Source organism: Myotis nattereri (genome assembly GCF_964212035.1).
Source record: "Myotis nattereri genome assembly, chromosome: 1".
In the NCBI taxonomy this organism is placed as follows: domain Eukaryota; kingdom Metazoa; phylum Chordata; class Mammalia; order Chiroptera; family Vespertilionidae; genus Myotis; species Myotis nattereri.
The window spans coordinates 126,330,893-126,402,981 of record NC_138075.1 but is presented as its reverse complement, the minus strand read 5'-3'; the positions used below and the strand labels follow the sequence as shown (position 1 = coordinate 126,402,981).

Below are 72,089 nucleotides of genomic sequence, written 5' to 3'. Positions count from 1 at the left end.
CATTTCTGATTTTGTTTATTTGGGTCCTCTCTCTTTGCTTCTTGGTGAGCCTGGCTAAAGGTTCATCAATCTTGTTTATCCTTTCAAAGAACCAGCTCTTGGTTTCATTGATCTGTTGTATTGTGTTTTTGGTCTCTATGTCATTTATTTCTGCTCTAATCTTTATTATCTCCTTCCTTCTTCTCACTCTGGCCTTTTCTTGTTGCTCTCTTTCTAATTCTTTGAATTGTAGAGTTAGATGATTTACTACCATTTTTTCTTGTTTTTTGAGTTAAGCCGGTAGAGCTGTAAACGTCCCTCTCAGGACTGCTTTCATTGTGTCCCATAGGTTTTAGATTGTTGTGTTCTAATTGTCATTAGTTTCCAGGATGTTTTTAATTTCTTCTTTGATCTCATTGGTAACCTAATCAATATTTAATAACATGCTATTCAGCTTCCAAGTGTTTGAGTGTTTTGGATTGTTTTTATTGTAGTTTATTTCTAATAATGTGAAAAGAAATAGAAAATAAAGCAACAAACAAAAACAGGAAAACAAAGAAAAAAAGAAAAAAATAGATAACAAAATAATAAAAATTAAAAAAATTAAAATGAAAAAGTGAAGTGTTCCTTTGGCTGGCTTAAGATCCCAGTCTTCTGTACTGTAGTGTTTCTCAGGTTCCAATTGCTGCCAGCCCCTTTGGACTCACAGGGATTATTTAGGTTTGGTTTTTTTTTTAATCCTTTGTTTTTTTGTATCCATTCAGGTACCCTATGCCTTTTCACTGGAGCATTTAACCCACTTACATTTAGGGTTATTATTGATAGGTACTTATTTATTGCCATTTTAATTCTGTATGCCTAGGTTTCTCTCTGTGTTTCTCCTTCTCTTTACAGCAGTTCCGTTAGCATTTATTTTAATGCTGGCTTGGTGGTGATGTACTTGGTTAGCCTTTTTTTGGTCTGAGAAGTTCTTTATTTGACCATCTATATTGAATGATAGCCTTGCTGGATATAGTAATCTTGTTTCAGATCCTTGTTTTCGATTACCTTGAGTATTTCATGTCATTTCCATCTGGCTTAAAGGGTTTCTGATGAGAAATCAGGTGTCAGCATTATGGGATCTCTTTGGTAACAGATTGCTTTTCTCTTGCTGCCTTTAGGATTCTCTCTTTGTCTCTAAATTTTGGCATTTTAATTATGATGTGTCTAGGGATGGGCCTGTTTGGTTTCTTCTTACTTGGGGTTCTCTATACCTCCTGAACTTATGTGCCTTTTTCCTTTACCAGGTTAGGGTAGTTTTCTGCCATTATTTCTTCAAACATGTTCTCTATTCTTTTCTCCCTTTCTGCCTCTTCTGGTACACCTGCTATTCTAAAATTGTTACATTCCATGTTGTCCCACAACTCCTTTAAACTGTCCTGTTTTTTAATGTTTTTGTTGTTGTTGTTCTCTGATTGAGTGAATTTTTTCAGCCCTGTCTTCTAATTCACTGATTTGAACTTCAGTTTCCCCTAATCTGCTTTGTATTTCTTCCAATGTGTTCTTTATTTGTGTTATATCATTCTTTATTTCCGACTGTTCTTTTTTCGTAGTTACTATATCTTTTTTCATGCTGTTGAGCATCTTTACCATCATCACTCTGAACTCTGTTTCAGATAAATTTCTTATCTCTGTTTTATTTATCTCTTCTCCTAGGTAATTCTCTAGTTCTTTCGTGTGGGGTTGTTTCCTTGTTTCCTCGTTCTGGCTGTCTGTCTGAGTTTGTGACTATGCCTCTCAGCCTCTGGTGCAGAACACTGTTAAAGGCTGTTTCTGACTAAGTAGACCAGGTAGACTCCAAGCCTCCAGAGACTGCCTCTGCCTAGAATAGCGGTTCTCAACCTGTGGGTCGCGACCCCTTTGGGGGTCAAATGACCCCTTCAGAGGGGTCGCCTAAGACCATGGGAAAACACATATATAATTACAGATTGTTTACAGTAGCAAAATTACAGTTATGAAGAGCAACGAAAATAATTTTATGGCCGAAACCGGTTTGGCTCAGTGGATAGAGCATTGGCCTGCGGACTGAGGGGTCCCCGGTTCGATTCCGGTCAAGGGCATGTGCCTGGGTTGTGGGCACATCCCCAGTGGGGGGTGTGCAGGAGGCAGCTGATCGATGTTTCTCTCTCATCGATGTTTCTAACTCTCTATCTCTCTCCCTTCCTCTCTGTAAAAAAATCAATAAAATATATTAATAAATAAATAAATAAAATAAAATAATTTTATGGTTGGGGGTCGCCACAATATGAGGAACTGTATTAAAGGGTCGCTGCATTAGGAAGGTTGAGAATCACTGACCTGGAGACTGGTAGACTTGGCTTGCCTCCAGGCAATCATCCTCAGGTGTGGTGAGAGATTTTTTCAACAGGGTGGGGCAGTTGCTTCTGCCTGGAGGCTAATTGTTTTTGTTTTTTTGTCTCTTAAGTGGCCTCAGGGCATGATGTTTTCCAATAGGAAAACAGCCTGAATTGTCAGCTGTCACTCCCTGGCAGACAGCAACCTGGCTGCTTTTCACAGCCAGATGGTATGTGGGTACCCTCCTCAGTTGTGTTGCTCTCTGCTGAGGGGCCCGGCTTGGGGATTAGATTCCAGAGTTCTTAGTGGCACCCCCAGCATCCCTTCCCTCCCCCTCCACTCCCCCAGCCACAGCAGAGATATCTCTGCAACTTCAGTTGCTGTCTGTAGGCATCAACCAGCCCTTTCCCACCTCTGCCCCTCCTACCCGTCTCTATGCAGTCTCCACTTTCGGTCCTTAGGTATCAGGGTTCTCTCCTGCAAGTCTTCTGTTGATTATTCAGGAAGTTGTTTTGTATTTTAGTTGCAATTCCAGTTTGTTCCTGGGAGCATGTCCATGCACCATCCTCTTACTCTGCCACCATTTTTAATCCCTGGGAGTTGATTTTCTTTTTAAAGGGTTGTCCTTGTTTTGTTTAATAAGTTTCCTCCAGCAAATTTGTGAAGTTTGTCCCTTTTGGAGCGTGCAGACATTCGTGTCTGTCCATTTATAAAATGTTTAAATCTTGCTTCCTAAGATTTGCTGCTTGGTCTGCATTGCTTAGCATTTAGCCAAAGATTGGACCAAAGTTCTCTTTACACCTCTTCAGTTAGGACTTCCACCTGCTGATGGATCTGTGTGTTGGCTCACAAGGACATTCAAAGTTCAGGTCATTTTCAAGTCTGCCCTGGTTTTGCACATCCCAGAGAACAAATGAATCGGTTGTGGAAGAGTGTTCCACATGTTTCTTGGTTACTCTTACAGGGAAAACACATTAATGATAGCCTTTGAACTGGAATTGGAAAATGTTTGCTAAGGGATTTGGTGAGGCATCCATCTCTCAGCCATTTTTCATTACAAAATAAATACTAGTCTACACATTATGAATTCCATTAGCATAACTTAAATGAGTGTGCAGGAAAGCAGAACCAGGGCATTATTTGAGTCTTAGATAGGCATGAGGATTCCAAGCAATACCTTATTACAGGGCATCTGCTCTGGGTACAAAATTAGTTTTACAAAAATCTAGGAATGGGAAATTTTAAATTCCAATTGCTTGTTTGTCCAAGGAAATGCAGACACTCAGAGTTGGCCTAACGTTTACTCTATCTCTGGTCCATAGAGAAACTCTAGGGTCCACTGACCTGGAGTCCTGGTGACTGGTTCCTACCTCTCTGCAGCCGGGTCATGTCTTTGATCCTCAATGCAGGCTGAATCAGGAATGTCAGAGCCTTCTCGTCACATGTCACTACAGAGAGCCTCTCCTGTAAATCTGAGGAGCAAATAGGGTACAATAGGTCATTTTCTAATTGGGCTGCTGAAGGAGGCAAATGCTTGGTCATCATCGTTGAAACCATTCCCATGCCCAAAAACCAGTTGGTCGAGCTAAGCTGAGTCATCTTGAGAATTTTTTGTTGTTGATTTGGTTAATTGTTCTTTTACCAATGAAGGCACTCGTCCCTCAGCAGGGACCCCTTCACCAGCAGCAATTTTTGTGGAAGGTCCTGGCATTCAGCTTCTGGGTTCCCATTTCCAAGCAATTTTGCGAACTATTGAACCAAAGAACAAAATGGCAATAAATGGCCTCAGAAGAATAACTCCCTAAATTAAAATCTATGTGTTTGTCTTGCTGTAAGATGTGTGTACCAAACTTTCACATTTTCCTGGTGCGTTTTATGCAGTGTTGGTTCCTGTTACTCTTCATTTTGGCTAGCTCCTGACATCATTAGCAAATGTAGTAGGGACGTGGTGAGCTCTGAGTTAGCTGGTTTGCGCTAGCTGTGGTCCTGGGCCTGCACCTGCTCCTGTGCGGTTCACCCCCCATAGCAGGCGTGGTCCCGTTGGAGTTGCTGGACCAAGAACAGCACTAAAAGGAGTCTCTGCTGGTGCTCACACGTTCATACCAGTTACTGCGGAATATGGAGCCAACCGATTTCACCTTCCTAAGACATGGAATGAAGACGGAAAGACAAGAGTTGCTGACAGAGAAAGATGAAAGCAAGGGGAAATGAGTATTTAGATGTTAAGTTTGTAAATCTTAAAGAATATGGAACATGTATGGAGCACAAGAGGCTTCATACTGGTGAAGATGATAAGCTCAGTAAGCAAATTACTGAAAAATTTGGCTAAAGGGATTTAAGGAAAAAATAGGTATTTTATGTCATTTTAAAAAAAATGTTACCCTTCAATAAAAACAACCTCTCTTGCTTGCATTTTACTTTTCTTGTTTTTTCATCTGCATCAAAAAAATTCCTCAATATGACATCTTTCTGGTGAAATCTTTACCATCCAGTTTGCCTTCCCTGCTAACCTGCCATAAACTGTCAACTCCTGGGTCCCGGTGGAGCTCCCCCCCCACCCCACCCCCCACCCCCGCCCTGGTCCTCGGAACTCTGGTGCCTTTGCTGGTGGAGAGGTGTTCCGGTGAGTGGGGAGGATGCTCCCTCCCTCCGTGAAAAAGGCTTCTCATCGATCCCAGAGGGTGCCATGGGGTGCCGATCCCGGAGGGTGCCTTGGGGTACGGATCCCGGAGGGTGCCTTGGGTACAGATCCCGGAGGGTGCCTTGGGGTGCCGGGACCCCAGCCGCCGCCCCCTGGAAGCGCGTTGGGGAGCCCCCTGTTTGGGCACTGGGTCTCTCGCGCACCAGCTCTGAGGGGCACAGGGAAGACGCAGTGGTGTCCTGAGGGCCTGGGCCCGCGCCTCCCCTTCCCAGTCTTCCCAGTCGGGGAGGGTCCTGCTGGGCCTGGCGGGGCCGCTGCGTGTTTGCGGCGGGCGCGGCGGGGCCGCCCTGTGTGTCTGTCGGGTGCGAACCCCGCTTGTTTACCCGGGGCCCGTCCAGGTCCATTCCTGACCCCCACGTCCACCCTCCGATGTCGCCCCCAGCCCTTCCTTTGTGGGTCCACTCGCTTGCGTGCGCGACCCTCCCGGGGTCACCGCCAACGCGCCCCCTTGGCGTCTGCTCACCGCGCCCCGAGAACCGGCCTTGTGCCGCGGGGTGTCGCCCCTCCCCAGACCCCACCTCTGGAAGGGGCGCGGTGTTGGGGGGAGGGTGCCTGGTTGTGGGCGCCTGTGTCCCGGAGAAAGAGGGGATCCAGGTCCTCGGGGCGGGGCCGGGCCTCGCGAGGGGGTGGAAGGAGGTTTTCCTCGGAGGCCAGTCGGCGCTTCCTGGGCTCCGCGGGCCGTCCCTGGGCTGGAGGCCTCTGCGGTGACACCCCGCGGGTGCCCCATGCGACGCCCACTCGCGTCCCGGTCTGATTTCTTCCTTCCGTGCTGTCTCCCCAGCGAATGTCCTCACTCACCTGGCGGGGTCCCAGCGCCCGGGCCCCCCGCGCCGCCCTCATCTCTCCCCCCTCGACGCCCGCTGCCTGGGGGTGGTCGCCCCATCTCCCCCCTGTCCCTCAGGCCTCCGGCGGGGAGCGGGCGGCAGGGTGGGCTTGGTGTCCTCAGCCTTCTTTTAAGGGTTTTCATCTGAGTGAATCAGCCTCACCAGAATAAGCCTCCTTTTGAGTAATTCAAAATTAACCGAATTCATTACATTTGCAAAATCCCTTTACAGTTGCGTATTCTGATGGCTAGGGGCAAGTCACAGTTCCTGCCCACACTCAAGGGAAAAGAACTGTAAAGGGTGAGACACCAAAAGGCAGATAAGATGAGGTCATCCTCTTCTGAGTCTGTCTGCTACAATTATGTGAAGTTCCCTGAGTCTTGCCATGAATGAATGGTGAATTTTACTGGATGCTTATTTTGCATCGATTAATTGTTTTCTAACTTTGTTAATGTGGGCCCTGGCCAGGTAGCTCAGTTGGTCAGAAAGTTGTGGGTTTGATCCTTGGTCAGGGCACATGCAAGACTCAACCAATAGATGTATAAATAAGTGGAACAACTAATCAATGTGGGTTTTTTTGCTTTCTCTCTCTCTTCCATCCTCTCTTTCTAAAATTAATCTTTAAAAATGTGTCCATGTGAATTACATTATTTGCTCTTGTTAAACCAACCTTGTGTTTCTCAGATAAACTGAACTTGGTTATGATATTTTTGTTGTTGGTTTGTGTTATACATTGCTACTTTTTCCTCTCTGTTCATGGATAATGATAATACAAGGAAGTGTAAATACTTTAACTCCATTTATACTTATGTGCATTGCATTATAGTTGAATTCTGTCTTTTCTTTTTTTTTTTAAAATATATTTTATTGATTTTTTACAGAGAGGAAGGGAGAAGGATAGAGAGTTAGAAACATCGATGAGAGAGAAACATCGATCAGCTGCCTCCTGCACACCTCCCACTGGGGATGTGCCCGCAACCCAGGCACACGCCCTTGACCGGAATCGAACCTGGGATCCTTCAGTCCGCAAGCCGACACTCTATCCACTGAGCCAAACCGGTTTCGGCCTGTCTTTTCTTTTTAATACATTTTTATTGATTTCAGGGAGGAAGAAGAGGGAGAGAGAGTTAGAAACATCATGATGAGAGAGAATCATTGATGGGCTGCCTCCTGCACGCCCCCTACTGGGGATTGAGCCCTCATCCCTGGGCATGTGCCCTTGACTGGACTTGAGCCCAGGACCCTTCAGTCCTTAGGCTGATGCTCTATCCACTGAGAAAAACCAACTACGGCTTATTTTTTTATTGTATTTATTTAGATCCACTTTAGTCCTCATCCCAGGATACACTTATTGATTTTAGAGAGGGGAGAAGAGAGAGAGGTAGATGATAGATGATAGGTAGGTAGGTAGGTAGGTAGGTAGACAGATATAGACAGTTAGGTAGATAGATACCTTTTGGTATATAGGACAATGCTCCAACCAACCCAGCCACACCAGCCAGGGCTAATTTTGTCTTGTATTTTTAAAAAAACTAGACATGGCCAGCGAGGGGGGGCTCCGCAGGCGCCGCCACCGCTTCTGAGGAGCCCAGGTGCAGGCCGAGAACTGCGAAGCCCCTGGAGAGCAGTGGGCGTCCCTGGAGCAGCCCCTGCCCTCCACAGGAACTGGAAAAGGGAGGGCCCAGCGCGCCATGGGGGTTCCGGGTGGGGCTTTTTGTGGCCAATACTACAAGGGCTGGTGCTGCTGGGCCCTTGCTGCTCCTGGCGGTGCTGCACCTCTGGCTGCAGCTGCCCATCGCCCCTCTCCCCGCAGATCCATGGGCCCCATTTCCTCAGGGGAATCTAGTCACTGTGATGTGGTCCTTGAGTGCTGTCAGCCCGCAATAGCCATGAACTTGGGAATGCGATGGGAAGCGCCTGGCGGAGACTTTCAGTACTGCAGCCGCACTAAGGCCTCAGGACCTGAAGTTCAAAGTCAGCTCCTGGCTGCCAGGTGCCCTTGGAGGACCAGGGACCTACCTGTTCTGTCCAGTTTTCAAGATCCCCAATACACCACCAGGGAGCCAGCCGAGTCCGATGCAAAAGCAGAGAGTCTTTATTCAAACTAGTTTGCCCCCCCCCCTACTCCCGCCCCCCCCATCAGCCACACTTGCCGAAGCAGCGGCAAGCAGCCCAGAGAGCGCGAGAGCCCCATGGGGGCTTAATAGGGAGGACTGGAGTAAGGGGAGGAGAGAGGACTGTGGGCCCTGCCGATTGGCCGGGCGCAAGTCAGTGTGATCCGGAGTAAGATGGGGGGCGTAGCCCTCGCCCTTTCATTCCCCCCTTGTCTTGAGACTTACAGGCCCAATCATGGGTCAGTTTGCATTTCTCTGCTAGAGGCCTGAACTGGGTGTGTAGAACCATCATCTGCACAATTCCTACCCGCTTCTTGACAAACTGAACTAGCCTGCTGATGATGCAGGGGCCGAAAGTCAACAGCATTAGGAGGATGCGAGGTCCGCTGTCTTCTTGAGGGTGATCTGCAGCGGGTGTCACCTTCCACTCAGGCTCCCTGTTGTCCTGGGCACAGAAGGAGCTGGGCTTGTGACCTGGCAGAGACAAACTATAACAAATGGTCCAGTGAAAGGGAAAGAACCCATTTTAGTTTTAACAATCTCTATTGAAATAGGATTTTTCTTCTTAAAATTCCTCTATGGCTATCAAAAAGCCAAATCAAGACTAATTTATCTACTGCATTCAATTTGGCCTGATGTTTGCATAAACACAACAAGAATGGTAACTGACTACCTTTGCTGGAATTTCATGATTGAATTTTAATGTGCTCCATAGGGCCAGGAAGCCAAGCCATCCAGCTGCCATCAGGCCTGCCAGCAGTATCTGCTGAGTTAGGTGAATCCCTCACCTGTAGCAACTCCACCTGACCCCACGCTCTAGGCTTTAAGGCCCATCTCAGTAGCCCTCCTACTCGTTGTGGCCCAGAGTGAGCAGGGGTTCTGCAGGGACGCAGAGGCATCCTTATTGCTCCCCTTCTACTCTGACCAACCGCCAGTGATGGTAGGGCATGGGCCTGACGCTTCAGCGCCAGCCATCTTCAGGGCTCCCAAGCAGGATACGAGGCTTTCTTCGTGGCATTATTACTGGCTTCAAGTCTTCAGAGTCCAGACAGGTCTCTTTAAAACATGATACTCCAGTCAAAGTTTTCCGTTAATAAAACCACTATTAGGAACTAGTCTTATTGAATCTATGCAAAGAAATGTATTGCCATGACTTATTTAGCATTGCCAATATTACAGAGGAATTATATAAGGAGAAAACATACTGATCTGCTCTAACACTTTCTGATTTTCCTTGCCAGTTCCTTTTCATGGATATTTCAGAGTTATAACATTTACCCTCTGTTTAGGGAGGCAGAATGTACTCTTTTTGGCTTACTGGCCTGTACTTTTAAATTAGCCTTTAGACCTTCTTTCTATGCATAACCATGCCTTAGATCTTCTATTTTAAACAGGCCTTTCCCAGTTTTCTACAGTTGAGGTTTGTACTACCCCTGACATGGGCATGGTCATGCAGGCCGGCAAGACAGTATACAGGCTGCCAACTGTTAACTGTCTCTCAATAGAGACCAACATCTGATGGGTATTCTTCTTTGTCTAGTTGGTCACCTGCCCTCTTGGCAGCTAGACACCCTTTATTTTGGGGGTTCATCCCATATAGTCCCCTTCCAGGACAGCTAACACATAGCTATAACAATGTCCCTCAGTGTGGGAGACTGGACACTTGTCAGTTATTCCCAAAGATTACTAAGGACTGTAGACCATCACCGGTCCACAGCTACAGCTACATTTAAACCTGTAAGAGAATTGAAGGTTAATACAACATATTAATACAATGAAACATGATATTGGCACCATGGCTGCTACAGGCAGCTAAATCTTCTGCTACTAAACATGAGATACTAAAGTCTACTTTTGACCTTCCGATATAAGGCAAAATTGTCCTTGTCTCTTTGGAGCCATGTCCATGAAGAGGCATCATCTGAGTTTTTTATACAGTTTTCTGCAGATTACTGTCAGTGCTGTGCACTGCGGCCAGTTCTTCTTTCTAGCGATAAACACAGTCTGTCACAGGAGAAGGTTGTTTTGCTGTACACTGGTAGCTTGATCCCTATACCACTGGGCCTGGGCCTCTGCCCAGCAAACTGCAGTCTACAAGTTCAATATGCAGCCTTCGGTTCTCCCAACCCAACGATGCCTTGGCCAGTCTCCGAGCCAGACTCCCCTTCCCTTGGAGAATCCCAAAGTCCCAATGGCTCCCAGGTCCAGGGAGAGTGCCCTTTTGTGAACCCTGTTTTGTTAGTTACAGGGCCCTGCTTTCTTGCCTTTCTACCAGTTCTCTTTGTGGCAGAGCAGCAATCAGGCCTCTTCCAAGGGAGTGCACTGGAAGGGGATATCAGCCCCTCCTGTGAGCCAGCTGCTTTGCCTCAGGGTCTCCCAGGTGCCCGGCCAGAGCATCCCCCAGCAAATCCTGGAAGCTGCTGCCCTCTCGCAGTGGCATGGACTCAAGCAGGTGGTTCAGGAGCTGGGCGGTGACGGTGGCGTTGATGGCCTGGCACGTGGATACGAACATGTGCACCTCATGTATGCACTGGATGTAGCCTGCAGCGAAGCGCTCACCTGCAGCTGCTCATGCCCGCGAGCCCTTAGCTGCACCACCGGCAACAGGCTCTGTTCTCCCCACTCTCTCACTGCTGCCTCCTCCCTCAGGGCTGCAGTGGGCAGCTCAGGCATTCAGCCCCACCTTGACCTGGCTCTCAGAGGCAGAGTCTGCCCAGCAAACAGTTCCAAATCACCAGGGCGGCTGCGGCAGAACTGCTAACACCTCCGCCACCCCTTGTCTCAGCCCAGGCCGGTTGAAAGCCTGGAGGCCACAATCAGGATGAGGGAGGAAGAGAAAGACCAGGTTATGTAAATCCCTGCAGAGCTGTAAGCCCTTTGTGTCCCAAACTTGCCAGTTCTACACAGAAAATGACAAGTAAACTTCCAAAGTACCAGGCAAGAAGCAACAGATTTCTCTTCGCTGTTCTGCAGTATCCTAGCATCCCCACAATGATAAGGAAACAGCAAACGGCAATCATGACCGGATGAACCACGGGAAAGTAAGTCAAGATGACGGCCTCTTCTACCCTTCTTTCTGCAGTTAAAGTCAGAACATTTTCCAGGTAGTCCCTCATCCAAGCAGAAACTGCCAACACACTGATGGACATTAACCAAAAGAGCAGGTTGAGGGCATAGAGCAGACAGCGCAGGCACCTGACAGGCACCTGACAGAGTCTTCTCTGGCCATGCTGACCCCCGGGAGGGAGAAGCCCCATTCTCTCACCACATCCTCTCCCCAAGGGCAAGACAGCAGCGACCGTCCTTGCCAGGCCGCGCTCCACACTCCCGCCGCTCAACTGTCAGGGACACACCGAGGGGGCTCATCGGGGCAGGGGCGCTCCCCCCCGCGGAGCCGAAGGGCTGCATTGGCTCGAGCTGGAGACGCTTCCCTCTCTTGTTTTTCTTAACAAATAATCTTGGAACCTAGCCAGCCTCTATTTTAGCCTTTAAATCTACCCTAGAACTTCAAGATTTCAATTTAATAAAATAAAGTAGCATTCTAGTCCCACACAAACAAAGACAGACAAGGGAGGGAGTACCTTCAGATGACAATGAACAAAACTCATTCACAGACCTCCTAGATTTTAAGCAGCCTTATTTCCCACACATCATCGATGCACCTTTCCCCAAGGCGGCAGACACCTGGTTCATAGATGGCAGTGCCAATACACACAACAGGCAATGAGTGGCCAGTTATGCAAATGTCTCCAATACCCAGACTACATAATCAGGGGCCCTGTCCCCAGCCCTGCCTCCCAGAAGGCAGAACTTATAGACCTTCCTCGAGCATTAACTCTAGCAACTGGACAGATTATCAACATCTATACCGACTCCCGCTATGCCTTTCACATCCTCCATTCACATGCTACAGTCTGGGAGGAGCGGGGCTTCCTGACAACCAGAGGGTTCCAATCACCAATGCCAATCTTATTCTCCAGCTCCTTCAGGCTGCAAGACGCCCTAAAGTGGAAGCAGTAATCCATTGTAAGGGGCATCAATGATACGGACTCAATGATACTGCCCTAGAGAACAACAACGCAGACAGGGAGGCAAAAAGGTCAGACACACACCAGCGTCGGAATCCCAGCTATTAGCTATCCCCTCCTACTCCACTGAAGAGATCTCCGGACTCACACAGGCAGGAGCAGTTTGGGAAGGGTCCTGGCTCATCACCACAGGAATACTATCTTCCTACCACATACACCCCAAATCCTAACCCATATTCACAACTCCCTCCAGGTAGGATATAGGCTCCTCCTTAAATTCTTTCAATCCATAATCACTTGCCACCAGATGGCCACACACCTTAAGAACATAACCAGTCAATTTCACTTGCTCTCAGACCTCTCCCCAGGGTAACCTCAAAATGCCCCCATCTTTTCCCACTCACCTGGCCAGCCAGAGGACAGGTTCCCAGTCAAAACTGGCAGGTTGACTTCACACACATGCCCCCTGTGAGGCATTTCAAATAGCTACTAACCTTTGTAGACACTTTCTCTGGGTGAATAAAGGCCTTCCCCATCACCTCAGAAAAGACTACCAAGGTAGTTAAGGCCCTCGCTGAACATCTCATTTCCCACTTTGGCCTGTCCACCTCCCTACAGTCAGATAATCATCCAGCCTTCATCTCTAAAGTCACCCAAGGCGTGGCCACTGCACTACAGGTCTGCTGGAGCTTAATATCCTTACCATCCTCAATCTTCTGGCAAGGTCGAGAAAATGAACTCAATCCTGAAACAATAGTTCACTAAACTAAGTCTTGACGTCCAAGAAACCTGAATCACCCCATTTCCCTTAGCCCTCGCATTTGATCAACCCCTTGAGCCCCAACATTCCTCAGCCCTTTTTAGCTTATGTATGGCAGACCCTTCCTACTTGGAAACGTCCCAATTGCCTCTAGCCCTTTGGGAGATAATCCCCCCACCCTCAATCTCACTGGCCACCTCCTTTGGCAGCATGCTGACCCGTTCTTCCCAGGCCTACCACTGACTCTTCCCTGATCCTCCACTAGAGCCGGGAGATTGGGTACTCCTCCAGGCATCCTACCACATGGGGACACTGAAGCCCAAGTGGACAGGCCCACACCAGGTACTGCTGACCACACCGACGGTAGCCAACTATGAGGACATCTATCCTGGGTCCACTCCACCAAGTTGAAGCGAGCCCCTGCACCCCAGGCTCCACTGCCAGTCAGCTTGTATATGCAAGTCAGTCTTGGACTGACTCATCTCAAACTTACAAAAATTCCTGAGGAACCATAAGCCCCAGACCCCTATGAACCAGCTTCCCCCATCACCCTCATGTCCTGTTTGTTCTGGTCCCTGTCTCTCAGTACCCACCCTGACCAGACACCTCCATACCCAATGACCTACTGCAGAACAATTCTATGATCTTATCCTATCCTTACTCAAAGAAGTCCCTTCTTTCAATCCCAGTACTGAAACACAGTTACTGACTTTCTTGTGAGATTGTTATCTTCAGGGAAGATTTCATAGACTTTTCCTGGGACCAAATAACCTCCTGTCTAGAAATAAACTCTGGGGATGAAGTTAACTAGAATTTAGCCTGGGAGGCCCTTACTCAACCTTTATTCTGGCTGGTAGTACTCCTCAGGATCTCCCTTGTCATTTTTGCTTTTCAAATGAGCCATTGCCTTATATCATCTGGTTGGAATTATGCACATCGCTGTTAAGAGTCTACAATGACCCACTAAGCCTTCTCCTCCTCTTATTCTGTATGCATGTCTACCCAAACCTCTTAAACATCTCCTAAGTCTTCACTATCTCTCTTGAACCGTCAACCTAACACATCACCTCCTCAACACCACCAGCCCCATTCTCATGCCACACTGCTGGCTCTGTCTTCCTCTCTCATCAACTTGCTACATGGCAACCCCAACCTCCTTACATGCATGAGCTGACTCCAGTCTATCCTTCCACTATAAGAAACATAGAGAGCCCCTGTTCTAACTCATGTGCCTCGATAAACTTTATAACTTCCAAATCATAGAAATGGCAAGAGGAAAACTCACAGGAAGAACCATTCAGTTACACCAGTCATATTTAGAAATTTTTTGTTGTTGTTGTTAATCCTCACCCAAAGATAGTTTTTTCCATTGATTTTTAGAGACAATGGAGAGGGAGAGACACACAAAAAGAAACATTGATGTGAGGGAGACACATTGATTGACTGCCTCCCCCACACACCCAGCCAGGGCCGGGATCGAGCCTGTAATTGAGGTATGTGCCCTTGACTGGGGATCGAACCCAGGATCCTTCATTCTGAAGACCAATGCTCTATCCACTGAGCCAAGTTGACCAGGGCTCCAGTCATATTTAAACAATATAACTGAACACTCATCCAACAAATTCCCCATTTTAGGACCAGTAACGATCAACACTGTCCTAGCATATCAGGCACCTCTTTACATCAACAGAACATTCTCTACAGGAAAGGTTTTAGGATATCTTGATCAAAGCTTATGAAACTTTACTCTCAACCTTCAGCCTTCCTCTGACTGGGCTGTTTTGTCACCCAAATAGCCCCTTTTCTGAAATCCGTTTGATTCTCAGCGTGGCTATCTCAGTGACCTTCCCAACGACCGATACATCTCAGTTCTATTTAGATAGATCCCTTCCCTCCAATGGCTATTTCCCATGGCAGAGTTACAATTCACAATTCCAATCTGTCACCGACTCCCCTCGCATGGCCTCACCCATTCTGAATTTTGGGTGGAGACTGAGAGGAAATATGTATTTTTTGAGAATACCACCACTGGGACTACGCAATTCAACCCCCAAAGGCCCTTTTCAGCCCCTTATGGGGGCAACCTTAGCTGGAACGTTCTTTGTTTGGGAAATGAGAACAACAAGGTTACTCACCTCTTCATCACTGAGAACAATTTCTGCTTAGAAAAGCAGGGAATCTCCTTTCTGTGCAGTACCAATACCTATCTCTGCCTCCCAGCTAACTGGACTAGGACCTGTACCCTAATCTATCTCACCCCTGAGATAGACATTGCCCCTAGTAACCAGTCCTTTAAGGTTCCTCTCACTGTTTACCCTCAAACCAAGAGGGGAATTGCCCCCCTTCCCCTCCTTGCTGGCCTAGGAATAGCTACAGGCCTAGGCACTGAGAGAGAGGGACTGGCAACCTCCCTTTTCTACTATCAGAGCCTGTCCAAAGAACTTGCAGATAGCTTAGAGGAAATTGCCCAAAGTATTGTTGTAGTACAGGACCAGATAGATTCACTGGCAGCAATTACCCTCCAAAATCAGAGAGGACTTAACCTCCTCACAGCTGAGAAAGGAGGGCTATGCCTATTCCTAGAAGAAGAATGCTGTTTTTAAGGCAATCAGTCTGGCACAGTAAGGGAGGGGACCAAGAAGCTAGTTGATAGGAACTCAAAAGTCCGACAACTTTCAGAATCCTGGGCACCTGGCTACAGAATCTTAACTGGACCTCCTGGCTTATACCTCTAGTTGGACCTCTCTTACTGCACTTCCTGGTACTCATCTTTGGCCCATGCATCCTAAGAACCCTTTCCTCCTTCCACAAAAACTGCATTCAGCAACTAAAGCGTGTCCCAAAATTCATGCAAGAAGTAATTTTGATAGAAAACACAGATTTATAATTGTAAATTTTTTATTGATTCATAAAGTATACAGTATAAGGTTATGTATGGAATAGCATATCAGGTAAATGGATTATCATGTCGCGATAGCGAGCACCATTAACTGTTATTGCCTGAGCAGCCGCATTTTCAAAGAATGGTCCGATGATGCCTCCAGCCCCAAATCCACACCAAACAGTGACACGTTGTGAATGCATTTGTTTCTCAACAATCACTTCTGAATTTTCTGAACCCCAAATGCGACAATTTTGTCGATTAACCAAGCCATCCACAACGTGTCACTGTTTGGTGCGGATTTGGGGCTGGAGGCATCATCGGACCATTCTTCTTTGAAAATGTGGCTTCTCAGGCAATAACAGTTAATGGTGCTCGCTATCGCGACATGATAATCCATTCACCCGATACATAACCTTATACTGTATACTTTATGAATCAATAAAAAATTTACAATTTTAAATTATAAACCTGTGTTTCCTATCAAAATTACTTCTTGCGTGAATTTTGGGACACCCTTTACCAATAGATCCATAGGGGAAATGATGCTATTTCAGACCTACACTAGAGAGCATCCCCTCCCTCAATAGCCAATTAATTAGGGACATCTCTACATCCCACCTAAGCTTGAAGAAATTACAGAGGAACAACCCCAGCTGGCAGGAACCCCAGCTTATAGGAACCCCAACTTACAGGAAAAAAAGAGAGAGAGGCTGGAATGTTAGGCACATCCTTACATTATGCCCCAGTTGGGGCTCTTGCTTCTCCCAGCGGTTTCCTGTTATTTTTGTTTTAGGTTAACAGCCTTCAGTTTCCAGTAGACCACCTCACTCAGTTTCCAGTGAACCGCCTACACCTGGTCCCCACCTGCACCTAGTTCAACCAGCTCTCTGGCCTTTACAGGAGACACACATATCCCACTCCCCCTACTCTGCCCCACTGATGCCATTTGGGTCTCAGCTCTTCTGCTCGAAGGTGTAACAATCCTATATGATAAAAGCCCAGTGACCAGAACAACCAGAGACCAGAACCACCTCAGCTCCTCCCTGGGCTGGCCCCGCCCCCCAGCAAATGGTTAGGGGTGATCAGGTAGGCAGGCGAATGGTTAGGGGTGATCAGTTAGGCAGGCAAGCAGTTAGGGGCAATCAGGTAGGCAGGTAAACAGTTAGGGGCGATCAGGTAGGCAGATGAGTGTTAGGGGCAATCAGGTAGGCAGGCGAGTGGTTAGGTGAGATCAGGTAGGCAGGTGAGTGGTTAGGAGCGATGAGGCAAGCAGGCAGAGCCCCGCAATCAATCGCCTCAAAGAGGGAGACCCAGGCCACAGCCTGTGGGAGGGACACTGGGCAGCTGCGGTGGGAGGTGCTGGCAGTGGTGGATGCTGCAAGCCAGGGCTGGCGCCACAGCGTCTCCTGAGTGGGCATGGTGCTTGCAGCCTGGCCCATGCCCCAGGGTTGCAGCCTCCTGCTGTGGCTTCTGCAGGGCTGGACTGCCACTCCTCCTGCTATGATGCCTGGGCAGATCCCAGACCCTTCCATGACTGTGGGCTCTCAGCCAGGGCTTGGCCCCCTAACCGGACTCCCCAGCTCAGCCCTGACTGCAGAGGAGCTGAAATACGCTGACATCCACAACACTGGGGCCGTGATCGCCCCTTTGCACTTCCTGGAGGTGAAACTTGGCAAGAGGTCTCAACCTGTGAAAATGAGCTAGACGAGGAAGAGGAGCAGAGGAAATGGCACAGGGAAAAGAACAAAGTGGCGGCAGCCCCGTGCCGGAACAAGATGAAGTAGCGAAGGGAGTTTCTGCAGCGGGAATCTGAGTGACTGGAGCTCATGAATGCGGAGCTGAAAACCCAGATGGAGGAGTTGAAGCAGGAGTGGTAGCAGCTCATCCTGATGCTCAACTGGCATCGTCAGGACCAGCAGCGTTAAGACCCCCGATTCCATAAGGCAACCCACTGCTGGAGCAGCTGGAGAAGTGACCATGGGCTGGGAGTAGGAAGTGGAGGAGGAAGAGAAGGAGGAGATGCGGAGAGGGATGAGGAAGAGGAGGGTCCCAGAGGGCTCTTCCTTGCTGTATGAAAAACTCTACTATGAGGCTCAGCGCAGCCACCATTGGCCAGGCTTTCTTTGTGAAACTCAGATCAGTCACACCAGGGGAAGAAACCCAGGCTGATGGAACCCAGGACCAAGTGCTGAGACCAAAGTAGTCCTGGGGGGGGGTGGGGGGGCTGTTCTGCCTGGGGCCAGGCTTGCAGGAGGCAGGACAGAGGCTCTGGGCCAGAGAGACACCCAACCAGGCATCTGTGGGCACTTCTCTCAGCCTCTCCACCAGGGCACCCACCCAAAGGACCTCTGAACAGCCAGGAAAAGCCATGAGTTGCAAACAAAAGTAGGCTGAATATGGAACTGACCCTGACCCTGACCCTGACCCTGACCCTGATCCTGATGCAAGGCTGGAGAAGGGCACAGTGCCAGGCCCTGCTGTACCCACAGTGGTCCATCTCAGTCCTGCCCAGAGTGGCAGCCAGGGCACACACTCACCGGCCCTGCTGGAGTTTCTGTGGGCACGAGGTCCAGGTGCCCTTCCAAAGCACATACTCACTAAATATTTACAGACTGGCTGTCCTGGCAGGGCTTTCAACTGCACATGTTTTTCATACTTTCTTTAAAAAAAGAATACATTTTACAAAAAAAAAGGTTTTATACAAGCAATATGTAAATTGATTGCTATAATCACTCGATGTGATACAGTATAAATATGCTGTGGTTTGTTGTTATGAACAGATATTCAGCAGTTATAGCCATTGCATGTAACTTCTAAGTACTGTAGCCTCTGGGTATTGGGGGTGGCAGGGGCAGGGTGCGATGCATTTCCATCCTGGTAAACCCTTCATAGTACTCAGCTCTGTACCGCTCAGTATACATTACTGTTACTAAAAAAAAAAAAAAGGGGGGGGAAAGAAAGAAAGAGGGAGGCCCAGGCCTCCAGCTGGCAATGCTGTGGCAGGTGTGCAGCTGGCCAGCAATAGCCCACAGAGGGAGGCCCAGGCCAGCCAAGCCATAATACCCCATGTCTGTCACCTACAGATGGAGGCGACTGGTTGCGGGGGAGTTGGCGGGCAGTGGTGCACAGATGGCAAGCAGTGGCAGTGGTGGGATGGGGCCAGCTGCCTGGAGCCAGGGGAAGGAAAGCCCCGGTAGGCCCTAATCTCAAGCCAGGCCTAGGGACCCTACCCGAGGGGTCCCGGATTGTGAGAGAGTGAAGGCTGGGCTGAGTTCAAAACCACACTTTTAAGGTTTTTCAATAATATTTAGAAACTGCTGATAAACTTAATGAGATCTACAAGAAATCTAATGAGACCCTCGATGTTGTGATAAAGAACCAACTAGAAATTAAGCATACACTGACTGAAATAAAGAATATTATACAGAGATCCAACAGCAGACCAGAGGAGCGCAAGAATCAAGTCAAAGATTTGAAATGCGAAGAAGCAAAAAACACCCAACTGGGAAAGCAAAATGGAAAAAGAATCCGAAAATACGAAGATAGTGTAAGGAGCCTCTGGGACAGCTTCAAGCGTACCAACATCAGAATTATAGGGGTGTCAGAAGAAGAGAGAGAGCAAGATATTGAAAACCTATTTGAAGAAATAATGACAGAAAACTTCCCCTACCTGGTGAAAGAAATAGACTTACAGGTCCAGGAAGCGCAGAGAACCCCAAACAAAAGGAATCCAAAGAGGACCACACCAAGACACATCATAATTAAAATGCCAAGAGCAAAAGACAAAGAGAGAATCTTAAAAGAAGCAAGAGAAAGAAACTCAGTTACCTACAAGGGAGTACCCATACGACTGTCAGCTGATTTCTCAACAGAAACTTTGCAGGCCAGAAGGGAGTGGCAAGAAATATTCAAAGTGATGAATGCCAAGAACCTACAACCAAGATAACTTTATCCAGCAAAGCTATCATTCAGAATTGAAGGTCAGATAAAGAGCTTCACAGATAAGGAAAACCTAAAGGAGTTCATCACCGCCAAACCAGTATTATACGAAATGCTGAAAGGTATCCTTTAAGAAGAGGAAGAAGAAGAAAAAGGTAAAGATACAAATTATGAACAACAAATATGCATCTATCAACAAGTGAATCTAAGAATCAAGTGAATAAATAATCTGATGAACAGAATGAACTGTTGATTATAATAGAATCAGGGACATAGAAAGGGAATGGACTGACTATTCTTGCGGGGGAAAGGGATGTGGGAGGTGCGGGAAGAGACTGGACAAAAATCATACACCTATGGATGAGGACAGGGTATGGGGAGTGAGGGTGGAGGGTGGGGTGGGAACTGGGAGGAAGGGAGTTATGGGGGGGGGGGGAAGAGGAACAAATGTAATAATCTGAATAAAGATTTAATTTAAAAAATAAAATAAATAAAAAAAAATAAAATGAATAAAAAATCTGATGAACAGAATAAACTGATGAATGTAATAGAATCAGGGGCATGGAAATGGAGTGGACTGACAATTCTCTGGGGAAAGGGGAGGTGGGGGGGTGCAGTAAGAGATGGGACAAAGATCTTATATGCATGTATACAGTACCTATGGACATGGACAGTGGGGGGACAAGGGCCTGGGGTGGGGTAGGAACCAGGTGGAGGGGAGCTATGGGGGGAAAAAGAGGGACATCTGTAATAATCTGAACAATAAATTTTTTTTTTAAAAGTAAAAACTCTCTAAGAAGATATACTGATCCTAAAATTGTAGATACCTAATAACACATCCCCCAAATAAAGTTATTAAATTACAGTAATTTAATTAGAAGGAAAAATTGTAGAGATAATTTTAAAAAAGATCAATGGTGGACCAGCTACTAACCTGGAAACAAGGGATCTCAAGCAGCGTGACTGCTTGAACTCAGACAAGCACTGCTTCTTCTCACGGAAAGGTTGGACATCCCCTAAAGGTGCGGTTTGCAGTTCGGGTTGGAGGGAGGACCGAGCTCGCGCGCGGGGCGGAATCTGCGCCCCACAGAGTCCGCAGCCGCTGGGACCAGCGTGACCCGCGAGTGGGGAAGGGGCCCCACAGGGCTGCTGGCAGAAGGGAACGCGAAAAGTGAGCCCATAGCTGGACTGGATGTAAAGGAGCAGCCTTGGACTTTGCCAATCTGCTGGCTGCTTGGTGCCAGGGGCGAGTGGGCGCGCGGAGACTGCGCGCGGAGACTGTGCGCAGACCTGGAAGGTGGAGGCTTGCGAATTCTCACAACTATCAGGCTCTTGTTACAGTTCCCCTTAGATCCGTGCATTTGATTATTAAACCCAGCGCATGGGATTCCCCAGTTGGGGTCATTTGCAGAGCCTGTAGGGGAAAGTTCTTTTTGGGGAGCCTGGGAAACAGCGGACAGTGGCAAGGAACCAGCTCTGGGCAGTGGTCTTTCCCAAATCAGTTCCAAATACCATAGAGGACAAAACCCTACTGATAGAGAGGACTTAGAGCCTTGGAGGTAAATCCAGACACACTGCCACCCAGAGGCAGAGCCACGAACTGTCTCTTTTGCGATCACAAATAAAAGCAGTCTGGTAAAAAAATACAACCTGCCTTAAAATCAGGTCTGTGGTTTACTGCACGGAGGGACAGTGTATCGCAGGGAAGTTCAACACTCCCCTGAATGCCTGGCAGGACTGAGGCGTGCCAAAAAGAAGAGTGGAAGATCTGAAGCACCTTCACTTCCGAATATTTTTATATATATATTTTTTTAATTCTTTTTTCACCATTTCATTAAGAACCTATTTTATTTATTTTTTTATTTTTTATTTTTTTCATCACCTGATTTTACCTTTTTAATTACTACATTTTTTAACCAGTATTATTGCTATCCTTTTACCATTTTTTCAAGGGTCATTTTATTTTTTTATTATTTTTTTTTATTTTTCTTTATTTTATTTTGGGATTAGTGTTCTACACTCTATTTTCATCGTTCCTTTAGCATCATTTCTCTCTATCTCACATTTACCCTTAAGCCAAAACTCTCTTCCTCACTTTTCTCCTTTTGTTGTCCTGTTTCTCTTACCCTATTCCTGCTTTGGATTTTACCTATTCCTTCTTTCTACCCACTGTCTAAATTTCACCCTACTTATATATCTAATTTCCAATCCCTCGCTCTCCCCATACAAATAGCCTCTTCCCCACCTCTATTTCATTCTCTTAATTTTTTTTTGTTTTTGTTGTTGTTGTTGGTTTTTTTTTTTTTTTTTTTTTTTTTTGGTCTTTTTGTGTTTTTTTTTTTCTCTCCCTTTTCCCAATCTCATTTCGGCACTCCTTTTTGTTTTTTATTTTTCTCTCTTAATATTTTTCTCTTTTTTCTTCTTTATCCCCTAATTCTCTTCGCTCGGGGGGGTCACCTTTATTTGGGACTATTAATATCGTGAATGCATTTAGTTCGGTGCCTTGTACGTTGTGCCTTGTTGTGTTGTATTTTGTGCCTTTGAATCAGCGCAACAGAGAGAGATCTACATAACCAAACACCTTGAGAAGAGAAATCATGGTGAAACAAAGAACCAACACAAATATGAAAGAAAAACAGGCATCATCAGAAAAGGAAGTAAACGAAATAGAGGCAATGGAGGCAAGCAACCTGTCAGAGAAAGAATTCAGAGTAATGGTCATAAGGTGGATGAAAAGAATGGAAGACCAATTCAACAATATGTGTAGGAACCAAGAGGAAATGAAGAAGAACCAAGAGGAAATGAAGAGAAACCAAGAAGAAATGAAAAACGACATCACTGCCATAAAGAACTCAATAGAAAGAATCAACAGTAGACTAGAAGAAGCAGAGGACCGTATCAGCGAGCTAGAAGACAAGGTAGAAAAAAATACCCAAACAGAACAGCTTCTAGAAAAAAAAATTAAAAAGCAGGAAGAGAGCCTAAGAGAACTCTGGGACAATGCTAAACGAAACAACATCCGAATAATAGGGGTGCCAGAAGGAGAGGAAACTGAGCAAGGAATAGAAAACCTGTTTGAAAAAATAGTAACAGAAAATTTCCCTGATATAGGGAGGAAAAAACTCACACAAATCCAAGAAGCTCACAGAGTCCCAAACAAAATAAACCCGAAAAGACCGACACCAAGGCACATAATAATTAAATTGGCAAACACCAACGACAAAGCAAGAATCTTAAAAGCAGCCAGAGAGAGACAGAAAGTTACCTACAAAGGATCCCCCATCAGACTAGCGACCGATTACTCAACAGAAACACATCAGGCAAGAAGGGAATGGAATGAAATATACAAAGTCATGCAAAGGAAGGGTCTGAATCCAAGAATACTATACTCAGCGAGGCTATCAATCAAAATTGAGGGTCAAATCAGGAGCTTCACAGACAAAAATGGTCTACGGGAGTTTATTACAACCAAACCAGCAATGCAAGAAATGCTAAAGGGTCTGCTGTAAATAGAAAAAACAGGAAACAAAGAAGGAATGCAGCGGTAAAGAACAAAAATGGCGACTAACAAGTTTCTATCAATAATAACTTTAAATGTAAATGGATTAAATTCCCCAGTCAAAAGGCATAGGGTAAATGAGTGGATAAGAAAACATGACCCATATATCTGCTGTCTACAGGAAACCCACCTCAGAAAAAAAGACGCACACAGACTGATGGTGAAGGGATGGAAAAAGGTTTTTCAGGCCAATGGAAGTGAAAAAAAGGCCGGGGTAGCAATACTTATATCTGACAAATTAGATCTCAAAGTGAAGGACATAAAAAGAGATCAAGAAGGCCACTTCATAATACTAAAGGGAGCAGTCCAACAAGAAGAAATAACTCTGGTAAATATATATGCACCCAATATAGGAGCACCCAAATACGTAAGAAATCTTCTGGAGAAGATCAAGGGAGAGATTGACAGCAATACAATCATAGTAGGGGACCTTAACACCCCATTATCGCCACTGGACAAATCCTCTAAACAGAAACTCAGCAAAGAAACATCAATCCTAAATGACTCACTAGATCAGATGGAATTAATTGACATCTTCAGAACATTTCACCCCAAAGCCACAGAATATACATTCTCCTCAGGTGCACATTTGTCATCTTCAAAGATAGACCATATATTGGGTCACAGACAAAGTCTCTTCAAATTCAAGAAAATTGAAATCATATCAAGCATCTTCTCAGACCACAAAGGCATAAAACTGGAAATCAACTACAACAAAAACAATCCAAAAAAATCAAACACATGGAGACTAAACAGCATGCTATTAAACAACGACTGGGTCACCAGTGAGATCAAAGAAGAAATAAAAAACATCATGGCAAAGAATGACAATAAAAACACAACAATCCAAAACCTATGGGACACAGCAAAAGCAGTCTTGAGAGGGAAGTTCATAGCTCTACAAGCCTACTGCAAGAAACAAGAAACAATGAGAATAAATGACCTAACTCTACAACTCAAAGAATTAGAAAGAGAGCAACAAAAAAAGCCCACTGTAAGCAGAAGGAAGGAAATAACAAAGATCAGAGCGGAGATAAACGACATAGAGACCAAAAAAACAATACAAAAGATCAACAAAACCAAGAGCTGGTTCTTTGAAAGGATAAACAAGATTGATACACCTCTAGCCAGGCTCACCAAGAAACAAAGAGAGAGGACCCAAATAAACAAAATCAGAAATGAAAGAGGAGAAATAACAACAGACCCCATAGAAATACAAAGGATTGTTAGAAAATACTATGGACAGCTCTACTCCAACACACTAGACAACCTGGAGGAAATGGACATATTCCTAGATAAATACAACCTTCCAAAACTTAACCAGGAAGAATCTAAAAATCTCAATAGGCCAATAACTATGGAGGAAATCGAAGCAGTAATCAAAAAGCTTCCAGCAAACAAAAGCCCGGGGCCAGATGGCTTCACAGGGGAGTTTTACCAAACATTCAAGGAAGACCTAAAACCTATCCTCCTCAGACTATGTCGAAAGATCCAAGAGGAAGGAACACTTCCCAGCTCATTCTATGAAGCCAACATCACCCTAATCCCAAAACCAGATAAAGACAATACAATGAAAGAGAATTATAGGCCAATATCCCTCATGAACATAGATGCCAAAATCCTCAACAAAATCCTAGCAAATCGGATCCAGCAGTACATCAAAAAGATCATACACCATGACCAAGTAGGATTTATCCCAGGGATGCAAGGATGGTACAATATCCGCAAATCAATAAACGTGATACATCACATAAACAAATTGAGAGAAAAAAACCACATAGTCATATCAATTGATGCGGAAAAAGCATTTGACAAAATCCAACACCCTTTCTTGATAAAAACTCTCAGCAAGATAGGAATTGAGGGGTCATACCTCAACATAATAAAAGCCATATATGACAAACCCACAGCCAACATCATAATCAATGGGCAAAAACTAAAACCATTCCCCCTAAAAACAGGAACAAGACAGGGATGCCCCCTCTCACCACTCCTGTTCAACATAGTACTGGAAGTACTAGCCATTGCGATCAGACACGAAGAAGAAATAAAAGGCATCCAGATTGGAAAAGAAGAAGTAAAACTGTCCTTATTTGCAGATGACATGATACTGTACATACAGAACCCTAAAGACTCCATCAAAAAATTATTAGACTTAATAAATGAATTCGGCAATGTAGCAGGATACAAAATTAATGCTAAGAAATCCATGGCATTTCTTTACACCAATAGTGAACTTACAGAAAGTGAAACTACAGAAGCAATCCCATTTACCATTGCACCAAAAAAATTAAAATACCTAGGAATAAACTTAACTAAGGAGGTAAAAGACTTATATGCTGAAAACTACAGGACACTGAAAAAAAGAGATAGAGGAAGACATAAACAGATGGAAGAATATACCGTGTTCATGGATTGGTAGAATCAACATCATCAAAATGTCCATACTACCCAAAGCAATTTATAGATTCAATGCAATCCCCATTAAATTACCAACGGCATATTTCACAAATCTAGAACGAACGTTCCAAAAATTCATCTGGAATAAAAAAAGACCCCGAATAGCTGCAGCAATCCTGAGAAAACACAAAGTAGGTGGGATCTCAATACCAGATATCAAACTGTATTACAAAGCCACTGTTCTTAAAACAGCTTGGTACTGGCACAAGAACAGACATATAGATCAATGGAATAGAATAGAGACCCCAGAAATCGACCCAAATCACTATGCCCAATTAATATTCGACAAAGGAGGCAAGAGCATTCAATGGAGTCAAGACAGTCTTTTAAATAAATGGTGTTGGGAAAATTGGACAGATACATGCAAAAGGATGAAACTAGATCACCAACTCACACCATACACAAAAATAAACTCAAAATGGATAAAAGACTTAAACGTAAGACGGGAAACCATAAAAATACTAGAGGAATCCACAGGCAGCGAAATCGCAAACATATGCCGAAGAAATTTCTACTCTGATAATGCTCCTAGGGCAATGGAAACTAAAGAGAAAATAAACAAATGGGACTACATCAAAATAAAAAGCTTTTGCACAGCAAAGGAAACCATCAAAAAAACAACAAGAAGACCCACTACATGGGAGAACATATTTACCAATGATACCACCGATAAGGGTTTAATTTCCAACATTTACAGGGATCTCATGAAACTTAACAAAAGGAAGATAAACAATCCAATAAAAAAATGGGCAACGGACCTAGATAGACACTTTTCGAAAGAGGACATACAGAAGGCAGAAAGACATATGAAAACCTGCTCAAAGTCACTAATTATACGAGAGATGCAAATCAAAACGACAATGCGTTATCATCTCACACCTGTCAGAATGGCTATCATCAACAAATCAACAAACAACAAGTGTTGGAGAGGATGTGGAGAAAAAGGAACCCTTCTGCACTGCTGGTGGGAATGCAGACTGGTGCAGCCACTGTGGAGAACAGTATGGAGCTACCTCAGAAGACTAAAAATGGAACTCCCATTTGACCCTGTGATCCCACTCCTAGGAATATATCCCAAGAAACCAGAAACACCAATCAGAAAGGATATATGCACCCCTATGTTCATAGCAGCACAATTCACCATAGCTAAGATTTGGAAACAGCCTAAGTGCCCATCAGCAGATGAGTGGATTAGAAAACTGTGGTACATATACACAATGGAATACTATGCTGCGGTTAAAAAAAAGGAACTCTTGCCTTTTGCAACAGCATGGATGGAACTGGAGAGCATTATGCTAAGTGAAATAAGCCAGTCAGAGAAAGATAAATACCACATGATCTCACTCATTTGTGGATTATAGAGAACAACATAGACTGATGAAAAAGGACAGACCCAAAGTCTGAGAAACAGCGATCAGGCTATCAATCCCCAGAAGGAAAATAGGGGAGGGCGGGGGTAAGGGGAAGAGATCAACAGAAGGACTTGTATACATGTATATAAGCCAAACCAATGGACATGGACAACGGGGGGATGGGAGCATGAGTTTGTGTGTGGGGAGGAGGTTGGGGGGTTAAAGGGGGGAATGAGGACACATTTGCAATACCTTAACTAATAATAATAAAAAAAAAAAAGAATTACAAGCAATTATGGATGATGTGACTGAAACCAGTACCATTTTATGTTAAATATTACTTGCTCTTAAAATAAATTCTTAGATCAAGGCTAAAAAAAAAAAAAAAAAAAAAAAAAAATTTAGAATTTGTGGCTAAAATTTGAAGTGAAGGTTAATATAATGGTCAAAAAAGAGTCAAATTAATATACCATGTAAAGTTATATCTGATTAATGTCGGAGATTTCTCTGAGCAAACTCGGCTGCAATGGGCCTCGGCTTTGAGGACGTTAATTATTTAAATTTACATAATTTTACATATTAATCTAAACAGCTTTACAATTGTGCAATATTTGAAATATTATTGCAATTTTTTTGTTATGGTTGTTTGTGTTTATTTGTATGGTTAAGCATACAAGACACCACAGTGATTTAAAATATATTTTATAATAGTAAAAAAAAAAAAAAAAAAAGATCAATGGTTGCAATTCAATTTCAATACAAAATGGAAGGAGAGAGGAATGTGTATGGCATAGAAGGGATCCACTGGGGGATCTTTAGGTAACCTCTTGTTTAATTTTGATGGCTTGATTTAAGTAGACAAGTGCAGTTTGTGCATGGTATCCAACGTGCAGTGGAGAAACAATGATGGCTTGGGCTCAGGCACCTCAGGGATGAGGATCTGGGTCTGTCCACCAGATAAGTGATAGCTGAGGGTGAGAGGAATGTAGACCAGACAGCACATGGATAGCAGAGGAGGGAGACGATCAGTTGAGGGTGCAAGACCAGCTGCTGAGCTAGCTAAGGCACTGTAGTTCATTCCACTAACATTCTCTCATAAATTTCCCCAGCAAAAGAAACCAACCAGAACCCTAGAGGAGCTTTTCTTAGATGCAGTGAAATCATACGAAACAATAGACAAAAATGACACAAGGGATGGACAGCAGTGTATTCTGTGGTGTATATAAAATTGAGGCACTCATTCCCCTGCCATCTTCAAGTGTTCTCTGTTGAGAGCTCATAACCAAGTCCCTCAGATAAAAGGAACTGTGTCGCCCAAATTACACTTCCTCCCAAGGACAGTACACATCCAATGGCTACTTATGGGAGTTTATATTAATTGTTGCCAACAGACTTTTAAGTAATATGTTGTGAGTGAAAGAAAAATTGAGTTAGATGAGATGTTGGGGAACTGTTGGTGAGCAGACAGGAAATAACGATCATGTGGTCAGTGGGGGTCACTGAAATTCAGAGGGTTATTCAAGCAAAAAGCAACTGAGATAGGTGCCTATTCTGTATTAGGAAGCAATTCAACCTGATGGATTACTTTAAACGTTCCAAGGGTATTTACAGATTTATTTTGTTCTTGAAATATGTAAATACTAAGAACACATTCTAATTTACATTTTTTATTAAATTAACTTTGTAATAAAAATCATAGAAAAGCTCTGTAATCAAATCACATGTTTATTCAGTCCTTGCTTCTGTGTAGTCTTCACATATTTGTATCTTTTAATTTTTGTCTCAAGTAAGAAAATTCATTAGAAGAAGCAGGCAGGTGATGACAAATGAACTTTTAATGAAGTGCTCATTATGATAATTCTTGTTTTGTTTAGTTTGGACTACAGCGTGCAAGTAATCTGGGCCCCAGTATGTTAATAAGCAGAGCTCCATTTGGAGCTGTGATCAAGATGGCTAAAAATGCTATTGTCATCACATCCTTCGCATATGGTTCCAAGTGGGGTGAGCTGATTCTTGCAGTTTCTAGAGCCAGAGGACCTAATACAGCCTGCATTTGGGTGGTGGGTGGGTGGGGGAAGATGAGGCATAATGAAAAATGTTAAGCAAGTTAACATATAATAAAAGCAAATGACTCTGTTAAAATAAACAAAACCTGGTACTAGGCTAGTGATTTTCAACCATTATGCTGCAATAATTTTTAAAACATGCAATATTTGATTATTTTAGTCAGGAGCACTGACCTCTTTTCCCTTAGATTGTCAAATTAAAAAACATGACAACAGCCAACACAACAAAAGCTGTCCAATGTGAATGAATCAAAATTACACCTATTCTTTTTTTGTAAAATTAATAAAAAATGTAATACACTTTTTAGTGTGCTACAGAATTTTAGTAATTAGTTTATGTGTGCTATGAGATGAAAGAGGATGAAAATAGCTGTACTAGACTACTAGAAAAGAAGCAAGACAAAGCACTGAGGAATTTTCATGAGTTACTCATTAATGCTATGTTCTTCTTAGCAAATATCTCTAGAGTAAGAGTGAAATAGTGACAAGTCATCATGCAGACATTTTAGGGCTGATTTTGTATTTTTGTCATTTCAGCTTTCCCCTATTTAAATTATATATATTTGAGTGCTCATATGACTCTCCGAACCTTGAGTTTTAACTGAACCAGGTTTTGCTTATTTGCTCTTACCAAGTACCACTTGGTTCTTGGCTGCAACAAGACAATCCAAATACAAAGGTTTCTTAGGGTTCACTAGGATTTTGTTGATCATATTCTCCTTGTTCTTCCTACTTGGGAGGCAGTGTGATATAGTAAAACTGAAAAGGAGTTTGGAATCCACAAACTGGGCACAGAGAGATTATGAACTAACTTGACTAAGGTTATAGGCAAGTAACATGGTATTCAAAACAGGGAGTCTGGCCCCATAGTCTGCTCTCTAACTATGACATAGAGAATTTTGTTGCATGGAGGCTCACAAGCTTTTGTTTTGGAATAACAATGGAGAAAAGAATCTCAGGGAATCAAGACATTATGCTACCAGGTGAAAAAGTCTAACAATAAGTAGTAATACCTTTTAGTAGGAGGGAATATCATTGAATTAGAGGACGAACTACATCATTCATTCATTCATTCTTGTAGGCATGTAATGGTTATTTATTGTGTACTTCTTGCTTCCCTGGCACTTTGCTAAGTGCAAGGGAAAAACAATGGTGGAAACCCTAGACATGGTTCTTATCCTTTCTGTGTTATCTAGTGGGAAGATTCAGTCAGTAATCAAATAGTCATACAAAATAAATGTGTAATTAATAATAATATATGTACATTCATCTGTGGTGGACTGGGTGGAAGGAGAAGAAAATATATATTTTAAAGAGAACCAATGTCTCTCTATTTTAATATCATAACATTTAGCTCCACAATATTTAGCAATATTCAGTCTGCATTGTATCTCTATGACCGTTCAGTCCATAGGCTGATGCTCTAACCACTGAGAAAACTGGCGAGGGCAATTTTTTTCTTCAGATATACTCTAATTTTATGTTTTGGAAAAATAGAAAATATTTTTCATAAGTTAAGGAAGTATTTAATTAAAATTACACTTTTCAATTTCAGAAGAATTGATTTTAAAACTGAGATTTTTAAAGATTACATTAATTTTAATGAGTAGCTATGATCAATCAAGCATTTTAAAAGAAGACTAATGGCCCACATATTATGATTGGACAAACAGTTGTCATTTAGAATTTTTAAAAATCAATACTAAAATTATTAGAATAACTAAATATGTCTTACCTGGACTGTAGCTTTGGGTATCCATGACAGAGCAATAAATATTTTCTCCTTAAAATTAAAACCAGCAAAAGTCACCAAGAAAAATGTAGCAGAAATTCGAACCAATAAGGCCAAACTCATACAAGCAATAGAAATACCTACAACAGATAAAAAACAAATATAAATAACAAAATACTTGGGAAGAAGTGGTTCTTTATACCTAGAGATATGAACTGTAAAAGTATTGAAAACTTTTAAGAGTATTGCCTCTTTGGGTTTTTATTTTTAAGTAAACATAATAATAATAAAAAATACAAATATAATTGAGGCCTTTATGTAAAGCAGAAGAGGTTATCTGATGGTGGGGGTATCATGAAAAATAAGATAAATTGCATTTATTTAATTCTGAGCTAATAGACTTTGAACTTTTACTACAAGTGAAAGTATTAAACAGGTGCTGATAGTATCTAATATTTCCCCTCGGAAAAAAATTCTAATCTCCATTTCCAATCTCTAATCTTCCTCCATTAGGGAAGATATTGGACTATCTTTGGTAACAAAGAGCACACAGAGTAAAGAACAAATGTATGTTACTGTCTCAATGAGTTTCTGAAAAAGGCATTCAAAGACATACTGTAAATAAAAATAAAAATTATTCATAATTTTCTTAAATATTTTCAACTCATATTTTTTGTGCTATAATCATTCTTACCAATAGCATCTGATTTAAGAGCTTCAACAGATACTTCCAATCCAACCAAAGCAAAAAGGAGGGGTTTAAAAATATCCCATGCAAATGTAATAATTTTTTGAACTTCATTCTGTAGAAAAGAGAGTATATTTTTAGTTACTGTGGCATATAAAAATAACTGCATTTCAGAAATTTAAAGTCTATTTTATTACATAAAATTAAGATATTTATTTGTAGAAGAAATGTTAAACAATAAAAATTGAGTTGGGTCATTCTTTTACTCAAACACTTGTGTAGAATTTGACTAACAGAAATTCCAAATCTATAAAATAAAAATATTTGGTAATTGTGTCATGAAACAAGTAAGGTCTTTGGAGCCCCAGACACATTTCTAATGATTCAGCAAGAGTTCTAGCTTTTGTTTGCAAGGTAACAGAATGGAGACAAAACTACATCATGCCCAATGAGAACATACTCAAGATCAGGCAAACATTTTAGCTCTCAACATGAAAGTGAATCCTGATAGTCTTAAACTATGAGGAAAAAAATTTTGGTAATCTGTTAGGCTGTTTTGGAAGGACCCATTTTGAAAACTTGTTATTTTTTTTTCCTTAAAGCCAAACCCAAAACATATTAAATTAATTAATTTATTGATTGATTTTTAGAGAAAGAAAGGAAGGGAGGGAAAAAGAAATAACGACTTGTTGTTCTACTGCACTTACTGTTTCTCATATGTGTCCTGAACAGGGATCAACCCACAACCTTGGCATATCAGGAAGATGCTCTAACTTACTGAGCTACTTGGCCAGGGCAAAACGTTTAGATTTTTACTTGGTTGCTTGCAACACCTCCCTTTCTGGGAATAAATCTCTCCCAGTTCTATCTGCAAGTGAGGTGGTTACAGCAAAGACCCTGTAGACATAACAGTGCTGGCTCTTCTCCAGGAACTTGGATGAAGAGTTTCAGCCTAATCTGAACAGAAGATACATCAAACTTTGATCTCCTTTGTTTGGGGCAGAAACTATATTTTTAACTATTCCTTTTTTGTCTGTATTTTCTGATGGCCATTTATAGTAAGAGTGAAGTTTAAAAGAGGGAAAAACAAAAAACCCCACCCACAATATTACTGTTCCTTGCTTATAGTACATTATTCTATTTGTTACTTTTGATTTTTACAGTCTATTTTCTTATTGTCGGATTTCCTTTATCACATAAAAATAGAATTCTAGTAGTTTTCATTTTATTTATCTAATTATAATTTATTATTAACTATTTTTTATAATTATGGAATACTAAACAAAATGCCAGTATAACTTTTGGGTATGGAACTTCTCAAGCTGATTATAAAATGTTTCTAAAATTCAGGAATGGCCAAGTAATACCTTAAAAATAAATTCCATGAGAGGAAATCTATATTAGATTTTGAGACATAAAAACTATGACCTATGATATAAAATAGACTTAGAGTATTATAGGAAACATAAGTAGGATTAGGTTCCAGAAATGAACTTAGATAAATTTGAGGGTTTAAGTCACATTAAAGAGGCATTTAAAGGTTACTGAATAATTAATGCTCAGTCAATAAATAATTTGGCAAAAATTGACTATCTAATTTATACCCATTTCTATCCATATACAACTGTTATATTTATATATATGTATATCTATGAATACATATATAAACACACATCTGCATCCTTATCTCACAGCATTCACAAAAATAAATTCCAGATGAATTAAAGAACCAATGCAAAAACAAAAAACAATAAAAACTACCAAAGTATGAGATGATAATATAGAAGATATTATAATGTTTATAATCTTATAATCTTGAGTAAAGAAATCCTTCTTAAATAACATACTGAATACAAAATAAAGAAGGAAAAACTGACAGGATTGACTATAAGAAATATTGCAATACTATTGACTATATTCCTTGTGCTGCATTACATCACTGTGACTTATTTACTTTACTAGTGGCCCAGTGCACAAAATTTGTGCACGGGAGGGAAGGTTGGGGTTCCCTCAGCCCAGCCTGCACCCTTTCCGATCAGGGGCCCTTAGGGGATGTCCGACTGCCGGTTTAGGCCCTGTGGGATCAGGCTTAAACCAGCAGTTGGACATCCCTCTCGCAATCTGGGACCACTGGCTCCTAACTGCTCACTTGCCTGCCTGCCTGATTGTCCCTAACCTCTCTGCCTGCCTGCCTGCTTGCCCCTAACTGCCCTCCACTGCCAGCCTGATCTCGCCCCCAACTGCCTCTGCCTGCCTGATCACCCCTAACTGCTCTCTCCTGCTGGCCTGATCTCGCCCTCAATGGCCCTCCCCTGCCAGCCTGATCTCACCTCCAACTGCCATCCCTGCCAGCCTGATATCACCCCCAATGGTCCTCCTCTGCCAGCCTGATCTTGCCTCCAATGGCCCTCCCCTGCTGGCCTGATCTCATCCCCAACTTCCCTCCCCTGCCTGCCTGATCACCCCTAACTGCCCTCCCCTGCTGACCTGATCTCACCCCCAATTGCCCTCCCTTGCAAGCCTGATCTCACCCCCAACTGCCCTCCCCTGCCTGCATGATCGCCCCTAACTGCCCTCCCCTGCTGACCTGATCTCGCCCCCAGCTGCCCTCCCCTGCCGACCTGGTTGCCCCCAACTTCCCTCCCCTGCCAGCCTGATCTCGCCCCCAACTGTCCTCCCCGCTGGCTTGATCGCCCCTAACTGCCTCTGCTCCCCACCACCACCACCACCATGGCTTTGTCCGGAAGAAAGTCGGACGTCTGAAAGATGGCTGGTTGACCTGGTCTAATTAGCATATTATCCTTTTATTAGTAAAGATGGATTATAGAGGATAGGATTGCTTAAATGGGGAGGGAGCCTTTTTCAGCAGGAGGAGATGCTCTTGGCAGACAAAAATACATAATCCCTATATCTGGACTGATAGCCAGCCATATGCACTATACTGCCAAACCAGTCATTAAAAATTGAACCACTTTCTTACACCTTACACCAAACAGCTGTTGCTCTTAAAACCCCTTCTCAGCTCCCACCTTAGGTTCTGCCTTCGCAGTGCACCCAGATTAAGTTCTGATTTTTTGGTTACCATGCCAGTCAGCATCAGAAGCTCCACTTCCTAGGCAGCCATTAACTCCTTGCAGTTCACCCAGATTTGGTTCTGAGTGGTGGGTTTCTATGTCAGTCAGTGTTTCCAGGCTTATCTCTGGGCCTGATCAGAGAGGCAGGGCTGATCAGGAGCCCCCGCAGAGGCCCGGGGAGAAATAGAGGTGCAGCTACTGGCCAGGCCCGGAGAGAAAGAGAGTGGCAAGGACCGACCAACACAGAGGCTACGAATCAGGCCCTGCTTCTCTCTCCAGGCCTCTCTCTGGGCCTGATCTGCAGCCCCCTCAGCAGTAAGTGCTGGGTTGCCACACCTGCAGCAGCGGCAGTCAGTGATGGGTCATCACGGCAACGCAGCACTGACTGCAGGACTGACTTCTGGTCGGTCGAGCCTTTGGTCATTTTGGACGTTATGGACCCTGGGTTTTTACATCCTAATATATAAAAGCCCTGGGTCCATCATGACTGAAGGCTGGACCAACCAGAAGTCAGTCCTGCAGTCAGTCAGAGCTGGGTTGCCATGGTGACCCAGAACTGACTGCTGCGGCTGCAGGCACAGTGACCCAGCACTGACTGCTGAGGGGGCTGAAGATCAGGCCTGGAGAGAGAAGCAAGGTCTGATCCATAGCCTGTGTGGCAGCTGTTGATCAGCACTTGCCTCTCTCTTTTTCTCCCAGCTGGGCCAGCAGCCACGCCTCCATTTCTCTCCAGGCCTCCACCAGGGCTGCTGATCAGCCCCGCCTTTCTGATCAGGCCCCGTTGATAGGGCCAGAGATGCTGACTGGCATAGAAACCGACCAATCAGAACCAAATTGGCCAGCAGGGTAGAGCAGTTGGGGGTGAGATCAGGCCAGCAGGGGAAGGCCATTGGGGGCAATCAGGCCTGCAGGGGAGAGCAGTTGGGGACGATCAGGAAGGTAGGCAGAGCAATTAGGGGTGATCAGACAGACAGGCAGAGGGGTTAGGGGCAATCAGGAAGGCAGGCAGAAGTAGTTAGGGGTGATCAGGCAGGCAGGCAGGCAGAGGCAGTTAAAGGCAATCAGGAAGGCAGGCAAGTGAGCAGTTAGGACCTGCAGTCAGACATCCCCCAAGGGGTCCCTGATTGGAGAGAGTGCAGGCTGGGCTGAGGAAACCAACCCCCTCCGTGCACAAATTTCATGCACCGGGCCACTAGTATTTGGATAATTGCAAGTTTGTACCTTTTATTGTCCTTCACCATTTTCATTCATTCTCCCACACCACTCCCTTCTGACAACCATCAGTTTGTTCTCTGTATCTATGGGTCTATTTTTGTTTTGTTTTTTAGATTACACATATAAGTGAAAGAATATAGTATTTGTCCTTCTCTGTCTGACTTATTTCTTTCCTTTTTTTAAAATATATTTTACTGATTTTTTACAGAGAGGAAGGGAAAGGGATAGGGAGTTAGAAACATCGATGAGAAAGAAACATCAATCAGCTGCCTCCTGCACACTCCCTACTGGGGATGTACCCGCAACCAAGGTACATGCCCTTGACCGGTTTCGAACCTGGGACCCTTGAGTCCACAGGCTGACGCTCTATACACTGAGCCAAACTGTTAGGGCTGTCTGACTTATTTCACTTAGCACACTGCTCCCCACATCCATCCATGTTGTTGCAAATGGTTAAGATTTTGTTCTTTTTTATAGCTGAATAATATTTCATAAATAATGTTATATAGTTTTTTTTCCCCATCAGATTAAAAATAATAGAACTAGTGGTAATATTAGTGTGTTCATGGGTTGAGGTATTGGGGACTCTGCTAACCTGGTGGTAGTAAATAGTGTAAATATATAAAATATTTTGAATGGAGAATTTGACAGTCCCATCAAAATAGAAATGTACCATTTTTGAAATTCAACAATTCTATTTCTAGGAATATATTCCTACAGAAGTACTTGTACACTTGAAAAAACACACATGAATAGGACTGTTCATGGCAGCACTGTATATAACAAAAAATGGAAATGATCTAAATGTCTACAAATAGAGGACTGATTAGAGGAAATAATTCTGGGAGGGGGTGTTTGATATTTGGGAGTGGTGACGAAAAAGGAGTATTTTACAATTTATTTTGTATGTGTATTGTTTAATCTTTTATGAGAATGTTTTCATATCCTAACTGTATAACTAAAATTTTAATTAATAATTAAATCAATAAAAGTTATATAGTCATATTGCATAAAACTTGGGGGGAAATAGGCCTGCTGAGATAACTCAACTCCTGATTGTTTTAGTGTATGTGCAGTTCCTTTTCTTAAATACTTCATTTCCTTTATTGACATAAAGTTCCTCCAAGACATACACTTTTGGAACATCTTCCAACCAGAATGAGAAGGTTTCCTAAATGTCCATTATAATATAAAAAAAAAAATCAGTTATTTTACCTATAAAAATTGTGTATTAAAAATATTCACCCCTCTACATCAAAATAAAAAGCTTCTGCACAGCAAAAGAAACCATCAACAAAACAACAAGAAAGCCCACTGCATGGGAGAACATATTTGCCAATGTTATCACTGATAAGGGTTTAATCTCCAAAATTTATAGGGAACTCATACAACTTAACAAAAGGAAGATAAACAATCCAATCAAAAAATGGGCAAAGGACCTAAATAGACACCTTTCAAAAGAGGACATTCAGAAAGCCAAGAGACATATGAAAACATGCTCAAAGTCACTAATCATCCAAGAGATTCCAAATCAAAACAATAATGAGGTACCATCGCACACCTGTCAGAATGGCTATCATCAACAAACAACAAGTGCTGGAGAGGATGTGGAGAAAAAGGAACACTCGTGCACTGCTGGTGGGAATGCAGACTGGTGCAGCCACTGTAGAGAACAGTATGGAGTTTCCTCAAAAAACTAAAAATGGAACTCCCATTTGACCCCATGATTCCACTTCTAGGAATATATCCCAAGAAAACAGAAACACCAATCAGAAAGGACATATGCACCCCTATGTTCATAGCAGCACAATTCACCATAGCTAAGATCTGGAAACAGCCTAAGTGCCCATCAGTAGATGAATGGATTAGAAAACTGTGGTACATCTACACAATGGAATACTATGCTACTGTAAAAAAGAAGGAATCCTTACCATTTGCAACAGCATGGATGGAACTGGAGAGCATTATGCTAAGTGAAATAAGCCAGTCAATGAAGGAAAAATACCACATGATCTCACTTATTTATGGATAATAAAGACCATTATAAACTTAAAAAAAAATATTCACCCTATCTGTGGTCCAATGTGCTCCTCCAATGAAAGTCAACATTAGTGTGAATAATCCTCCAGCTCCATGTGTACCGATGCTATTGCTGACTAAGACGGCAGTTACACATGAACCCAAAATAAGGCCTGCTCTCTTCATTGTAAGATTTGTCTAGAATTATATAAATTTTTATAAATTATTTACATTAAACATATAATACAACATTTACATTCTCTTTCATTCATTATTGACCTTTTGATACTATAATATGTTATATTAAGTAATGTATAAAATTTTGGCTTTCTTCCTCACCAAATATTTTAGTAGACTTGACAATAAGTGAAAAAATTTATAATTATTAAGTTTCATCTTCTGCCACATGTTGGTAATGCCAGTAAAATGGTTAAAATATTTTAACTGTAAGTGACAAAGGAAAGAAGAGAGACAGCAATATAACCTGTAGTTCTATATAACATATCCAACGGATTCTTAAAAATAAATTTCTGAAAATCTCATTAGCTATGACAATTGTTACAGGCAAATCAAAATGGACATTACAGAAATATAAGAGTAATGGCACATTCTTTTTTTTTGGCACATTCTTTAGGGCAGGTAAGGATTGAGTGTAATAGTGTTGCCTCAAAGAGAGTGGGAGTTGCTGAAACCGGTTTGGCTCAGTGGATAGAGCGTCGGCCTGTGGACTGAAAGGTCCCAGGTTCGATTCCGGTCAAGGGCATGTACCTGGGTTGCGGGCACATCCCCAGTGGGAGATGTGCAGGAGGCAGCTGATCGATGTTTCTCTCTCATCGATGTTTCTAACTCTCTATCTCTCTCCCTTCCTCTCTGTAAAAAATCAATAAAATATATTTAAAAAAAAAGAGAGAGTGGGAGTAAATTTAACTCAGAAAATATAAGGAGGTAAATGGGAATCTATCTCTCCTAAAATGTTCAAAGGAAAGTGTGAGTTAAGAAAGATTAGAAAAAGTTGTCAGAAGTCAGTAGGCAATTTAGTGAAGAAAGGGGTGGGGTGGAATGGAAATGGTATTCTGATTTAATTATATATTTTTTAAAAAGTATCCATTGCAAAGTATTACCAGGGGTCCTCAAACTATGGCCCGCGGGCCACATGCAAATACAAATATTGTATTTGTTCCCGTTTTGTTTTTTTACTTCAAAATAAGATATGTGCAGTGTGCATAGGAATTTGTTCATAGTATTTTTTTAAACTATAGTCCGGCCCTCCAACGGTCTGAGGGACAGTGAACTGGCCCCCTGTTTAAAAAGTTTGAGGACCCCTGTATTATGCATTAGGAAGCTTAATTTTAAAACCAAAAGCATAGTAAAAAGGTATGTTATCTCTGTCATAGCAGAACAGGTTTCAAAAAATATATTTTTAAAGATTAAAGGTATTTAGTCAGTAAGTACATCATCCTTTATAAAAGGTGTATATATATATTTTTTCTGTCAACACCTTCATTACATTTATAAATACAAGGTTTATACAGCATTCCATCAAAAAAATTTTCCCTAATATTCCTTATTTGCCAAGTCCAGAAGCAAAGACTTTAGCCAAGGCCATTGACACCTATCAATCAGAACTGTGCTCACTTTAAAGCAAAGTAGGCAATGGAGGCTACACTTTTAGGGAAGGACAATAAATATTAAATGTAATATTTCATGGATATTCTAAAAGTTCAAATTTTGCAAAAAAATAACCAATACTATACTTCTAAAAGTTGACTAATTTTTTATTTACCTGATCTTCACTTGGAAAATATCGAAGACAAATTCCCCAAAATATTCCTAGTAGCACACCCAAAATTACATCCCGAAAAGAAGTTAAGAGATCATGAAGTATGCCACCTATAAGGGCACACATAAGGAAAAATGATCATAGAGAAATATTTTTACATACCCAACACATCAGAAAATCAAACGTAGGTGATTTATGAGAAAGGTATGTATTTTATAGAGCAAATATAGAAAAATGAATATTTAATATTAACAAATATAAAAAATGTATGCAGATCTACTTGATACATTAGATGTGTACTCTTAAATAATTTAGTACAAACAATTCAGAAATGTTTATTGAATACATAGGCCGGAAAACAAAGAATTAATATGCTACAATGTGCTCCCCTACACACCGTGACTACAAGATCAAGTGAGGTAGAAGAATGGACAGAGATTGACAAAGAAGCACCTCTGGCACCTAGCACAAGGCTGGCAATATTTATTTTCTGATGTATGATTATGACAAAGAAAGAAATTATTTAAATATAAAAAGAACAACCTGGCTGGTGTGGCTCACTGGTTGAACATTGACCTATGAATCTGGAGGTCATGGTTCAATTCCCAGTCAGGGCACATGTCCAGGTTGGAGGTTTGATCCCCAGTGTGGGCATGCAGGAGGCAGCTGATCAATGATTCTCTTTCATCATTAATGTTTCTATCTCTCTCTCCCTCTCCCTTCCTCTCTGAAATCAATAAAAAATAAATACCAAAAGAACAATATAACAGTAACAACATAAAAAGAGATTTATTCTAGGGTCAATCCTGGGACTATTCAAAGGTCAACTGAGTCATCAATATATTTTATGCAACCACATCTGTATAGAATAGTACTTAAAAGTGTGGGTCTGGGGTCAAACAGTCAGATTTATGTCTTGGCTACCCTACTTAATGGATTTGTGACTTTGAGCAATTTATGTATTTATTTATTTATGTATTTATTTATTTATTTATTTATTTATTTAAATCCTCACCTGAGGATATTTTTTCCATTGATTTTTCTAGAGAGAAGGGGAAGTGCCAGGGGAGAGAGAGAAACATCAATGTGAGAGAGACGCATTGACTGGTTGTCTCCCACATACAACCGACCTGGGCTAGGTCGAAACTGTAACTGTGGTATGTGCCCTTGACTAAGAATGGAACCTGAGACCCTTTGTTTGACAGTCTGATGCTCTAACTACTGAGCAAAACCATCCAGGGCTGAGCAAATTATTTAACCTATGTTCCTCAGTTTCCTTGTCTATAAAATGAGCATAGCACTATTGTGACCATTAAATGGGTAGAAACATCAATGGAACTTAAAACAAGTATGAAGCAATTACCCAATAATATTGTTGTTCACTGTTTACCCTCAGTCTTTGCCATAATGGCTGGCACAATGGAAGAGGAAGGAACACAGATATACATATACACATACATATTTTAGTTGATTTTTAGAGAAAGTGGAAAGGAAAGGGAGAGAGAGAGAGAGAGATCGATGAGAGAACTTGCCCTCCTGCATGCCCCTACTGGGAATCAAGAACCCCTACTGAGGAACAAGCCTGAAACCTGGATGTGTGCCCTGACTCAGGAATTGAACCAACAATTTTTTGGTACATGGAACGATGCCCAAGCAACTGAGCCACACCGGCCAGGGCCAGAAATATTTTCTGAGAGAATAACTGATACCATTAATGAAGGAAAAGATTACCAGATTTGTTAACAAAAATTTTAGAACTTCTGAATAGCAAAAAAAAAAGAACTCTCGTAAATTTAAGTCAAATTAAAATTGGGGAAACCTAAGAATATGATACAAAGGGTTATCATTTTTAATTTTATGACGAACCTTGGTAAATCAAAAAGAACAAAAGATTAACACACCTATAAGGCAAAAGATTCCAAGAAAAGCAATATAAAACATGACAAAATGTCAATGACCGATAAACATGAATATTTGTTTAACATCACTAGTAGAAAAAGTACTCCATTTAAAGTGGTCTCACTTTTCACCTACCAAATTAGCAAGGGAAAAAGAGACGAACAGTATCTAGTTTTGAAAAGGGTGAAGAGAAAGTGGCAAACTTGTGCACCATGGTAGGACATGACATTGCAGCAATACATTTCAAAAGCTTATTAACTCTATATACTTTTTAGCTCAATGATTATTCTTTTAAGATTAAGAAATTATTAATTTTAAGTACAACTTCAGTTATAAGATGTTCATGCAAATATTATTTTAATAGAAACTATAGAAGTCAACTTCAGTTTTCAACAAGAAATTGTAATACAGATAATTGAGTACTACACAATCATTACAATGTCATAGAAATCTATTTACTGAAGAGAAACATATGCAATATACAATTAAGTGCAAAACAATCCTATATAATAAAAGCCTAATATGCAAATTGTCCCCATGGGTGGTCATTCGACCCGGAGAATGGGAGTTTGACCACTCACTATGACGTGCGCTGACCACCAGGGGGTGGCACAAAACATGGCGGGTGTCGGCAATGTGCTGCAACCTTTCACCAGCTACCTGGGGGCGGAGTGACTGGGACAGAGGTGCGGCGAGGTGTCTGCCGATCTTGCTCTCACTCCTCCTGCTCCCCTCCCCTGGGACACCAGGGCTTGCGCTCAGGTGATGGGTTCCCATGAGGAGCCTGCCCCGCACCTGCACTGCCTCTTCACTCCCTGTGGGTTTGCGCAGGAGCTAGTCTGTGAGGCTGGCCGGGAGAGGGTGCACTGCCTACCTAGCTTCCATGCAGCATCGCTGGGCAGCCAAGAGGCCCACACTGCGTCCTGGCCTGCCGCATCCGGCCGCACTCATCACATCTCCACATGGAAACTCAGGCACCATGGCTTAGGTGCAGGGGGGTGCACAGAGGTCTGGGGGCCCAAGTGCAGCCCAGGGCCCAGAGGTCAGCTGGGACCTGCCCTTCCATGCTACACACTCATGCTTTGATCGCTGGCCAGGTCTAGGGACCACACCTGTGCACAAACTTTGTGCACCAGGCCTCTAGTTCAAGTTACAATCAATTATGGTCAATGTTCAATAATTTTATAAGAATACTAGATGCTCAGTGCACGAAATTCATGCACTGAAGGGGAGGTGTCCCTCAGCCTGGCCTGTGGCCTCTTGCAGACCAGGACCCCTCAGGGGATGTCCACCTGCAGTCAGACATCCCTCTCTCAGTCTGGGGTTCTCGCAGTCCGTTGCTCCTTACCACCTGCCTGCAGCGAAGGTGGGAGAAGCTCCCACCACTGCCACTGTACTCACCAGCTGTGAGCCTGGCTTCTGGCTGAGTGACACTCCCCCTGTGGGAGTGCACTGACCACCAAGGGGAAGCTCCTGCGTTGAGCATCTGCCCCTTGGTGGTCAGTGTAATCATAATGACCCATCATTCGACCATTTTGCCATTCTGTCAATTTGCATATTATGGTTTTATTATATAGGATTTGGAGCAGAGAGAAAAGAAAGAGAGAGAGAGAGAGAATGATAAGTAGGTAGATAAATAGATAGATTCTAGACAAACTTCAATCAAAAGATTTGGCATTATTATTCCTGGGATATGACCACTGCAGATTTTATTTTTATCTTTTCCCTTTTTAAAATGTATATCTTTTAATTTCAAGAGAAACTTTATACATTATTTTTAAACTTAATATTTTGGTGCTTCAATAATATAGGAGACTGAATTTCAAACATTGCTGATAACTAAAATCATTACTAAATGGAAATTTTTGGAAAAATTTCGTGGAAATTTTTACTTTCACAATTTCTGTAGAGTGACATTCAAGACCAAATTAACACCTTGGGATTCAAAATTGGTGCAGGATCTTGTTCCACCACTACCAAAAGGTGCACAGTTGTCCACACTCTATATATTTAACTTGTCTTAATAACAGAGCAACCATCTATATCTATATATAGAAAAAGCCAGCAACCATAACAATTTAACAACTGGGCAACTGGTTGCTATGATGCCCAGCCCCTGCCCCTGGCTGGCCCCGCCACTGATCAGCTTCTCCCACCCTGATTGAGGTGGCCAACTTCCTCAGAGCCCCTTGCCCAGGCCAGCCCCGCCCCCCCAACGGGAATCCCAACCCCAATGGGAACGTGGCCAGCCTGCAAACTGACCATGGTCCCTTGCCGAGGCTGGCCCTGCCTCCCAATGGGGACCCCCCACCCTGATGGGGGCATCGCCAGTCTGAAAATCACCCCTATCCCCTCGCCCAGGCCAGCCCTGCCCCCAGCAGGGACCTCCCCGCCCCAATCAGGGGTGTGGCCCCTCACCCAGGAGGCCCTGCCCACAGCAGGGACCCCCACCCTGATTGGGGGTGTGGCCGGCCTGCAAACTACCCGCAGCCCCTCACCCAGGGAAACCCCACCCCAACAGTGGGTGTGGCTGACCTGAAAACCACCTACAGTCCCTCGCCCCAGCCAGCCCCGCCCCCCCACCCAGATCTGGGGCCCCCATCAGGGCAGGCCAACTGGCCCCCACCTGTGAACCAGGCCTCTATCCTTTATAATAAAAGGGTAATATGCAAATTGACCCTAAAGGCAGAATGATCAAAACAACCACTGGACCAGTTACTATGAGGCGCACTGACCACCTCTCAGTTCCTTTCCACAGCCAGCATGCTCCAATCGCTTGATAATGAACAAGGAACTGGGGGTGGGTGGCGGGGGATGTGGGCAGTGCCAAGCCAAGACCCCCACCCCACTGGTCACCCCACACACAGAGGGCAACCCACAGTGGGGGTGGGGCTGGTGAGCGGGCAGTAACAGCTGACCTCTCAGTCCCTTCTCCTGGCCGTCAGGCACTGATCACCCTATGGCAAAAGGGGTGGGTGGCAGCAGGGGTTGGGTGGCAGTGGGATTTGGGGCCAGCTGTGGGCCACTGGGAAGGATGGTCCTGATCACAGGCCAGGCCTAGAGACCATACACATGCACAAAATTTGTGTGCTGGGCCTCTAGTTTATTTATAATGATGTCCAAAGGTATATTTCAAAAATATCTATTAAATATATTAGTAGTATTAATAATATTACTGCTTAAATTTTTCTATTAAAAACTGTGATATAAAATTCCAAAGCAACTTGAGCAGATAAATGGTAATAAAATGGTTATCAAATTAATTGAAACATATGGTTATTAAAATGAAATAATTTGTATTAAGTAGTGGTTTCTTAACCCACTGAAATTTCCTCCCTTGTCTAAAATGAGCTTTCTATAAAGAATAAAAATATATTAAATTTATAAAAATCTTGTTTAATAACTGAAGGAAATAAATAACAACAACAAAAAGTTATGAATTACATGGCAATGGTTATATTTTCTTGTTTACCTGTAGAGAAGACCATGCTCATGAATATACTGAATCCAGTGATAGCCAAGATGTCATCTACACTGCTAGCAGCCATTAGTAAGGTTGGAATGCCTTTCTCAACACCATATCCTTCTTCTTGCAACTGTAGCATGGAAGGGACAACAACAGCAGGAGAGACAGCACCTACTACAAAACTGAGAGAAGACTTTGAACACCAATTTTAAAACATCCACTTTACCAAATAGTTAATTTTATTAAAATTTATAGCAGATGTATTTTTACAACTTTATGTTAAGTGTAAAAATTCAGCTTTTGAGTGAATGCCATTTACTCAAATGATGGTAAAATGTCTCTCTCACCCAGACCCTGGCAATATTTGTCCTGGCTTATTTCACTCAGCATAATGTCATTAAGGCTCATCATGTTGTAGACCAGTGGTTCTCAACGTTCCTAATGCCGCGACCCTTTAATACAGTTCCTTATGTTGTCGTGACCCCCAACCATAAAATTATTTTTGTTGCTACTTCATAACTGTAATTTTGCTACTGTTATGAATCGTAATGTAAATATCTGATATGCAGGATGTATTTTCATTGTTACAAATTAAACATAATTAAAGCATACTGATTAATCACAAAAATAATATGTAATTATATATGTGTTTTCCAATGGTCTTAGGCGACCCCTATGAAAGGGTCGTTCAACCCCAAAGGGTCGCGACCCATGGGTTGAGAACCGCTGTTGTAGACAGTGACAAGATTTCTTTCTTTTCTTTCCTTTTTATTTTTTTTTATTTTTACAGCTGAATTATATCCCATTGTATGTATATACCACATTTTCTTTACCTATTCATTTGTCAATGGTTATTTGGGCTTTTCCCAGCTTTTACCATTATGAATACTGCTGCAACATCTCTCTAAAATCTTGCTTTCAATTCTCTTGGTTATATACTCAGAAATAGGATTACTAATTTTATGGTGATTCTATTTTTGTGTGTTTTTTGTTTTTGTTTTGTTTTGTTTTTGAAGAACCTCTAAACTGGTTTCCAAGTTTTATTCCCAATAGTAGTGCACAAGGGTTCCAATTTCTGCACATCTTGGTCAACAGCTGTTATTTTGGTTTGCTTGTTGTTGTTTTTAAACATGTTTTTATTGATTTTGAGAGAGAGAGAAAGGGAGAGGGATAGAGAGATAAAAACATCAATGAGAGGAACATCATCGATTGCCTTCCTCCTGCACTCCCTCTACTAGGGATCAAGTCCGAAACCTGGGCACGTGCCCTGATGGGATCAAACCAGCAACCTCAACCACTGAATTACATCAGCTGGGCTCTGTTTGTTTGTTTTTGAATAGTCACCACCCTAATCGGTGTGAGTTTATATTTCATTGTTAATTAGTATTTCTCTAATGATCAAAAATGTTGAGCACTTTCATAAGCTCGTTGACCATTTGTGTATCTTTTTTGGGCAAATGTTTATTAAAGTCATTTGCCATTATTTAGGTAGGTTTTTTTTGGTTTTGAGTTGTAGGAATTCTTCATATGTTCTAAATATTGATTTCTTTTCAGATATATGTTTTGCAATTATTTTATCCCATTTTGTATGTTGCCTTTTGTCTATGTTAGTGTTTCATTTCCTGTGCAGAAATTTTCAAGTTTTATTAAGTACCATCTATTTTTGCTTTTGTTGCCTATGTTTTTAAGTGTCTAAGAAATCATTGCCAAATTCAATGTCATGAAGCTTTTACATGAAATTTACTGGAATACAGTATTCTTGGTTGGCAGTGTTTTTTGTTTTTTTCTTTTAGCATTTTGTTGTTGTTAATACTCACCCAAGAACACTTTTCTATTGATTTTTTAGGAAGAATGTTAGAGAGAGGGAAAGACAGAGAGAAACATCAATGTGAGAGAAACACATCCATTAGTTGCCTCCTGAAAGTGCCCTGACCAGGGCTGGGGTTGGGGAGGAGCCTGCAACTTAGATATGTGCCCTTGACCAGAATTGAATCCAGGATCGTTTGGTCCACAGGCCAACGCTCTATCCACTGAGCCAAACAGGCTAGGGCTCTTTAAGCATTTTGAATCTTCCAGTCCATTCTAGCCTACAAGTTTTCTGCTGAGAAATGCAATTAATATCTTACGGGAACTCTTGCTTTTTTTTCTGCTACTTTCAAGATTCTCTCTATCTATGACTTATGACAGTTTGAGTATAGTGTGTCTCAGTGTAGGTCTTTTTGGTTTTACTCAAGTGGAACGTCTTTGAGCTTCTTAAGTTTGTATGTCCATTTCATCTCTCAATTTGGAAGTTTTTACCCATTATTTCTTCAAATAGGCTTTATGACCATTTATGTCTCTCTCCTACTCCTAGAACTCCCATAATGTGTAGATTGGTCTATTAAAGAATATCCTATAAGTCCCTAGGATCTCTCCACTTTCCTTTGTTCTTTTTTTTTTCTCTCCGTTGACTTGATTTCAAATAACCTTGGCATCAAGTTCACTAATTCTTTCTTCAGATTGATCCAGTCTATAATTGATCCCTGTAGTCATCCCCCCCCCAATTTTGTTATTGTATACTACAGTTTAAAATTAATTTTTGTTCTTTTATATAGTTTCTATTTCTTTATTGGTAACTTCATTTGATTCATGCCTGATTTTCCTGATATGCTTATTTTTTATATTTTTAAATTTATCTTTTTTATTGTTGAAAGTATTACATGTCCCCTTCTCCCCCACTGATCCCCTCCAAACTACCCAGGCCCCCTCCCCTCATGACTTTCACCACACTATTGTCTGTGTCCAACGGTTATGCACATAAGTTCCTTGTGCCCTCTCTCTCCCCTTCCCTCTGAAATTCATCAAAAGTCTGTTCCATACTTCCATATCTCTGGATATATACTTTTTGTCACTTTTTAAATTAGATTCCACACATAAGTGAGATCATATGATACTTGTCTTTCTCTGATTGGCTTATTTTGCTTAGCATAATACTCTTCATGTCCCTCCATGTTGTCTCAAAGGGTAAGAGATCCTTCATTTTTATAGCTACATAGTATTCCATTGTGTAAATGTACCACTTCTTTTTTATTCACTCATCTACTGATGGGAACTAGGGCTGTTTCAAGATCTTAGCTATTGTAAATAACACTGCTATAAACATAGGGGTGCATATATCCTTTCTGATCTGTGTTTTGGGATTCTTAGGATATATTCCTAGATGTGGGATCCCTGGGTCAAATGGCAGTTCCATTTTTTATTTTTGAGGAAACTCCATAATGTTCTCCATTGTGACTGCACCAGTCTGCATTCCCACCAGCATTTCTAGCTTCTTGACGGTAGCCATTATGGCAGGTGTGAGGGATACCTCATTGTTTAATTTGTATCTCTGATGATTAGTGACTTTGAGCATTTCTTCATATCTCTTGACCATATGTATGTCCCCTTTAGAGAAGTATCTATTTAGGTCCTTGATCCATTTTTTTAATTGCATTATTTGTCTTCTTTTTGTTAGGTTGTATGAGTTTTTTATATATTTTGGAAATTAACCCCTTATCAGATGTATCACTGGCAAAATGTTCTCCCATACAATGGGATCCCTTTCCATTTTGTTGTTGGTTTCTTTTGCTGTGCAGAAGCTTTTTATTTTGATAGAGTCCCATTTGTTCATTTTCTCTTTTGTTTTCCTTGCCCTAAAAGATGAATCGGCAAACATATTGCTACAATAGATGTCTGAGATTTTGCTGTCTATGGTTTCTTCTAGAATTTTTATGGTTTCACAACTTACACTTAAGTCTTTTATCCATTTGGAGTTTATTCTTCTGTATGGGGTAAGTTGGTGGTCTAGTTTCATTTTATTTTTTTGCATGTATCTGTCTAATATCCCTAACATCATTTACTGACAAGATTGTCTTTACTCTTCCTGACATTTTTAGATGTCTGTGTTCTCTTTTAGCTCACTGAGCATTTTAAAGATGTTAGTTTGAAGTATTTGGTGAATAATTCATACATTTCCATTTGTTTAGGAATGGCTTCTGGAGTTTTAGTTGTTCCTTTGATATGTCTTGTTATCATTTGTTGAAATTTGCATATTTGAAAACAGTCTTTATAGACTATCTTCACTATGGAGAGATCTTCACCAATCAGCCCAGCTAGAGATTCTAGGGATCTCACAAACCTTTCTGGGATATGTCTTCTCTGGGCTTGGGTGTGTTATCTCCAGGTGAAGAGTTTTGTCTTTTCCTACTCTGGAGCATCCCCAGGGGTCTATCTGCAGTACTGTAATACCTCTAGAGCTGTAGCAATCCACAGGACTCAGGCATCTAAAGTTTGCCAGTGCCTGCCCCCCCCCTCTCTCTCTCTCTGTAATCCTCATCCATTGATTTTTAGAGGGAGTGGAAGGGAAAAAGGGAGGGAGAAAGAGAGAGAGAAAGAAACATTGATGTGAGAGAGAGACATTGATTGGTTGCCTTCTACATGTGCCCCACCTGAGGCCGGTTATCAAAACTGCAACCCAGCTATGTGCCACATAGTAAGCACTTTAGAAGTGTTTGCTACTACTATAATTATTGTTACAAGAAACAATAGTGAGCAGTGAAATTTATTGCTAAATCTATAGAAGCAATAAACTCCTTGTAAAGAACTTAAAAATAATCTTAGTGAGGGAATATATAAAGAAGTGGGGAAAGTGACAACTTGCTATGAATTAAAGAATGTGTTTTCCAAAATTATAGGTAATCATTAGGAGGAGGAGTTTCTAGTTTCTAATCAGGATATGTTTTTACTGATATGTTTTTACTGTTTAAGAGAGAGAGGAAGGGAGCGGGGGAGAGAGAGCGAGAATAACTTCAATGTGAGAGAGAAACATCATTGTGAGAGAGAAACATCAATCGGTTGCCTTGGGTACTCACCCCAACCAGGGATCAAATCAATAACCTGGGTATGTTCCCTGAACAAGAATCAAACCCTTGAACTTTCAATTACAGGGTGATGCTCCAACCACTGAGCACACCAGCCAGGGTGAGTTTCTAATTTCTAAAGATTAAAGGAATAAACAAAAGTAGAACAACAAAAATGCTGTTAATCCAGCAAAAGTGAAAGAAAAGAATGAAATTCATGTAAACATACAATATTTTAAGTGTTTTTAAAAATTGATTTTAGAAAGATATTGAGAGACAGAGAGAGAGGGAGAGCGAGAGAAACATCAACTTATATAGTTCCATTTATTTATACATTCATTAGTTGATCATTGTATGTGCCCTGACCAGGTATCAAACCCACAACCATGAGATGATGCTCTATTATCCTTTTCCAAAAATAAATGAATAAGTAGATTTTAAAAATTATTTATTTACTTACTTATTTTCTTCTTATCACTCATTCTCTTTCTACCTCCTCTATACTGAACAATGGTGCTTCCCCTGTTCATTCAATTCCTTAATCTTACTTTTTTGTATATAAACCCTGCCTCTACAGATTCTGTTACCCCCCCCCACCCCCCACCCCCCACCCCGTTTTCTGGGTGTGTGTTTAAATTTTTTTGGTTTATTTGTTTTGTGGTGTTTTCTCCTCATATATATTTTTTCTCTTTTTTTGCTCCTTTTTTTTACTCTCCTACCTTTTTTTCCTTATCTCAATATCATATTTGCTCTCTTTTCTCTCTCCTAGTTCTCTCTTCTCAGTTGGTCACCTTTATTGGGGTTATTGGTGTCATGAGTACATTTGTGTTTTCTTCCCTTTGTGTTGTGTCTTGTGGAGTTGTATTCTGTGATGTTTGGTCAATAGGGTAGAGAGCAAGCCACATAAACATACACCCTGAGAGGATATTTCATCCATGAATGGTACAATAACATTCAAGACCCTACTATACCAGGAGAACTCAAATATCCCAAGTAGGGTTATCTCTAGAATGCCGAGCCCAGAAGACCTGAGAGATTACACCACTGGGTCTCACAAAATATCGATTTAAGACAAACAAAAAAAAATCTGGGTGGCATAGCAATTTGCTCTAATATATAGAAACAATCACAAAGGAACAGCAAAAATGGGGAGATGAAGAAACCACCCCTACATTAAAGAAAAGGAGGACTCACCGGACAAGGAAATAAATGAAATGGAGGGAAGCAATTTGTCAGAGAAATAATACAGAGCAATGGTTATAAGGATGCTGGAAAGGATGGAAGACAAATTCAACATGTGTAAGAATCAAGAGGAAATAAAGAATGACATAGCTGCACTAAAAAAACACAATGGGAAGTTTCAACAGTAAACTGGAAGCTAAGGACTGCATCAGTGAGTTAGAAGACAAGGTAGAAAAAACACCCAAGCAGAGCATCAACTGGAAAAAAAAATCTTAAAAAGCAGGAGATGAGCCTAACGGACCTTTGGGAAAATATAAAACAAAACAACATCCACATAATAGGGGTACCAGAAGAAGAGGAAGCTGAGCAAGGAATAGAAAACTTGAAGAAATAATGACAGAAAACTTCCCTAGTTTTGGGAAGAAAAAAGTCACACAAGTCCAAGAAGCACAAAGAGTGCCAAACAAGATGAACCCAAAAAGACTGACGCCAAGACGCATGATAATTAAATTGTCAAACATCAATGACAACGTAAGAATCTTAAAGGCTGCCAGAGAGAGACAGAAAGTTACCTACAAGGGATCTCCCATTAGACTATCAACTGATTTCTCAACAGAAACACATCAGGCTAGAAGGGATGAAGCTAAGATTACTATACTAATCAAGGCTATCATTCAAAATTGAAGGTAAAATCAGGAGCTTCACAGACAAAGAAAGGCTAAGGGAGTTTATTACCACCAAGTCAGCAATGCAAGAAATGCTAAAGGGACTACTGGAAAAAGCAAAAAAAGAAAGGGAAGAAGGAACACAGGCATAAAGAATAAAAATGGCAACAAACAAGTACCTATCAATAATAACCTTAAACATAAATGGATTATATGCTCCAATCAAGACATAGGGCAGTGATCGGCAAACTGCAGATCGTGAGCCACATGCAGCTCTTTGGCCCCTTGAGTGTGGCTCTTCCACAAAATACTGACTTCTGCTCATGGGCCATGAAGTTTCAATCGCACTGTATGTGCACGCTTGCACGTGGTATTCTGTGGAAGAGCCACACTCAAGGGGCCAAAGAGCCGCATGTGGCTTGCAAGCCACAGTTTGCCGACCACTGACATAGGGTAGCTGAAGAATAAGAAAACATGACCAATTAATTTTCTGTCTACAAGAGATCCACCTCAGAAAAAGGGACTCACACAGACTGAGAGTGAAGGGATGAAAAAAAAATTTTCAGGTAAATGATCATAAAAAAGCTCGAGTAGCAATACTTCCATCTTACAAAAATATATATACAGATTCCAAAGAAAAAACTTCAAAATCTTCCTTGATTTTAGATCTACTTTCTCATTATTTATCAGTCATTAAATTCCATCAATTTGCCCTGGCCAGGTTTCAGGTTCAATCCCAGTCAGGGTGCTCACAGGAGGCAACTAATTGATATTTCTCTCACATCTCTCTCTCTCTCTCTCCCTTCCTTTCTCTCTCTCTCTCAAATCTATAAACATATCCTCAGGTGAGGATTTTAAAAAATCTTCTGAATTATATTCTGAATCCCTATATTCTAAAGTCACTACTACTGTATTATTATAAGAGAACTCATTAACTTATTGATATCTTTTATGAAGTCTTCAAACTAAAATACCCACCTCCAGCCTCAACTTCTCTCCACTTAATCCTGTATCCTATCAAATACCTTTGTAAAATGCAGACTTAAGTATGTTGCCTGATTAAAAACCCAACAACTTATGCCTAGTATATAAGACCTCTGATAATTTGGCTCCAACCTATACATGTAGCTTTTTCTCTTACCTCTCCTTCTATGACATGTAATGTTTTAACCAAACCATATAATACTTCATCATTCTCCAAATACACCTTATTCATTCATTCTTCTCTCTGTTCATGAAAAACTCTCTTTTGGGAGCATAGAGATAACGCCTCCTTTGTTCATGTTTATTATTCTGTCCCCAACTAATTTTTCACATCCTTCAAGGCCTAGCTTAAATATCTATGAGATAGTTTTTTACATCCCTCACAACTAGAGGAATTTATTGCTCTTGTAGGATTTTATGGGTAATTCTATCATAGCAGTTATCATACTGTATGACAGTTAGCTATTACCTGTCTGTAATCCTGGAGAAACTGAATTTTTTTCAGGACAGGGCTATGTCTTACAAATCTCTACATTTCTGCCCTAGCTAGTCTGGCTCAGGAGATAGAGCACTGGCCCATGGACTGAAGAGTCCTGGGTTTGATTCTGGTCAAGGGCATGTACATCAGATGGACTTGCATCTGATGTGTGTCTTTCACATTGATGTTTCTCTCTGTCTCTCCCTCTCCCTCCCACTCTCTCTAGAAAAATGGAAAAAAAATCAATGAAAAAATATCCTCTAGAAAGACAAAATGGTGGTGGTATAGACAGACATGTCCTGTGCCTTGTCCCGTAGCAGATAGGGTGAGCAGCTGAAACAAGTAACATCCAGCCTGAATTGGCAGAGGAAATTCAGCTGGGAGACAATTTGCAGCCGGGAAAGGCAGAGGACTCCTGGAGAAAGGTAAAGTCAAGACTCTGGGAAGGATATTTGGCCAGACCTCGGAGCCCTGAGGATCAGAGGGAATCCACACGGCATGGGCTTGGGCCACGTCCCTTGGGATGGGCACAGTGGATAAAAAGGAACAAAGGACTGCTGGTTGGCAGGGGATTCTAGATCTGGGTCTACAGTCAGTGAAGCCTGAAGAGTGCCGGCAGGAGAGTGCACAGAGGTGCAGCCTCTCCGGCCTCTGTGGCTTGTGCCCTTCTTCATAGAGCCTAGTTCATAGGACCTTTCGGATACAGACATTTACCCGTGACTGGAGTGTGGGAGAAGGTGCGGAATTGTGGAATCTTGGGAGAGAGGGGGATCCAGGAGTAGTGGCAGCGAGTTTTGAGCTGAGTCATCCCTGAGCCTGGGACCTGGGCAGCCATTTTGCCCTGAAAAGATAGCCCCTCCCCTCCAGTATCCAGGCAACTAATACAGCCACACCCAGATTCCACCTTGATTGGTCAAAGGATTAAAAAAACAAAAACTTAAATAGTCCCCAAGAGCACAAAGGGGCTGGAATAGAGACTTTCAGTCACAGGAATGGATCCTGAGAAACACTACAGTACAGAGGACTGGGATATTAAGTCAGCCAAAGGAACACTTCACTTTTTCATTTTTATTTTATTTCTCTTTTATGACTTTGTTATCTCTTTTTTTTCCTTGTTTTCCTGTTTTTGTTTGTTGCTTTATTTTCTATTTCTTTTCACATTATTTTTCCATCACTCTATTTTAATTGCTATTTTATACCATTTTTGAAATCAAACTTTTTGTAAATTTATTACTTTTTCTCGTTCTCTTTCCTCTTATCCACCCATCCCCTTTCTACTTCCTCTATACTGAAGTGAGATCCTCAACATATTCATCCAACTCTTAACCTTATCTTCTATATATAAGCTCAGCATCTACAGATTCTGCCCCCAACCTCTTTGCTGGGGGTTTGGTGTTTGTATTTTTTTTCTTTTTTCTTTTTTTAAATTATATTATCATTATTATTGTTTGTTTGTTTTGTTTGTTTATGTATTGGTTCTGTGGTGTTATATATATATATATATATATATATATATATATATATATATATATATATTCCAGCCCCTTTGTGCTCTTGGGGACTATTTAAGTTTTTGTTTTTTTAATTGTATATATATATATATATATACAATTTCCTTTTCTCCTTTCTTCTTTTCTCTCTTATCTTTTTTTTCTCTCTTCGATATCATTTGTGCTCTCTTTTCTCACCCCGAATTCTCTTTTCTCAGGTGGTCACTTATAGTAAGGTTATTATTGAGTACATTCATGCTTTGGTCCCTTTATGTTGTGTCTTGTTGAGGTGAATTGTATCCTGTCTGGCCAGGTGCTAGAGAGTGAGCCTCATAACCAAACACCTGGAGAGGAAACTCCATCCACAAATGGGTCAATAACACCCCAGACCCAACTACAGAGGCAGGAAGAAGGCGGCAGTAAGGGAGAGAGCATGAGTCAGTGAGGGACCAAAAGAGAAGTGTGTGGTCATTTGGGCTGTGTGTGTGTATGTGAGTGAGGCACAGATAGATCCCACAGGGCCTTCGGGGTCAGGCTAAATGGGCTTGCCTAACTAGGCAGCCTCTGCTACTGTGTAAGCAGTTCCAGGAGGCTGGATCATCCCCAGAAGCCTAGCGTTTATAAGGGGAGAGCTGCTGTAACTGGGAGGCAGGCCTCAACCCCACCCAGGGTGCCCTCAGATAACACCTGGGACTCTAAAGACACCCCTGCCAGGGACCTGCTACTTTAGCTGTGGTCCCATGGTCAACGAGTCTCCAGCCACCCTGGGCACAGGCTTCTGTGAGATCTGAAGCGTGCTCCCCCGTGACCGGCCAAATGTCTCAGCCCAGGGCACTGCAACCATGCAAGCAGCAGACACATGAGCAGCCCAATCCTGTCCAAGGAGCAGCAGCCCCATGAGCAGCCTGCCCCAGGCCTAAGAGCAGAAGCCTCACATGGCCTGCCCCAGTCCAAGGAGCAGCAGCTGTCAGCTGTGTGAGCGGCCCACTCCCTTGTTCGAGGAGCAGCAACCACATGAACAGCCTGCCCCAGCTGAGGAGCAGCAGCCACACAAGCAGCCTGCCCACGATTGAGGAGTGGCAGCCCCACGCTGCCCACCTTCATCCGAGGAGCAGCAGCTGTGCAGCCCACACCCTCCTCCTGTCTGAGGAGCAGTAGATGTGCAAGAAACCTGCTCCCATCCAAGAAGCAGCAGCTGCACGAGCAACATGCCCCCATATGAGGAGCAGCAGTGGTGTGAGCAGCCCATACCCATACAAGGAACAGCATCACCACAAGCAGCCCGCTCCCATTCAAGGAGCAGTAGCCACCCGAGCAGCCTCCCCCAGTCTGAGGAGCAGCAGCCACACGAGCAGACAACCCACGTCTGAGGACCAGTAGCCCTTGCGCACTCCACACTGGTCCGAGGAGCAGCAGATACACGCAGCCTGCACCTGTCCAATGAGCAGCAGGTGGGTGAGCGGCCCATCCCCCGTCTGAGGAGCAGCAGCCACACGAGAAGACAGCCCCTGTATGAGGAACAGCAGCCCCATGTGCAGCTCACTCCGGCCCAAGGAGCAGCAGCCACACCCAGTCTGCACCTGTCCGACGAGCAGCAGCTGGGTGAGCATCCTGCCACCATCTGAGGATCAGCAGCCGCACGTGCAGCTCACTCCCGCCCAAGGAGTAGCAGCCGCACAAGCAGCCCATCTTCCATCTGAGGAGCAGCAGCTGCATGAGCAGCCCGCATCCATACAAGGAGCAGTAGCCCTGTAATCAACCTGCCCCTGTCCAAAGAGCAAGAGCCTCACGAGCAGTCCGCCCCATCAGAGGAACAGCAGCAGCATGCAGCCAGCCCCAATTGAAGGAGCAGCAGCCATGTGAGCAGTCCATGCCCATCTGAAAAGCAGAAGCCACGTGAACAGCCTGCTCCTGTCCAAGGAGCAGCAGCTGGGCGAGCAGCCTCACCTACCAGCCAGAGGAGACACCACTGCTGCGAACAGCACCCACTAGAAGAGCCGCGGCCAACTGAGGAGCAGCCACAACTGTGACCACTTGAGCGGAAACTGCAGCCTGAGGAACCACTGAAACCCAAGAAGCAGCCCCTGAACAACTCGACATCTAGATCAGTTGGTGAAACCAAAAATGGGTAGACAAGGAAAGAAAAGGTGGATTCACCAGAAAAGAAGCTAAGTGAGACAGAGGCATGCAATATGTCAGTAAAAGAATTCAGAATAAGGGTCCTAGAGTGCATAAACCAGATGGAGGGAAAAAATCAACAACTTATACAAAAATCAAGAAGAAATGGATGAAAAAATCAACAACTTAAGTAAGAATCAAGAAGAAATGAAGAGTAATATAGCTGCAATAAAAAACACTGTGGAAAGTTTCAAAAGTAGACTTAGAGAAGCAGAGGACTGAATTAGTGAATTAGAAGACAGGGAAGCAACACACCCAAACTGAACGGCAATTGGAGAAAAAAATTAAAAGACAGGAGGAGAGCCTAAGGGAGCTATGGGACAACATGAAACGAAGCAACATACAAATAATAGGGGTGCCAGAAGAACAGGAAGAGAAACAAGGCTTAGAAAACCTATTCGAAGAAATACTATCCAAAAATTTCCCTGTTGTGGGGAAGAAAAAAGTCACACAAGAACAGAGTCCCAAAAAAGATGAACCTGAAAAGAACCACACCAAGACACATCATAATTGCCATGGCAAATGTTCAGGATAAAGAGAGAATCTAAAAGGCTGCAAGAGAGAGACCGAAAGTTATGTACAAGGGATCTCCCATTAGATGATCAAATGATTTCTCAACAGAAACACATCAGGCCAGAAAAGAATAGACGGAAATTTACAAAGTGATGCAAAGCAAGGGACTGAATCCAAGAATACTCTATCCAGCAAGGCTATCATTCAAATTTGAAGGGGAAATAAGGAGCTTCACAGATTTAAAAAAAGGCGAAGGGAGTTTACTACCACCAAGCCAGCAATGCAAGAAATGCTAAAGGGACTGGTGTAAAAAGAAGAAATAAAAAGGTAAGAAACAACACAGGCACAAAAAATAAAAATGGCTACTAACAAGTACTTTTCAATAATAAATTTAAATGTAAATGGATTAAATACTCCAATCAAAAGACATCGAGTGGCTGAATGAATAAAAAAAACATGACACATACATTTCCTGTCTACAAGAGACCCACCTCAGAACAAGAGCCTCACACAGACTGAAAGTGAAGAAATGGAAAAATATCTTTCAAGCAAATGGAAAAAAAAAAAAAAAAGCTGGGGTAGCAATACTTACATCGGACAAAACAGACCTCAAAGTGAAGACCATAACAAGAGGTAAGGAAGGCCACTTCATAATACTAAAGGGATCGATGAAACAAGAGGATTTAACCCTGATAAACATATATATATGCACCCAGTGTAGGAGCACCCAAATACATGAAAAAACTCCTGGAAGACATCAAGGGAGAGATCGACAACAATGCAATCATAGTAGGGGACTTTAATACACCACTGACATCACTGGATAAATCCTCTAGATAAAAATCAGCAAAGAAATAGCAATCCTAAATGACTCACTAGATCAGATGGACTTAATTGACATCTTTAGAACATTTCAGCCCAAAGCCGCAGAATATATGATCTACTCAAGTGCACATGGGACATTTTCAAAAATAGACCACATATTGGGTCACAAGAAAAGTCTCCCCAAATTCAAGAAGATTGAAATTATACCAAGCATCTTCTCAGACCACAATGGCATGATATTAGAAATAAACTACAATTAAAAACAATCCAAAACACTCAAACACTTGGAAGCTGAATAGCATGTTATTAAATATTGATTGGGCTACCAATGAGATCAAAGAAGAAATTAAAAACATCCTGGAAATTAATGACAATGAAAACACAACGATCCAAAACCTAATGAAAGCAGTCCTGAGAGGGAAGTTTATAGCTCTACAGGTCCACCTCACAAAGCAAGAAAAAATTGTAGTAAATCATCTAACTCTACAACTCAAAGAATTAGAAAGAGAACAACAAGAAAAGCCCAGAGTGAGCAGAAGGAAGGAGATAATGAGGATCAGAGAAGAAATAAATGACATAGAGACCCCAAAAAAACAATATATCAGATCAATGAAACCAAAGCTGGTACTCTGAAAGGATAAAAAAGATTGATGAACCTCTAGTCAGGCTCACCAAGAAGCAAAGAGAGAAGACCCAAATAAACAAAATCAGAAATGACAGAGGTGAAATATCAACCGACACCACAGAAATACAAATGATTATTAAAAAATACTATAAACAACTCTACTCCAACAAACTAGAAAACCTGGAGGAAATCAGACGTATTGCTAGAAAAATACAACCTTCCAAAACTCAATCAGGAAGAATCTAAAAATCTCAATAGGCCAATAACTATGGAAGAAATTGAGGCAGTCATCAAAAAGCTTCCAGCAAACAAAAGCCCAGGGCCAGATGGCTTCACAAAGGAGTTTTACCACACATTCAAGGAAGAACTAAAACCTATCCTCCTCAGACTACTACAAAAAATTCAAGATAAAGGAACACTTCCAAGCTCATTCTATGAAGCCAGCATCACCCTAATACCAAAACCAGATAAAGACAACACAATGAATGAGAATTACAGGCCAATATCCCTTCTGAACATAGATGCCAAAATCCTCAACAAAATCTTAGTAAATTGGATCTAGCAGTACATCAGAAATATCATACACCATGACCAAGTATGATTTATCCTAGGGATGCAAGGATGGTACAATATCCGCAAATCAATAAACGTGATACATCACATAAACAAATTGAGAGAGAAAAACCACATAATCATACCAATTGATGCAGAAAAAGCATTTGACAAAATCCAACACCCATTTTTGATAAAATCTCTCAGCAAGGTGGGAATAGAAGGATCATACCTCAACATAATAAAAGCCATAATGACAATCCCACAGCCAACGTCATACTCAATGGGCAAAAACTAAATTCATTTCTCCTAAGAACAGGAACAAGACAGGGATGCCCACTCTCACCACTCCTGATCGACATAGCATTGGAAGTATTAGCCATTGCAATTAGACAAGAAGAAGAAATAAAAGGCATCCAAATTGCAAAAGAAGAAGTAAAACTGTCCTTATTCACAGATGACATGATATTGTACATAAAAAAAATGCTGAAGACTCCATCAAAAAACTACTAGACTTAATAAATGAATTCGGCAATGCAGCAGGATACAAAATCAATGCCAAGAAATCTATGGCATTTCTATACACCAATATTGAACTTACAGAAAGAGAGACTAAAAAAGCAATTCCATTTACCATCACACCAAAAAAATTAAGATATCTGGGAATAAACCTAACTAAAGAGGTAAAAGACCTCTACTCAGAAAACTACAGGACGTTGAAAAAAGAGATAGAGGAAGACATAAACAGATGGAAGAACATACCATGTTCACGCATTGGTAGAATCAACATCATTAGAATGTCCAGACTACCCAAAGCAATCTATAAATTCAATGCACTTCCCATTAAAATACCAACGGCATATTTCACAGACCTAGAAAGAACTCTCCAAAAAATCAGCTGGAATAAAATAAGACCCCAAATAACTCCAGCGATCCTGAGAAAGAAGAACAAAGTACGTGGGACCTCAATACCAGATATCAAGCAGTATTACAAAGCCACTGTTCTCACAACTGCCTGGTGCTGGCACAAAAACAGACATATAGATCAATGGAATAGAATGGAGAACCCAGAAATTGACCCAAACCAATATGCTCAATTAATATTTGACAAAGGAGGCAAGAACATACAATGGAGTAAAAAACAGTCTCTACAATAAATGGTGTTGGGAAAATTGGACAGATACATGCAAAAAAATGAAACTAGAACACCAACTTACACCATACACAAAAATAAACTCAAAATGGATAAAGGACTTAAATGTAAGATGGGAAACCATGAAAATACTGGAGTAATACACAGGCAGCGAAATCGCAAACATATGCCGAAAGAATTTCTTCACTGATACAGCTCCTAGGGCAGTGGAAACTAAAGAGAAAATAAACAAATGGGACTACATCAAAATAAAAAGCTTCTGCACAACAAAAGAAACCATCAACAAAACAACAAGAAAGCTCACTGCATGGGAGAACATATTCGCTAATGTTATCACTAATAGGGTTTAATCTCCAACATTTATAAGGAACTCATACAACTTAACAAAAGGAAGAAAAACTATCCAATAAAATAATGGGCAAAGGACCTAAATAGACACTTTTCAAAAGAGGACATTTAGAAAGCCAAGAGACATATGCTCCCTAATCATCTAAGAGATGCAAATCAAAACAACAATGAGGTATCATCTCACACCTATCAGAATGGCTATCAGCAACAAATCAACAAATGACAAGTGCTGGAGAGGATGCAGAGAAAAGGGAACACTCGTGCACTGCTGGTGGGAATGCAGACTGGTGCAGCCACTGTAGAGAACAGTATGGAGTTTCCTCAAAAAGTTAAAAATGGAACTGCCATTTGACCCAGTGATCCCACTTCTAGGAATATATCCCAAGAAACCAGAAACACCAATCAGAAAGAATATATGCATTCCTATGTTCATAGCAGCACAATTTACCATAGCGAAGATCTGGAAACAGCCTAAGTGCCCATCAGCAGATGAATGTATTAGAAAACTGTGGTACATCTACACAATGGAATACTATGCTGCTGTAAAAAAGAAGAAATTCTTACCATTTGCCACAGCATAAATGGAACTTGAGAGCATTATGCTAAGTAAAAAAAGCCAGTCAATGAAAGAAAAATACATGATCTCATTCATTTATGGATAATAAAGAGCATTATAAACTGATGAACAAAAATAGATACAGAGGCAGAGCAGCCTCAAACAGACTGTCAAACAACTTCGGGAAGGCTGACCTAGCAATTTTACTCCTAGCTATTTCCCCAAAAATGAAAACAAATACCTACCCAAAGACTTGAATGCAAAAGTTATAGCTTTATTAGTAATAGCTCCAAACCTGAAACAATTCCAATATCCACCAACAAGCAGATGAATAAAGTTGGTTGTATATTCATACCATGAAATACTACTCTGCAATAAAATGGAATGAACGACTAGCCATAATATGGATGCATCTCAAAAACAACTTGCTGACCAAAAGAAGTCAGAAAAAAAACAGTAACTATTATGTAATTACATTCACTTAAAATGCTTAAAAAATTCTAATGTACTATGACAGAAAGTAGATTATGGTTTGACTGGAGCCAGGATGCAATTGACTGGAGCATGATGAGAATTTTATGGGGTAATGAAACTGTGTTGTACCTCAATTGGCAGGTGGTTACACAGGCATATAAACTTGTCAAAACTCACTGGAATGTTCAGTGGAAAATGGGTGCTCATTTTATTGTATGTAAATTATTCCTCAATAAAAGTGATTCTAAAAATTAGTGAATTTCATATACAGCTAAAAAAATAATTAGAAAACGTTATGAAAAAAATAGTTTATCTACAATATCAATGAACACAAAATACCTCAATTATGAAATAGTCTAGCCTTTATAAAAAGCATAAACACTGTAGTACTTAAGATAACACCTGAATGAGAAACCATGATGGCGGCATAGGTAAGCACCGGAGTTTGCTACCTGGAACAACCACTTCAAAAGTACAACTAAGAGACGGAACGGACATCATCCAGAACCACAGGACGGCTGGCTGAGTGGAAATTCTACAACTAGAAGGAAAGAGAAAAGCATACCAAGACTCAGAGGAGGCGCGGTGCGGAAGTAAAATACTAAGGTGCGGAGGTGCATGCAGAGCAGGCTGGCAGCTGAGGGCGCAATTGTCGTTTTCAATCAGGAGGGAGTCTCAGGCTATGAGTTCCAGTTCCAGGTGAGTCTCTGGGGACCCAGACTCACACGGGAGAAGCGGGACTATCTGGCATCGGTCCGAACTCGAGGGCAGCTTTCTCTCGCAGTGGTTAGCAGCAAATGCCTAGACACTGAGAAGTGGAGCCTCTGAGAGCAGCCATAACTGCTAGCCCCACCCTGTTGATCCCGTGGGACCCGCCCCGCCCAAGCCCTGCAGGGAGGCTTTTGCTGGATAGCCTAAGGCAGAGGCTAGATTAGCACCTCCCTAGAGAGCCAGGAGCCAGTGTACCCAGAGGTCAGAGTGGGACAATCCAGTTTCCAGCTCCGTGGAACCATAAATGACACACCCAGGGGGCAGACTCAGTGAGCACCAAAGCCCCATTGAAGAAAGTCTTGCCTTGGAGGGGTGTCTCCAGCAGAGAAATTCTCCCACTGCAGACACAGCTGATTCTCACAGCCAACTGGCCTGGAGGTCAATTCCTTCCAGTGATACCTAAAACAATCAAGGCTTACTTACAACAAGACTGTGCACAAAGCCCACAAGGGGGTGCACCAAGAGTGTCCTCCTCACGTAATTGGGGACGCTGAACCACTGGGCCCTAGAGGACACTTAGCACAGAAAACCACTTTATCAACACAGGGAAGCATAAAAAATGCGGAGACAAAGAAAAAGGACACAAATGACAGAAATGGAGGAAAGCAAACTACTGGATATAGAGTTTAAAACCACACTTTTAAGGTTTTTCAAGAATTTTCTAGAAACTGCCAATAAACTTAATGAGACCTATAAGAAATCTAATGAGACCCTTGAGGTTGTGATACAGGACCCAGTAGAAATTAAGCGTACACTGACTGAAATAAAGAATATTATACAGAATCCCAACAGCAGACTAGAGGATCGCAAGAATCAAGTCAACAATTTGAAATATGAAGAAGCAAAAAACACCCAACTGGGAAAGCAAAATGAAAAAAGAATCCAAAAATACGAAGATAGCTTAAGGAGCCTCTGGGACAGCTTCAAGCATACCAACATCCGAATTATAGGGGTGCCAGAAGAAGAGAGCGAGCAAGATATTGAAAACCTATTTGAAGAAATAATGACAGAAAACTTCCCCTACCTGGTGAAAGAAATAGACTTACAAGTCCAGGAAGCGCAGAAAACCCCAAACAAAAGGAATCCAAAGAGGACCACACCAAGACACATCATCATTAAAATGCCAAGAGCAAAAGACAAAGAGAGACTCTTAAGAGCAGCAAGAGAAAGAAACTCAGTTACCTACAAGGGAGTACCCATACGACTGTCAGCTGATTTCTCAACAGAAACTTTGCAGGCCAGAAGGGAGTGGCAAGAAATATTCAAAGTGATGAATGCCAAGAACCTACAACCAAGATTACTTTATCCAGCAAAGCCATCATTCAGAATTGAAGGTCAGATAAAGAGCTTCACAGATAAGAAAAAGCTAAAAGAGTTCATCACCACAAAACCAGTATTATATGAAATGCTGAAATGTATCCTTTAAGAAGAGGAAGAAGAAGAAAAAGGTAAAGATACAAATTATGAACAACAAATACACATCTATCAACAAGTGAATCTGAAAATCAAGTGAATAATATGATGAACAGAATGAACTGGTGATTATAATAGAATCAGGGCCATAGAAAGGGAGTGGACTGACTATTCCTGGGGGGGAAAGGGGTGAGAGGGATGCGGGAATAGACTGAACAAAAATTGTGCACCTATGGATGAGGACACTCGGTGGAGAGTGAGGGAGGAGGGTGGGGTGGGAACTGGGTGGAGCGGAGTAATGGGGGGGGGGAGAGGAACAACTGTAATAATCTGAACAATAAAGATTTAATAAAAAAAAATAACACCTGAATAATGGAAGAAATTTTTCACATTTTGTATAAAAGCTTTATTATAAAGATGTCATATATCCTTCCAATTAATTTATTAATTCAGTTCTATGCCAATTAAAATTCTTTCAGGGAGAAATCAAGATGGTGGCATAGGTAAACACCTGAAATTAACGCCTACAAAACCACTTCAAAATTACAACTAAAAGACAAAATGGACATCATCCAGAACCACAGGAAGGCTGGCTGAGTGGAAATGCTACAACTAGAAGGAAAGAGAAAAGCACACTGAGACTCAGACCAGGTGTGTAAGTAAAGTGCAGAGGTATGGAGGAGCATGGAAAGGGCTGGCAATGGAGGACACGGTTGTCTTTTTCAATTGGGAGGAGTCTCAAGCTCCCGACGGTTCTGAACTCCAGTTCTGGGAGAGTCTCTGGGGACCCAGACTCATACAGGGAGAAACTGGACTATCTGGCATCAGTCGGAACTCGAGGGTGGCTTTCTCTCAGAGGTGCTGGCAGCAATTACCATGGGACACTGAGACCAGGAGCCTCTTAGGGCAGGGCTGAGGATCACCCATAGCTGTTTGCTCTGCCCTGTTGATTCCCTGAGACTCTGCCCCACCCAAGCTGTGAGCAGAGGCTTTTGCATATGAATGCCCTGGCCCTTTGTAATCTAAAATTACCTAAAAAACTGCAGCTGGGTCAGAGAGACCCAGAACATCCAAAAGAAGGCCCAAGGCCCCACAGCAGCTTGCACTGCTTCACAGCTGGGCCTCATCTGGGCACCTCCAAACCCCAAAAAAAGAAGAGGAATCTGCAGATCTCTCTGTAGCTCCTACTGGGTAGCCTCAGGCAGAGTCTAAATTAGCACCTCCTTAGAGATCCAAGAGCCAGTGTACCCAGTGGTCAGAGTGGGACCATACAGATTACAACTCCTCAGATCAATAAGGGACACACTCAGGGGGCAGACTCAGTGAGCACCAAAGCCCCACTGAAGCAAGTCTTGCCCCAGAAGGGTGTCTCCAGCACAGAAGTTCTCCCACTGTAGACACAGCTGAATCTCACAGCCAATTGGCCTGAGTTCAATTCCTCCCAGTGATACCTACAACAATCAAGGCTTAACTACAACAAGACTGTGCACCAAGCCCACAAAGGGTTGCACCAGGAGTGTACACCTCAGGTATTTGGGGAGGCTGAGCCACTGGGCCCTACAGGACACCTAGTACAGAAAGCCACTCTATCAGCACAGGGAAGCATAAAAAATGCAGAGACAAAGAAACAGGTCACAAATGACGGAAATGGAGGAAAGCAAACTACTGGATATAGAGTTCAAAATTACGGATATAAGGTTTTTCAAGTATTTCCTAGAAACTGCCGATAAATTTAGTGAGACCCTCAATAAATCTAGTAAGACCCTCGAGGTTATGAAAAAGGACCAACAAGAAATTAAGCATACACTGACTGAAATAAAGAATATTATACAGAGAACGAACAGCAGACTAGAGGATCCCAAGAATGAAGTCAAAGATTTGAAATACGAAGAAGCAAAAAACACCCAACCAGAAAAACAAAAAGAAAAAAGAATCCAAAAATATGAAGATAGTGTAAGGAGCCTCTGGGACAACTTCAAGCGTACCAACATCCAAATTATGGGGGTGCCAGAAGAAGAGAGCGAGCAAGATATTGAAAACCTATTTGAAGAAATAATGACAGAAAACTTCCCCTACCTGGTGAAAGAAATAGACTTACAAGTCCAGGAAGCGCAGAGAACCTCAAACAAAAGGAATCCAAAGAGGACCACACCAAGACACATCATAATTAAAATGCCAAGAACAAAAGACAAAGAGAGAATCTTAAAAGCAGCAAGAAACAAAAAGTCAGTTACCTACAAGGGAATACCCATATGACTGTCAGCTGATTTCTCAACAGAAACTATGCAGGCCAGAAGGGAGTGGCAAGAAATATTCAAAGTGATGAATGCCAAGAACCTACAACCAAGATTACTTTATCCAGCAAAGCTATCATTCAGAATTGAAGGTCAGATAAAGAGCTTCACAGATAAGAAAAAGCTAAAGGAGTTCATCACCACCAAACCAGTATTATATGCAATGCTGAGAGGTATCTTTTAAAAAGAGGAAGAAGAAGAAAAAGGTAAAGATACAAATTATGAACAACAAATACATATCTATCAACAAGTGAATCTAAAGATCAAGTGAATAAATAATCTGATGAACAGAATAAACTGGTGAATATAATAGAATGAGGGGCATAGAAAGGGAGTGGACTGACAATTCTTGGGGGGAAAGGGCTGTGGGGGGTGCAGGAAGAGACTGGACAAAAATCATACACCTATGGATGAGGACGGGGGGTAGGGGTAAGGGCAGAGGGTGGGGTGGGAACCGGGTGGAGGGGAGCTATGGGGGGAAAAAGAGGAACAACTGTAATAATCTGAAAAATAAAGATTTAATTAAAGAAAAAAAAGAATATCATTTCAGTATTTTTCATTGAACTTTAATAACTGATTCTAAAATTTATTTGGGAGAATAAGAGCTTAGAATGAAAAACCCAGTTAATGTAAAAACAATGTATTTTTGTGGGAAGTAAAATTGTTAAAATTGTGTAATAGTGACACAGAAATCAGACAAAATAGATGGAGGAAAACAGAATACAATGTATAGAAACAAATCTAAGGGATTGGTTACAGAATAAAATTGACATTTGAAATCAGTGTTGGAAGAAAAAGCTTTTCTGTAAATGCTGTTGAGACATTACCTATTCATGTGGAAAAAATGTAGCTGGATCCCCACACATAAAAATTCTAACTGTTTAAAAAAATTTTAAAAACAGACCTAGTGGAAGTTATAAGAATAAAATACAGAGGAATATATTTGTCACTAGGGGCAAGAAGGACCTTCTGAATGACTCATATTAAACATAAACAGAAATATTGTTAAAATTTGTTATGTTTAAAACACTTTGGTATATCAAAAGCAGCTATATTCTGACTCCCTCCACTCACTCTTTATTTTTTATTTTCAAGGTCAAGTGTATGGTTTTATGTAATGAACATTCTATCTGTTGGAAGTAATAAAATATTTTTAGATTTAAAAGTTATTATAAGCAAAGTTAAATATCTAGTGGTACACTGGGACTAGATATTTTCAATTCCTATAACACACAAAGATTTGATATAATGAATGAAAAAAAATAACTGAATAGAAAAATGGACAAAGGATATGTATGAACAGGTTAGTCACAGATAGAAGATATGACATAAAAATATACAAAATTATACTCCTTTCTTCATGAAGATTTAGAAGCCTAGAATGATATAAAATCATAAGAGTTGTCATTGCCCTAACCGGTTTGGCTCAGTGGATAGAGCATTGGCCTGTGGACTGAAGGGTCCCAGGTTTGATTCCAGTCAAGGACATGTACATTGGTTGTGGGCACATCCCCAGTGGGAGGTGTGCAGGAGGCAGCTGTTCGATGTTTCTCTCTCAGCGATGTTTCTAACTATCCCTCTCCCTTCCTCTCTGTAAGAAATCAATAAAATATATTTTTTAAAAAAGAGTTGTTATTTTGGGTAGGGGAATGGGCGGTAGGATTTGAAGGCATGCTCAAAAGGCTTTTTTTTTTTAATAATAAAGTTTAATTTAAAAGATTCATTAAATTTGGCAGTATGTATATAATGGGTAAATTTTGCTATAAGTTTCATTGGAATGGATATGTGGAGGCAAAAGTTAAATGGATGGAAAAATAAAGAGAAGTTCAAGATCCAGAGATAGAGGTTGTAGTCTATTATTCTGAAGGATCTGGATATGAATGAAAATGGATGGTGGAAAATAATAGATGTGACATTGGATCTAGAGAAGAGTATTTTTTGCTTATAATATCTATCTTTATACAAATTCCCTCACATATATGTATATGTTATATGTACATGTAGTGTAGAAGAGGCCATTAGATAGATTAAAAACAGAGTAAGATTATAATATAGGAGAGAATGAATAAATCAATGAGGTGAATTATATTAACATTTAGACATTATACATGCTTGTCAAAGATATGGTAATTTTAGAACATGACTGCTTCTGACCTACTGATTTCCAAGGTGTTCTACCACTATGAAAATGATTCTAATGAGAATCTTATGTGTGCAATATTCTGAGTATATCAATACTTTTAAACCAAATATCCTTAACTAAATATTTTCATAGGGAAAAATGAGAAAAAAAATTACCCTAAAAGAAATCCCCATTGCCAGGGAAAATTCAAAAGGAAGTGAGAAATAACAGCAGTTGAAAATGCCTCCATGAGGCATGGCCCCAAGGACAACCTTACACAAACTCTCGTCAAACGCTTCAAAGCCTGAAATATAAACACAGTCATATTTAGACACACTTATAATGGCCAGCAAGAAAATTATTTAAGCAAATTTTAAAATATATAGTCTTAGACTAAATTAAGTCTTCCTGATTGTTCCTGGGATTGAAATGTTCATACAAATCATTTTATATGTCATGATAGATTGGATTACAAACCACTACACATTTTATCAAATTTATTTTTAATTGATTTGAGAGAGAGAGAGATTGACTTGTCAATCCACTCATTTATGCATTCATTGGTTGATTCTTGTATGTGCCCTGACCAGGAATCGAACTAGCAACCTTGGCGTTGCAAGAGGATGCTCTAACCAATTGAGCTACCTGGCCAGGGCCAAACACTGTTGTATTTTAATTGTTAAAAAAGATCAATTTCTTTGTGCTTAAATAACTATCTCCCTTAATCTTCCTAGTAAACAGTATAATGAAAGTATAGGTTTATATCCATCAGTTAACTTTCAGAGATGAACTATTTGATTAACTTAATAATTGTAAATAAAAAATATCAACATGATAAAAAAGAAAATCACTTAGAAGCTGCATAATTAACTAAAAGGGAGAACATTAAAATGTTTTCATTGGTTTAAACTTTCTATTGGAGAACGTAATTAATTAGCACTGTCTATAATTATTTATACTCCTGAGATAGTACCACTAACCTTATATATTTGTCACATCTATTTGAGAAGGTGTTATGTGAATCTTTTTAAAACCCAAATAGATTTATGATCCCTAGATAATAATATTTTAGAAAATGTTATAAAAGATTAGCTTTTACAATAATGCAAAAATAATCGGGAACATACTTTCATAGGGAAAAATCATAAAACAAAAATATTATTGAAATTTTTAATCTCTCTGAAAAAAACGTAAAATAAAAGCAAAAAACTTTTATAGGGTACTTTATCCTTTGTTAACTAAAAAGCAAATAGTTCTCCATAGAAGAGCCACAACTCCCAAATACAAATGCTGGATAAGGGCCATTTATCTCTATGCAAATAATTAAAGACTATCTCTAATGGAGATCTTACATCACAGTGATTTCTCTTCATATCAGTAATAATGACAAGAAGTATAAATTAAGGTGCCAATATTTCTGCAAATTTTTATTCTGTATCTTAGTTTTGCTTACAGATTCCACTTGAAATAGCTATAACAAAAATTCTTCCTCTTTTTCTTTTCTATCAGCCTCTAATATTTAAAGTAACTTTACTCACGGTACGATGGGAAATCTACCTGTAGATCGAGTCCAAGTCCAGCTTTTATTAGGATAAGGGTAAGGGCAATATTTCTTAAAGTTGAAGACCACTCCTTACTAACATGGATGCGCTCACTGATATATGGAGCATTCCTAATGGCAAAACCAGCCAATAACATCCCTTCAAAAAAGAAAATAAATCATGTTTGATTCAGTTCATTTTTCCAAGAGGAAAACAGAAATGTTTAATTTCTCTTTTTCAAACACACTATGTCTTTCATTACTTTGGTGAAGGGCAAGTTACACACAAGTAGAGGGGACAGCATAAAGAAATGGAAGTAAAAAATGATATATCTTAATGGAGGCAAAAATGGGAGTGGGAGAATGGACAGGAGAATGGGCCTCAGATTGTGAATATATACTCCCACTCCACACTCCCACCTGCTTTGGCAGAGTAAGGCATCATGGGAAAGTTTTAGGCAGGAAGTGACATAATGACTCTTGCATTTACTATGTGATGGTCTTGGTGAATAGACAGACATAAAATTGGAGGAGGGACCATTGAAAAGACTCTACCATAGTCCATAGTAGAGTTGGAAATATTGCTTAAGTTAGAACAAGAGTCAAATTTTGAAGAGGAGAAGATTCAACGAATACTTAGGAAGTGCTGAAAGAGTGTAATGGACATAGGGTGTTAGAAATAAAATGGAGATTATTACTATTACAATTTTACTGAATATTTGGATGGACTGAATACTTAGAAGATATGAGACATCTCTGATAGTTCTTCATTAATTTTCCTCTGTCCACCTGGAGGTTATGTAAAAAGGTGATGAAGAAATAGGTATAAAACAGGTCAGGCAGATGATATATCTATGAATACACATAGTGGAGATGCCCAAACAGCTTACTCAAAAACTGTAAGACTTTTTGATGCTATAGACACTATAATATTTGAATTTGTAATTGAATTAGGTTATCTACAGAAAAAATCAGTGTTTCCCTAATTTTTTTCTATGATACATTTAAAATTAAGTAAAAAATGTCCTATTAAATGATAAAGCAACAAGAATCATATACTGAGTATATTTAAGTTATTTTAAAAATATATTTCAGGAAAACTGTGGGTGTATATATAAAGAGAATACTTCTATAAATTAGCTATTTATACACATATATACAATATATACACATATGAAGATGCTATATAAATTATATTACATTAAAACATTTCTAAATTATATTTATTCTGACTAGAATATGCTCATAATTTACATGTAATCAATAAAAAGAAATTAGAGTTAATTATACCCTTACCAAAAAGAGGTGGAAGTGGAGGCACTGAAGGTATTCTAATGACTTCCAAAAGTTTCCCCCCAATTACGGAACAACAAAAGACAAATAATAGTTGAAATGAATTTTTATCAGGGTAATGGTCAGGGCTTGAGATTGATGAGATTGCAAACCATATCACAACAAGTAAAGTTCCTGAAATATAAAAAAAATACATATACATATATATATATGTATATATATATACATATATATACATATATATATATATATATAGAGAGAGAGAGAGAGAGATACATCTGAAAATGGATTACATTTTATCAAATATCTTATTAATAGCCAGTGCTATCTAAAGATACATAGTGCAGACCATTGATTTTCAACTGGTGTGCCACAAGAATTTTTAAAACATGTAATACCTTACTGTTTAGTCAGGGGCACTGACCTCTTTTCCCTTTGATTGTCAAATAAAAAAATGACAACAGCTGTGGCTGGTTTGGGTCAGTGGATAGAGCATCGGCCTGAGGACTGAAAGGTCCCGGGTTTGATTCCGGTCAAGGGCATGTACCTTTGTTGCGGGCACATCCCCAGTGGGAAGTATGCAGGAGGTGGCTGACTGATGTTTTTCTCTCATCGATGTTTCTAACTCTCTATCTCTCTCCCTTCCTCTCTGTAAAAAATCAATAAAATATATTTTTTTTAAAAAATGACAACAGCCAACACAAAACTAGCCATCAGGTGTGAATGCCCTGTGTTGAAGCCCTACGCTGAAGCATAAATATATATTATAGAATTGCATCTTACTGGTCACAATGCATAAGGTTGTGTATAATAAGTTAATTCTTGGTAACCAGAAATCTTTATATAAAAGTACTAGAGGTCGGGTGCACAAAAATTCATGCAC

The 72,089-nt window shown here is 41.4% G+C and overlaps 1 protein-coding gene and 1 pseudogene across 2 annotated transcripts; one reads left to right on the top strand and one right to left on the bottom strand.

The window, feature by feature from the left end:
• Nucleotides 1-17,106: 17,106 nt before the first annotated feature.
• LOC308530260 (jun dimerization protein 2-like) lies at nucleotides 17,107-17,599 on the top strand (annotated as a pseudogene). The gene has a single exon. The product of its transcript is annotated as a jun dimerization protein 2-like (transcript).
• An 11,043-nt stretch (nucleotides 17,600-28,642) lies between these two features.
• LOC308522835 (sodium/hydrogen exchanger 9B1-like) lies at nucleotides 28,643-45,129 on the bottom strand. The gene is made up of 6 exons (XM_081096420.1): nucleotides 44,880-45,129; nucleotides 39,512-39,618; nucleotides 37,777-37,926; nucleotides 31,427-31,535; nucleotides 30,736-30,872; nucleotides 28,643-28,981 (listed from the first exon to the last, which is right to left on the bottom strand). Exons 1-6 carry the CDS (start codon nucleotides 45,010-45,012, stop codon nucleotides 28,805-28,807), a joined length of 813 nt encoding a protein of 270 aa, XP_080952546.1. The 5' UTR covers nucleotides 45,013-45,129; the 3' UTR covers nucleotides 28,643-28,804.
• Between the last annotated feature and the right edge of the window lie 26,960 nt (nucleotides 45,130-72,089).

Bases quoted from the DNA above. Each gene is read 5' to 3' on its own strand.
- LOC308522835 (XM_081096420.1), bottom strand. From the start codon at position 45,012: ATGCTACAGTTGCAAGAAGAAGGATATGGTGTTGAGAAAGGCATTCCA. The intron at 39,619-44,879 runs GTAAACAAGAAA...GTGCCCTTATAG, and splicing joins GAGCATGGTCTTCTCTACAG to GTGGCATACTTCATGATCTC. The intron at 30,873-31,426 runs GTAAGAATGATT...TATCTGTTGTAG, and splicing joins TCTTAAATCAGATGCTATTG to GTATTTCTATTGCTTGTATG.